Here is a 72,089-nt window from a genome sequence, read left to right as displayed (position 1 = left end):
ACTGAAATTTACAATTGATTTGTCAGAGGACAAACCATTCACAGAGACAAACTGATATCTTTCCGACAGATAAGATCTAAACCAGGCCAGAACTTGTCCATGTAGACCAATTTGGGTTTCCAATCTCTCCAAAAGAATGTGGTGATCGATGGTATCAAAAGCGGCACTAAGATCTAGGAGCACGAGGACAGATGCAGAGCCTCGGTCTGACGTCATTAAAAGGTCATTTACCACCTTCACAAGTGCAGTCTCAGTGCTATGATGGGGTCTAAAACCAGACTGAAGCGTTTCGTATACATTGTTTGTCTTCAGGAAGGCAGTCAGTTGCTGTGCAACAGCTTTTTCTAAAATTTTGGAGAGGAATGGAAGATTCGATATAGGCCGATAGTTTTTTATAATTTCTGGATCAAGATTCGGCTTTTTCAAGAGAGGCTTTATTACTGCCACTTTTAGTGAGCTTGGTACACATCCGGTGGATAGAGAGCCGTTTATTATGTTCAACATAGGAGGGCCAAGCACAGGAAGCAGCTCTTTCAGTAGTTTAGTTGGAATAGGGTCCAGTATGCAGCTTGAGGGTTTGGAGGCCATGATTATTTTCATCATTGCGTCAAGAGATATAGTACTAAAACACTTTAGTATCTCCCTTGATCCTAGGTCCTGGCAGAGTTGTGCAGACTCAGGACAATGGAGCTTTGGAGGAATACCCAGATTTAAAGAGGAGTCTGTAATTTGCTTTCTAATGATCATGATCTTTTCCTCAAAGAAGTTCATAAATTTATTACTGCTGAAGTGAAAGCCATCCTCCATTTGCGAAGGCTGCTTTTTAGTTAGCTTTGCGACAGTATCAAAAAGAAATTTCGGATTGTTCTTATTTTCCTCAATTAAGTTGGAAAAATAGGATGATCGAGCAGCAGTAAGGGCTCTTCGATACTGCACGGTACTGTCTTTCCAAGCTAGTCGGAAGACTTCCAGTTTGGTGTGGCGCCATTTCCGTTCCAATTTTCTGGAAGCTTGCTTCAGAGCTCGTGTATTTTCTGTATACCAGGGAGCTAGTTTCTTATGACAGATGTTTTTAGTTTTTAGGGGTGCAACTGCATCTAGGGTATTGCGCAAGGTTAAATTGAGTTCCTCGGTTAGGTGGTTAACTGATTTTTGTCCTCTGACGTCCTTGGGTAGGCAGAGGCAGTCTGGAAGGGCATCAAGGAATCTTTGGGTTGTCTGAGAATTTATAGCACGACTTTTAATGCTCCTTGGTTGGGGTCTGAGCAGATTATTTGTTGCAATTGCAAACGTAATAAAATGGTGGTCCGATAGTCCAGGATTATGAGGAAAAACATTTAGATCCACAACATTTATTCCATGGGACAAAACTAGGTCCAGAGTATGACTGTGGCAGTGAGTAGGTCCAGAGACATGTTGGACAAAACCCACTGAGTCGATGATGGCTCCGAAAGCCTTTTGGAGTGGGTCTGTGGACTTTTCCATGTGAATGTTAAAGTCACCAAAAATTAGAATATTATCTGCTATGACTACAAGATCCGATAGGAATTCAGGGAACTCAGTGAGAAACACTGCATATGGCCCAGGAGGCCTATAAACAGTAGCTATAAAAAGTGAGTGAGTAGGCTGCATAGATTTCATGACTAGAAGCTCAAAAGACGAAAACGTCATTGTTGTTTTTTTTTGTAAATTGAAATTTGCTATCGTAAATGTTAGCAACACCTCCGCCTTTGCCGGATGCACGGGGGGTATGGTCACTAATGTAACCTGGGGGTGAGGCCTCATTTAACACAGTAAATTCATCAGGCTTAAGCCATGTTTCAGTCAGGCCAATCACATCAAGATTATTATCAGTGATTAGTTCATTGACTATAACTGCCTTGGAAGTGAGGGATCTAACATTAAGTAACCCAATTTTGAGATGTGAGGTATCACAATCTCTTTCAATAATGGCAGGAATGGAGGAGGTCTTTATACTAGTGAGATTGCTAAAGCGAACACCGCCATTTTTAATTTTGCCCAACCTAGATCGAGGCACAGACACGGTCTCAATGGGGGAAGCTGAGCTGACTACACTGACTGTGCTAGTGGCAGACTCCACTAAGCTGGCAGGCTGGCTAACAGCCTGCTGCCTGGCCTGCACCCTATTTCATTGTGGAGCTAGAGGAGTTAGAGCCCTGTCTATGTTCGTAGATAAGATGAGAGCACCCCTCCAGCTAGGATGGAGTCCGTCACTCCTCAACAGGCCAGGCTTGGTCCTGTTTGTGGGTGAGTCCCAGAAAGAGGGCCAATTATCTACAAATTCTATCTTTTGGGAGGGGCAGAAAACAGTTTTCAACCAGCGATTGAGTTGTGAGACTCTGCTGTAGAGCTCATCACTCCCCCTAACTGGGAGGGGGCCAGAGACAATTAATCGATGCCGACACATCTTTCTAGCTGATTTACACGCTGAAGCTATGTTGCGCTTGGTGACCTCTGACTGTTTCATCCTAACATCGTTGGTGCCGACGTGGATAACAATATCTCTATACTCTCTACACTCGCCAGTTTTAGCTTTAGCCAGCACCGTCTTTAGATTAGCCTTAACGTCGGTAGCCCTGCCCCCTGGTAAACAGTGTATGATCGCTGGATGATTAGTTTTAAGTCTAATACTGCGGGTAATGGAGTCGCCAATGACTAGGGTTTTCAATTTGTCAGAGCTAATGGTGGGAGCCGTCGGCGTCTCAGACCCCACAACGGGAGGAGTAGAGACCAGAGAAGTCTCGGCCTCCGACTCCGACTCCGACACTGACCGTGTGCAGAAAGTAGATCATCAAAACTTTTTCCCAATGATCTTTGTCAATACCGCCTGTTACATTCAGGGCAGCAATTTTGTTGAGAGCAGTAGCAACACTTTTGTAGTTCCACATGGCTAATGTTATATCTTTAAAAAAAGCCACCATAGCAAGGATTATCAACACATACTGAGCAGCTCATGTTATAGACAGAAGCACGCTACATGGCAGACCAATTCAAACTCATCTCTCGGCATGTCCAGCCAATCCATTATCTCAGCCAATCATGGATAACGGGAAGGTTCCTGGCTAAACCAACTAGGTTCGTAATTTAACAATTTAATTCGTATTGAGCGATAGCAGGCACATGAAAGTTCACATGTTCTAGAAGGCATTTCTGCCCAAAAACACATTTTGATTATAAAAAAAAGTTCAAATGACTCTCTGTAAAGTAGTGACGTGCGACATATGCCTAGCTTCCTGAAATGAGTCACAAATCAGCCTAAACTTACTGCTGCAGATAACAATTAAGTAATCTAACTACATTGATTGAAATTATACCTTAAAATGTATGTAATAGTGTGACTCATTGCAACAGTATATACTAATGAGCTTGTAAATCCTCTGGTACACTAATCCAGACCAGTCTGTACGTTGAATGTTGAATGCGTTCTAGCTTAAACTGTGTAAGGGAACAGGGTTTGAAGATAATGAACATAAATCAGATAATTGTGCAAAATGTAAAGTGTAACTGCCAGCACAAGTCACATTCACTAATGTGACTGAGATGAAACCATAAACTCTATCACTGATAGTGTGCCTTGCAGCGGTCTCGTGAGCTGCGCGACACACAGTGACAGCTACTATTGATATAGATTGCTGCATAGAGACTGAAATACTATCGATTCACCATGATAAGCACCATCTACCTGCTCATGTCATTAAGAAAACATAGACCTGTATCGCTAGCCTTCTAGGCTACTGTATCGCTAGGCTACTTCCTCCTTGTCAAATCAAATGTATTGCTCACATACACATGGTAAGCAGATGTTATTGCTTATAGCGAAATGCTTGTGCTTCTAGTTCAAATCAAATTTTATTTGTCACATGCGCCGAATACAACCTTACAGTGAATTGGTTACTTACAAGCCCTTAACCAACAATGCAGTTTTAAGAAAATACCTAAAAAAAGTAAGAGATAAAAATAACAAATAATAAAAGAGCTGCAGTAAAATAACAATAGCGGGGTTATCTACAGGAGGTACCGGTACAGAGTCAATGTGTGGGGGCACCGGTGTCGTGATAATTGAGGTTATATGTACATGTAGGTAGAGTTGTTAAAGTGAACATGCATAGATAATAACAGAGAGTAGCAGCAGCGTAGAAGAGGGGGGGTAATGCAAATGGTCTGGGTAGCCAATTGATTAGATGTTCAGGAGTCTTGGTGCAGCTGTAAAACATTTTGAGGATCTGAGGACCCATGCCAAATCTTTTCAGTCTCCTGAGGGGGAATAGGTTTTGTCGTGCCCTCTTCACAACTGTCTTGGTGTGCTTGGACCACAGTACAGCAATATCAACAAGTGATCTAACAGTTCCACAACAACTACCTAATACACACAAATCTAAGTAAATGGATGGAATAAGAATATGTACATATAAATATATGGATGAGCAATGACCGAGCGGCATAGGCAAGATGCAATAGATGGTATAAAATACGGTATATACATATGGGATGAGTAATGCAAGATATGTAAAACATAATTATTAAAGTGCCATTAATGATTTCAAGTCTGTATGTAGGCAGCAGCCTCTTTGTGTTAGTGATGGCTGTTTAACAGTCTGATGGCCTTGAGATAGAAGCTATTTTTCAGTCTCTCGGCCCCAGCTTTGATGCACCTGAACTGACCTCACCTTCTGGATGGTAGGGGGTAGACAGGCAGTGGCTTGGGTGGTTGTTGTCTTTAATGATCTATTTGGCCTTCCTGTGCTGTTGGTGTCCTGGAGAGCAGGTAGTTTGCCCCCGGTGATGCATTGTGCAGGCCGTACCACCCTCTGGAGAGCCCTGTGGTTCTGGGCGGTGCAGTTGCCGTACCAGACGGTGTTACAGCCCGACAGGATGCTCTCAATTGTGCATCTGTAAAGGTTTGTGAGGGTTTTAGGTGACAAAACACATTCCTTCAGCCTCCTGAGGTTGAAGAGCCGTTATTGCGCCTTCCTCACCACACTATCTGTGTGGGTGGACCATTTTAGTTTGTCCGTGATGTGTACGATGAGGAACTTAAAACTTTCCACCTTCTCCACTGCTGTCCCGTTGATGTGGATAGGGGGGTGCTCCGTTTGCTGTTTCCTGAAGTCCACGATAATCTCCTTTGTTTTGTTGACGTTGAGTGAGAGGTTGTTTTCCTGACACCACACTACGTGTGCCCTCACCTCCTCCCTATAGGGTGTCTCGTCGTTGTTGGTGATCAGGCCTACAACTGTTGTGTCATCTGCAAACTTGATGATCGAGTTGGAGGCGTGCATGGCCACACAGTCATGGGTGAACAGGGAGTACAGGAGGGGGCTGAGCATGCATCCTTGTGGGACCCAAGTGTTGAGGATCAGCGAAGTGGAGATGTTGTTTCCTACCTTCACCACCTGGGGGCGGCCCACCAGGAAGTCCTGGACCCAATCGCACAGGGCAGGGTTCAGACCCAGGGCCTCAAGCTTAATGATGAGCTTAGAGGGTACGATGGTGTTGAATGCTGAGCTATAGTCAATGAACAGCATTCTTATATAGGTATTCCTCTTGTCCAGTTGGGATAGGGCAGTGTGCAGTGTGATGGCGATTGCAACATCTGTGGACCTATTGGGGCGTAATGCAAATTGCAGTGGGTCTACGGTGACAGGTAAGGTGGAGGTGATATGACCCTTGACCATTCTCTCAAAGCACTTCATGATGACAGAAGTGAGTGCTACAGGGTGATAGTCATTCAGTTCAGTTATTTTTGCTTTCTTGGGTACAGTAAAAATGGTGGCCATCTTGAAGCATGTGGGGACAGCAGACTGGGATAAGGAGAGATTGAATATGGGCAAGGGATGGTTCTCTGTGATGGGGTGTATGCTAGCGCACAGATTGCCTCAAACCTGGCATTGGGAACAAACAGCCTACTCCCGAGACCAATTCTACTTAGCTAGCTATCTAGTTTGTAGCCAGCTATTGCCTGACAAAAGTAGAGCAGCAACATGGTTAATCCTCACAATCAATGACATTCCCACAGCAGACAAACATTGCAACATGAGCATCTCAAATGACTCGAGCGAGGTTCAAACAACTAGTGAATATTCGCAAAGAAAGTTCTTAGCAGAAACAGCAAGCATAGCAAGTAACAGCTAGTAACAGCAGCAACACAGCAAGAAACACCAGCGCATGCATGTGCTTGAAATCTGGCATTGAGGAATCATGTGTAGAACTGGTAAACGTAAATAGACCGCATGTATATAGAGTGTAAATCCAATACAGGCGGTGCATAAAGATGGCAGCTCCCATGCACTTACCATAAATTCTTTGTTTAGCTAAGTTCGCTCTATTGTACATTGCTCTCCTTTACTCTTTTTTGCATGGCCATTATCACAGTATGCATGATCCCAATTTTAGCTTCAAGATGAAATAAATAAAAAAGTAGATTACGCTGATTTATTGGCACATTGAAGTATATTGGTCGCCATAGTTTACAAACTTAGTGGATGGTGCTAAAACAATTAGGCCGTATCTGAATTCAGCCATATTTATGAACGTTTCCATTCTGAATTGGCTACACTTTATAACATTGATTGATCCATTGTTTTGACAATTGATTCATCATTTAATGTAGAATGAAGTCGTTAACCTCTCTATTGAAGTGGGAATAGCAGAGTAATGCTTAAAGAGTAGGATTGACACCAAACTATCCAAATCCCTGGGAATGGATTATGTAATGAAGGCCTAATATCAGGCCGTTCTGCTGGCTCCTAGCTAGTATGTGAGAGAGTTCAGACAGAATAGTCTGCTCTGAATGACATAAAATGCATGACAAAGGAACAGAAAAAAGGGGATGGATGGAGGGAACATGTGAACGTTGGCTACTGGAGGGTAATTACATTGTTTAATTGGTTCATTGTATTGCATTCTTTGGCTGTAGACACATCATCACCCAGACTAAGGCTGTGTCCCATTGATCCTCTTATCTGCCACCCCCTCATCTACCACCTGCTAACACAATACACCAGGAGGAGCTCCTGGATCCTTTAGACCTGCATTTGTTTGGATCACGTGACTGCAGCTCTTTGTGGCTCCAGACCTTTGGATCCCCCAGCACCCTTTGGGGTGTTCCCTTAAAACTGAAGTATGTGATCAGGCAGGGTAGTGTTGTGGGCAGCACACCAGTGAAACTGGGCTCTCATAGGTAGGACCTTGGATGAGGTCAGGGTTCAGGCCAGGGCTCTTGCTCTGGGGTTTGGGTTAGTGGTGGGATAGTTTAGGAGCTCTCTCTTCTAGAGGGAATAAACCAGGTGGGAGAGGTTGTTGAGTGGAGTGGTCACCTCCAATGCCTTTGACCCACTTAGCACAATGCTAGCTGGCGCTTAAAGCCCCTCCAAACTCATGCATCCTTTACTTCCCTCTTGGTCATTGTGTCCAGTGTCCTCTCCCCACTGGAATCCCATCATAGTGAGACTCTTTGCTGCACAGTCACAAAGGCTAAAGAAAGTAATCTGGCAACCCCCTCTGTTGCCCCTGTGACAACTCCCAACCACCAATTATCAACAGTGCTGCACTGCAAACCTGTCTTTCAAAGAGTTGAGGTTGTGTATGGCGGTGTGTGCGTGGATGTGTGCGTGCACGTACAGTGCCTTAGGAAAGTGTTCAGACCCCTTGACTTCTTCCACATTTTGTTATGTTTTTTTCCATATTTTAGCGTTATTCTAAAATGTATTAAATTGTTTTTTTCCTCATCAATCTACACACAATACCCCATGATGACAAAACCTGTTGGCTGTGTGCTTACGGTCGTTGTCCTGTTGGAAGGTGAACCTTTACCCCAGTCTGAGGTCCTGAGCAAGTTTTCATCAAGGATCTCTCTGTACTTTGCTCCGTTCATCTTTGCCTTGATCCTGACTAGTCTCTCAGTCCCTGCCACTGAAAAACATCCCCACAGCATGATGCTGCCACAACCATACTTCACAGTAGGGATTGTAACAGGTTTCCTCCAGACGTGACACTTGGCATTCAGGCCAAAGAGTTAAATCTTGGTTTCATCAGACCAGAGAATCTTGTTTCTCATGGTCTGAGAGTCTTTCAGTGACTTTTGGTAATCTCCAAGCCGGCTGTCATGTGCCTTTTACAGAGGAGTAGCTTCCGTCTGGCCCCTCTACCATAAAGGCCTGATTGGTGGAGTGCTGCAGAGATGGCTGTTCTTCTGGAAGGTTCTCCCATCTCCACAAAGGAACTCTAGAGCTCTGTCACCTCCCTGACCAAGGTCCCTTCTCCCCTGATTGCTCAGTTTGGCCAGGTATCCAGCTTTAGGAAGAGTCTTGGTGGTTCCAAACATCTTCCATTTAAGAATGATGGAGGCCACTGTGTTCACAATGTTGCAGACATTTTTTGGTACCCTTCCCCAGATATGTGCCTCGACACAATCCTGTCTCGGAGCTCTATGGACAATTCCTTTGACCTCATGGCATGGCTTGGCACTGTCAACTGTGGGACCTTATATAGACAGGTGTGTGCCTTTCCAAATCATGTCCAATTAATTGAATTTACCACAGTTGGACTCCAATCAAGTTGTAGAAACATCTCAAGGATTTTCAGTGGAAACAGGATGCACCTGAGCTCAATTTCGAGTCTCATAGCAAAGGGTCTGAATACTTATGTAACATTTCTACAAACCTGTTTTCGTTTTGTCATTATGGGGTATTGTGTGTAGATTGCTGAGGATTTATTTTTTATATAATCCATTTTAGAATAAGGCTGTAAAGTAACAAAATGTGGAAAAAGTCAAGGGGTCTGAATACTTTCCGAAGGCACAGTATGTGCTGGAGACGCAGCAAGAACTTCGGTCTTATCTTTAAAAGCTTTTCATGGTGTACAAGAAGCCCCCAAGCCTTTGTGTGCTGTGTGGGTATTAATTTGAGGTGATTACCTTACCTTACCTTCGCAGGGCCTCTGTGGTGGAGCAGCAGCTGCTTGGCAGCAATCACTGCCTGAAGCTTAATTGACACTGTCTGTCTGTGGGGGGATGCTGCTGTTTTGTTCCTGGCTGTGTTTTATGACAGCATAGCCTCTCCACCCCAGTGCTTCATGAGATGTTTACATAGAGTAGGGTGTGGGAACGGGGCCCATATGCTCCAGCGTTAGATGACAGGGACTGGCTTTGTGTTAAGGGGTTTGAGGAGTCAAATCAAAGCCTTCCGTCCGTACTGGTGACTCTCTTTAGAACTAGTCAGAAAGCCACCTTTTCTGTACTCATCATAGCCCTGGAGCTTCCATATACTCTTATTCTCCCCTCTCCTAGGATTCACCATGCTAAAGTTGTAACGTCTGCTTCCAACTCACACTCTCAAACAAGTAGATCCCCTGAAAAGCAGCTCACTCTCCAGATCCCAATCTCCTGAATTCTGATCACCTGTTCACACACCTGTATGTCATTTACACACACTATTTAGTTTAGTTCTTTGCACCCCATCAATGTGAGGTATTGTTTGTTTTTATACAGATTCTATTCGGAGCTCTGTTTTTCCCGTATTAGTCCTCATGTGTATCATAGTTTTGGCCATTACTAACGATGCCTTTTTGCCTATTCACTGCCTGTACTTTTGCCTATTGGATTTCCTGTCATCAACCTCTTGCCTGATCTCCTGGACTACATTACTAGCCTTTTCCCTGTCTGTATTATTGCCTTTTTGGACCCCCTATGTATGACCTTCTGCCTTTCATATAAAACAATGGTATTCAACGTTGTTGGTGGTTTCATTTGTTTTGGGTTCAGCCACACCTAATTTCAAGAATTGTTTTATGTAGACTTATTGTGGTCTAAAAATGTTTTTAGTATTCATTGTATATTCTGTGGATTAAATTGGGATTTTGTAGTTCATTTAAAATAAATGTTTTGCTGCATATTTTAGGATACATATAAAATAAAAAAAAGCTAAATAATGTATAAAAAAAATATTTCATACATTTGAAATACATTCCAACATAAATTACGGAAATAATGGCACCTACAGAGAAGGCTGCCGTCCTTCTAGCTCTTAGGAAACTTAGCAGTATGTCGTTTTTTTCTGTATTATTTCTTACATTATTAGCCCAGAATTGTTTTTGTGTTATTACATACAGCCGGGTAAAACCATTGGATATCAGAGTGGTGGTAACTCACCAGCACTACCAGAATTACGACCAGGAATACGACTTACCCGAATCGGTTCCTTTGTTCGCACCCCCCAGGGCAATTGAACTTATTCCAGAGGCCAACCCAAAACACCGCCGGCAGAGGTGAAATACTCGGCGTGGTCTTCTGGTCCGACTTAGGAGGCGCGCACACCACTCGCTAATGTTCAGTCTCTGGATAATAAAGTTAATGAGCTCAGGGCGAGGGTTTCTTTCCATACTCTGTTTCACGGAAACATGTCTCTCTATACTGTTTGAGTCTGTCCAGTGTCATGATGTTGGCCTGTGGGTAAGGTTTGTGACCCCCCCATAAATACCTTTCTCCCTTCCCTCTCTCTCTGACTCTACTGAAGGACTCTTGAATAGCCTTTGTTAAACATAGAGAGTCTGGGAACATCAAACAAGTGGGGGGAAAGGAACCATATTTCGGTAATAGAACCAGTTGAAAATATGCGTTGGTACTTAGTGAATATGATGTCTGTTCGGTTGTCATCTGAGACATTATGACTGATGACAGGACGACATAAACTGTATCTGGGAAAGTCTACACATTATAGATATCAGATTCACATGGAATTGTTGTTCAATTTAAATACAATTTAAATGAAACTATTTGTGAAAAGATGAAATGTAATTTTAGCTTCCAAATGAGAGAATTGGGTTTTCATAAGGTTAGAGCCCTGCTCAATCAGTGGCCCGCCCCTGTGAAGAGACATGGGTTATAAACTATGAAACACACCCTTCTCCCCCTCCACTATATAAGCCCTTGACGAAAATGTAACCTCCTGTTCCGAGGACGATAGGATGACAGTCCATACGTTAAAAAGGACTAACATGTCAACTACAGAACTAAGCCAACCTCAGCATGAGCTTTGGTTGTGAATGGTATGAACTTTGAACTCTTATTCACTAAAGAAGTGAGACCTCCTAGCCGTTGAGTTAGCAACAGCAGTTGTAAACGTGGGCTGGGAAAGGACGGACGACGTATCCAGTCTAACACACAACGAAGATACTACAACGTATTCCAATTTACCACCAGAGACATTCTTCCGAGGACAGGAAGATCTCTGTTGCCCAACACGGCCAGCATCTACGACCAACCTACGGAAACGCAGCTCAGAGTAAATATTTATTGCATTTTCCTTTTCCAAATGGGCGGTAATTTAGAATGCATAAGATACTGTATTTACGATAGCACAGCTTCTCCCTTTGTTCCTCAGTCTTCCCGCTCTTTCATTCATGCCCAACCCCCTCTCTTTGTGTAACAAGCCATCATACAGGTTCCGTCCACCAGGGACGTTTTCTGTATGACATAATTTGCATTCTGTGTATATGTAATTCTGTGTGATTAGTTAGGTATTTAGTAAATAAATAATTTAACCAAGAATTTACAACTTTCAGATGAGACTGAAATAAGGTGACGATTAATATTGATTGCTATTGATGTAAAATATTACTAGGTCTTTCAGAGTTTATTCGGAAGATAACAGCTCTATAAACACTCTTTCGTGGTGCCCCGACTTTCTAGTTAATTACATTTACATGATTATCTCAATCAGGTAATATTAACCTCTAGAGGATAAAATCCCGTTAACGGGATTGGTTGGACAACAACCAGTGAGATAGCACGGCGCGAAGTTCCCCAAAAAAATTCTCAAAATTAAAATTAAAGTATTATACGGCATTTTAAAGATACTCTACTCGTTAATCCAATCACATTGTCCGATTTCAAAAAGGCTTTACGGTGAAAGCAAAACATTAGATTATTTTAGCATAGCACATTAGCAAAAAAAAAGCAATTTTCCAAGCACGGACAGCCGTCACAAAACCAGATATACAGCTAAAATTAAGCACTAACCTTTGACAATCTTCATCAGATGACACTCCTAGGACATCATGTTAGACAATACATGCATTTTTTTGTTCAATCAAGTTCATATTTATATCCAAAAACCCAATTTTTACATTGGCGCGTGACGTTCAGAAAATGTTTTCTCCCCATAACTCCTGGTGAATAGGCACATACATTTACAGAAGAACTCATAAACGTTGACAATTTTTTTAATAATTATTTAAAGAATTAGAGATAATCTACTCCTTTATGCAACCACTTTGTCAGATTTCAAAATAACTTTACGGAAAAAGCACATTGTTCAATATTCTGAGTACAGAACTTAGCCTTCAATGCTAAGCTATATAGTTAGCCTACAACCACGGCGTCGACAAATCTCTAAAAATATGTTAGAAATATTTTCTTACCTTTACTGATCTTCGGAAGGGCACCCACTTCCACAAGAAATGTTCATTTGTTCTGCAAAGTCCATCATTTATGTCCAAATACGTCCGTTTTGTTGACCCATCCAGAACACTTTACAATGCCATGTGGCGTGGACGCAAATCCATAGACGAAATGGTCAAAAGTTTCATTACCGTTTGTAGAAACACGTCAAACGATATTTTTTACATAAAATTGCGATAATTTTACAACCGGGCAAAAGGTATTCATCCCAGAAGAAAAATAAAAAACAACAAAGTCACGTGCATGCACGTCATAAGACACCTGTCCTCAGACTGGCCAGTGATTGACTGAGCCACAATTTTCTGCCCGGTAACAGGTGACGGATGAAACCAGTTCCTAAAGATTGTTGACAGCCAATGGAAGAGTTAGGAGGTGCAACGTAAATCCTATGTCACTGTAGTTTTTCAAGGGATTCAAAAGAAAAACTACATTTCTAATTTCTCCCACTTCCTGATTCAATTTTTCTCAGGTTTTTTGCCTGCCATATGAGTTCTGTTATACTCACAGACACCATTCAAACAGTTTTAGAAACTTCAGAGTGTTTTCCATCCAAATCTACTAATAATATGCATATTCTATTTTCTGGGCCAGAGTAGTAACCTGTTTAAATTGGGTACGTTTTTCATCCGGCGGTGAAAATGCTGCCCCCTAGCCAGTCCCAACAGGTTAATTACAGAGAAAGGATTTTATAGAATAGCATGTCATATCACTTAATCCGGCATAGCCAAAGACACGACACCAGCCAGTCGGGTTCTCAGTTCATCGCGCAGACAGGAATAAATATTTATCTGGGAGAAGAAGGGCGGGGGTGTATGTTTCATGATTAACGACTCATGGTGTGATTGTGATAACATACAGGAACTCAAGTCCTTTTCTTCACCCAACCTAGAATACCTCACAATCAAATGCCGACCGTATTATCTCCCAAGACAATTCTCTTTGGTTTTAGTAACAGCCGTGTATATCCCCCCACAAGCTAACACCACGACGGCCCTCAAAGAACTTCACTGGACTTTATGCAAACTGGAAACCACATATCCTGAGGCTGCATTTATTGTAGCTGGCGATTTTTAACAAAGCAAATTTGAGAAAAAGGCTGCCAAAGTTTTATCAACACATTGACAGTAGTACTTGCGCTGCTAAAACACTCGACCACTGCTACTCCAACTTCCGGGATGCCTACAAGGCCCTCCCATGCCCTCCTTTCTGCAAATCTGATCATGACTCCATTTGGCTCCTCCCTTCCTATAGGCAGAAACTCAAACAGGACGTACCCATGCTAAGGACTATTAAACACTTGTCTGACCAATCAGAATCCATGCTTCAAGATTGTTTTAATCACACGGACTGGGATATGTTCCTGGTAGCCTCTGAGAATAATATCGACAAATACACTGATACAGTGACTGAGTTTATCAGGAAGTGTATACGAGATGTTGTACCCACTGTGACTATTAAAACCTACCTTAGCTAGAAACTGTTGATAGATGGCAGCCTCCGCACAAAACTGAAAGTGCGAACCATCACATTCAATCATGGCAAGGTGACTGGGAATATGGACGAATACAAACAGTGTAGTTATTCCCTCCATAAGGCAATCAAACAGGCAAAACGTCAGTATAGAGACAAAGTGGAGTCGCAATTCAACGGCGCAGACACAAGACGTATGTGGCAGGGTCTACAAAGGGAAAATAGGGGAAATGCTTTGAGGATAACACAGTGCCACCGACGAGGCCCGCTACCAAGGACTGTGGGCTCTCTTTCTCCATGGCCGACATCAGTTGGAAAGCAAAGGTAAGAACGCAAAGGTAAGAAAGCAAAGGTAACTGAACTAAATGACTATCGCCCATAGCACTCACTTCTGTCATCATTTAAGTGCTTTGAGAGACTAGTCAAGGATCATCAATCAATCAAATGTATTTAAAAAGCCCTTTTTACATCAACCAATGTCACAAAGTGCTATACATAAACCCAGACTAAAACCCCAAACCGCAAGCAATGCAGATGTAGAAGCACGGTGACTAGGAAAAACTCCCTAGAAAGACAGGAACCTAGGAAGAAACCTAGAGAGAGAGAGTCAAAAACAGCAGGTCCGGGACAAGGTAGCACGTCCGGTGAACAGGTCAGGGTTTCATAGCCGCAGGCAGAAGAGTTGAAACTGAAGCAGCACGACCAGGTGGACTGGGGACAGCAAGGAGTCATCAGGGCAGGTAGTCCTGAGGCATGGTCCCAGGGCTCAGGTCCTCCGGGAGGGGAGGGAGAGGGAGAGAGAGAGAATTAGAGGTAGCATATTTAAATTCAAACAGGACACCGGATAAGACAGGAGAAAAACTCTAGATATAATAGACTGACCCTAGCCCCCCGACATATAAACTATTGCAGCATAAATACTGGAGGCTGAGACAGAAGGTGTCAGGAGACACTGTGGCCCCATCCGATGAAACCCCCAGACAGGGCCAAACAGGTAGGATATAACCCCACCCACTTTGCCAAAGCACCGCCCCACACCACTGGAGGGATATCTCCAACCACCAACTTACCATCCCGAGACAAGGCCGAGTATAGCCCACAAAGATCTCCGCCACGGCAGAACCCAAGGGGGGGCGCCAACCCAGACAGGGAGACCATGTCAGTGACTCAACCCACTCAAGTGATGCACCCCTCCCAGGGACGGCATGGAAGAACACCAGTAAGCCAGTGACTCAGCCCCTGTAATAGGGGTAGAGGCAGAGAATCCCAGTGGAGGGAGGGGAACCGGCCAGGCAGAGACAGCAAAGGCGGTTCGTTGCTCCAGTACCTTTCCGTTCACCTTCACACCCTTGGGCCAGACTACACTCAATCATAGGACCTACTGAAGAGATGACTCTTCAATAAAGACTTAGAGGTCGAGACCGAGTCTGCATCTCTCACATGGATATTCAGACCATTTCATAAAAACGGAGCTCTATATCACCTCCACCTTACCTGACACCCTAGACACACTTCAATTTGCTTACCACCCTAATAGATCCACAGACGATGCAATCGCCACCGCACTGCACACTGCCCTATCCCATCTGGACAAGAGGAATACCTATGTAAGAATGCTGTTCATTGACTATAGCTCAGCATTCAACACCATCGTACCCTCCAAGCACATCATTAAGCTTGAGGCCCTGGGTCTGAATCCCGCCCTGTGCAACTGACCAGTTCTACACATGCTTCCTCAATGCCGGATTTCAAGCACATGCATGCGCTGGTGTTTCTTGTTGTGTTGCTGCTGTAACTAGCTGTTACTCGCTATGCTTGATGTTTCTGCTAAGAACTTTCTTTGCGAATATTCACTAGTTGTTTGAACCTTGCTCGAGTCATTTCAGATGCTCATGTTGCAATGTTTGTCTGCTGTGGGGATGTCATTGATTGTGAGGATCAACCATGTTGCTGTTCTACTTTTGTCAGGCAATAGCCGGCTACAAACTAGCTAGCTAGCTAAGTAGAATTGTTCTCGGGAGTAGGCTATTGTATTTGTTTGTTCCCAATGCCAGGTTTGAGGCAATCTGTGCGCTAGCATACACCCCATCACAGAGAACCATCCCTTGCCCATATTCAATCTCTCCTTATCCCAGTCTGCTGTCCCCACATGCTTCAAGATGGCCTCCATTGTTACTGTACCCAAGAAAGCAAAGGTAACTGAACTGAATGATTATCGCCCTGTAGCACTCACTTCTGTCATCATGAAGTGCTTTGAGAGACTAGTCAAGGGTCATATCACCTCCAGCTTACCTGTCACCGTAGACACACTACAATTTGCATACTGCCCCAATAGGTCCACAGATGATGCAATCGCCATCACACTGCACACTGCCCTGTCCCATCTGGACAAGAGGAATACCTATGTAAGAATGCTGTTCATTGACTATAGCTCAGCATTCAACACCATCGACCCTCCAAGCTCATCATTAAGCTTGAGGCCCTGGGTCTGAACCCTGCCCTGTGCAACTGTGTCCTGGACTTCCTGACGGGCCGCCCCCAGGTGGTGAATGTAGGAAAAAACACCTCCACTTCGCTGATACTCAACACTGGGGCTCCACAAGGATGCATGCTCAGCCCCCTCCTGTACTCCCTGTTCACCCATGATTGCGTGGCCACGCACTTCTCAACTCACTAATCAAGTTTGCAGATGACACAACAGTAGTAGGCCTGATTACCAACAATGACGAGACAGTCTACAGGGAGGAGGTGAGGGCCCTGGGAGTGTGGTGCCAGGAAAATAACCTCTAACCCAATGTCAACAAAACAACGGAGCTGATCGTGGACTTCAGGAAACAGCAGAGGGAGCACCCCCCTATCCACATCAACTAGACCGCAGTGGAGAAGGTGGAAAGCTTCAAGTTCCTCATCGTACACATCACTGACAAACTGAAATGGTCCACCCACACAGACAGTGTGGTGAAGAAGGTGAAACACCACCTATTCAATCTCAGGAGGCTGAAGAAATGTGGCTTGGCACCTAAAACCCTCACAAATCTTTACAGATGCACAATTGAGATTATCTTGTAGGGCTGTATCACCACCTGATACGGAAACTGCACCGGCCGCAACCGCAGGGCTCTCCAGAGGGTGGTGCAGTCTGCCCAACGCATCACAGGGGGCAAACTACCTCCTCCAGGACACCTACAGCACCTGATGTCATAGGAAGGCCAAATAGATCATCAAGGACAACAACGTCTATCATCCCGAAAGCGAGGTGAGTACAGATGCATCAAAGCTGGGACCGAGAGACTGAAATACAGCTTCTATCTCAGGGCCACCAGACTGTTAAATTCTGTTAAATAGTCATCACTAGCACATTAGAGGCTGCTGCCTTATATACATTGACTTGGAATCACTGGCCACTTTAATAATGGAACACTAGTCACTTTAATAATGTTTACATATTTTGCATTACTCATTTCATATGTATATACTGTATTCTATCCTATTCTACTGTCTCTTAGTCTATGCAGCTCTGACATTGCTCGCCCAAATATTTATATATTCTTAATTCCATTCCTTTACTCAGATTTGTGTGTATTGTTGTGAAATTGTTAGATATTACTGTTAGATATTACTGTACTGTTAGAGTAAGAAACACAAGCATTTTGTTACACCCGCAATAACATCTGCTAAACACTTGTATGTGACTAATAACATTTGATTTGATATTACGTAATGCATGTAAAATGTATATTACAATATATGTTAAATACATGGGGAAATAATGTATTTTAGAATATATTGTCACATTGATTTATCAATGTATTTGGTATTTTTTTAAGTATTTGGAAATGCTTCATAAAATATATTTCAACATGCATTTAAATATATCAATTAAAATGTATGGCAAATCAAAACATATTGGACAAAACAAATTGTAACAAAATGGTAACTGTCTAATCAATAAAACTTTAGTACACTTCAATATCACATGCAGTTTTGTCAGTGTCATTAAGACTGCAGAACTGGCAGTGTAGAAGTTTAATCTTTAAATTATAGAACACAATATAACACAACTGGCATGATAATCAATCTCATGGGAGGCCAAAAAGCACTAACTGAGACAAAGCCACGCCCCCAATAAGCCATGCATCCAAGTCTTCTAATCGGCTGCTGCTGCTACGATATATTTTGTCAGAATGCATTTTTATTGTACTTAACACATACCAAAAGCACTAACATGTATTTAAATGCATTTAAATGACTACTAAAATGACTGCAAACATGATACATTATGGTGATACAGTTTCATGGGAATATGACAAATAAACAAATAAACTTGACAAGAGCATTGCAACCAACGTCCAACGGGTAGAACTTAACATGTACTGGGTATTTTGCGTCCCTTTGATATGTTAAGTAGAAATTATGCTTATTATTTAAAAGCCTGTTATATGGAATCGAGTGCCCTTTAATATAGACCACATGGAGAATTAAATTAATCTGATTTTCAATATGAATAAAGTCTTGCAGAAATTCAGCTTTTTGACATGTCCCTTGGTGCACCCTCTGTGACTTCTAGGAAGATTTTAACCCACTAACCCCCCCAAAAATACTCCAAGTTTTCACCATCATTGAAAAGCCCTAGTTATTTAGTTGCTTTGACAAAGTTATTCCTGAAGATTATTATTTATTTCATGTGATTAGTGATTCATTTATGCTTGTCCCTCATTTTACGGTCAACCCTGTTACGTGAACTGAACTCTTGTTTTAATATGGTAAAACTATTAATTTTAAAACATTTATTTCAAAAGAAACATTGAACATCTAATAGTCAAATCATAGTGTAAAAGCAGGTGAGCTGATTCTACTCTTTTTTGCAATTTTTTGGTGTTTTGTGGTGAAAAACTGTTACCCATAGATAGACAGGCTAGAAATCTTTTAACAATTATATATTTTTTGTAAATCTTGCATTCAATTGCCCCTCCCTGTTAAACACAAAAAGCTTCAATTTCCCCTGGGATTCATGGCTGATTTAAATACTAATTACCAGTTGGAGGGCCGTTCCAAGTGAATTTTTCCCACTTCCCACTTGGTTAATACACAAGACCTAGACCTTCACTTTGACATAGTTGTGGAGCGTTGTACGATGTACAGTTTTTGTTTATGACACTTTTTGTTTCATTATTTAATTTAGCTGAAGAGAGGCACTTATTATGCAAAATAAAAGTATTGAAATGGGAAAACATGTTTTTCATAAAGTTGAACATGTACTCTTTATGACAAAAAACGTGGTAATTTTTTTTACTCACCATCAAAATGTAAATGATGTCACTGCCAAAGATTTGGCTTGGTAGACAAAACATTTTTCTACATTGATCAATGCGTAAAGAGTAATTTATGTCGAATTAGGAACCACTTTGGTCACACTGTAGAGTAGATGACATAGCCATGCATTTCTGGAATATCGTCAGGTATTACATGCATTTGAGCAAAGATGCAAATGTATCTACATTCATGTATTTGAAATACATTTTACGTGGCGTTAAATATATTGAAATGTATGGGGTAACTGATCCCTTTGGGTTGCCTTTGAATTTGTTGTACATATTTATAAAATTATCTGTCTTTTCCATCCTAGATGGTGGAACTCTGTTTCACTCCAGTTCACCCAATGTCACCATTATGAGTATGTATTCTATGGATTACATTATGGAAGTTTCAAAAGAAAAAGTAGGTTTGAATGAGAGCAGTGCATATTGGAGTCCTGGAAGTCTTTGATTGTCACACTACATTTACATACCAGTCCAAACAAACATTAATACAACAATCACCATGATAATAATCATCCTCAATGTCACTGTTAAGGCTTGGTAATTGTGGAGGAGGAATGAGGCGCAGGAACCAGCGAACACAGGGTAGTGGTGTTTTTAATATACACTCACCAAAAAAAAACAAATGTTCCCACACACAGGGGAGAAAATACATGCGGCGTACAACAACGTCGACATGAACACAAGCCGTCACACAAGAAACAATCATTAATCCCGCACGAACAGGAGCGGGCCAGCTAAACTAAATAGCCCCTCTAATGGCTAATTGACCACAGGTGTCACAAAATAAAAAAAAGGGAAAAGCAAAAAGGGAATCGGTGGCAGCTAATAGGCCGGTGACGACGACCGCCGAGCGCCACCCGAGCAGGAGGGGCGCCACCGTCGGTGGGAATCGTGACAGTACCCCCCCTCCTGACGCGCGGCTCCCGCAGCGCGCCGACACCGGCCTCGAGGTCGACCCGGAGGGCGAGGGGCAGGGCGATCCGGACGGAGGTGGTGGAACTCCCTCAACATAGATGGGTCCAGGACGTCCGCCGCCGGCACCCAGCACCTCTCCTCCGGGCCGTACCCCTCCCAGTCCACGAGGTACTGTAGGCCCCTCGCCCGGCGTCGCGAGTCCAGAATGGCCCTTACGCTGTACGCCGGGGACCCCCCGATGTCCAGAGGGGGCGGAGGGACCTCCGGCACCTCATCTTCGTGAAGGGGACCAGCTACCACCGGCCTGAGGAGAGACACATGAAACGAGGGGTTAATACGGTAATAGGAAGGGAGTTGCAACCGATAACACACCTCGTTTATCCTCCTCAGGACTTTGAAGGGCCCCACACACTGCGGCCCCAGCTTCCGGCAGGGCACGCGGAGGGGCAGGTTCCGGGTTGAGAGCCAGACCCTGTCTCCCGGTGCGAACACGGGCGCCTCACTGCGGTGGCGGTCAGCACTCCTCTTCTGCCGCGCACTGGCCTCCTTTAGTGAGTCCTGGACGGCTCTCCAGGTCTCCTTGGAGTGCTGGACCCAGTCCTCCACCGCAGGAGCCTCGGTCTGACTCCGGTGCCATGGTGCCAGGACCGGCTGGTAACCTAACACACACTGAAAGGGTGATATGTTAGTAGAGGAGTGGCGAAGTGAGTTCTGGGCTAACTCAGCCCAGGGAATATACCTCGCCCACTCCCCTGGCCGGTCCTGGCAATACGACCTCAGGAACCTGCCCACCTCCTGGTTCACCCTCTCCGCCTGCCCATTGCTCTCGGGGTGATAACCGGAGGTCAAACTGACCGAGACCCCCAGCCGCTCCATAAACACTCTCCAGACCCTGGATGTGAACTGGGAACCTCGATCAGAGACAATGTCCTCCGGCACCCCGTAGTGCCGGAAGACGTGGGTAAATAGGGCCTCCGCAGTCTGCAGGGCCGTAGGGAGACCGGGCAATGGGAGGAGACGGCAGGACTTAGAGAACCGATCCACAACCACCAGAATCGCCGTGTTCCCCTGAGAGGGGGAAGATCTGTCAGGAAGTCAATGGACAGGTGCGACCATGGTCGTTGTGGAACGGGGAGGGGCTGTAACTTCCCTCTTGGTAGATGCCTAGGAGCCTTACTCTGGGCACACACCGAACAGGAAGAGACATAGGCCCTCACGTCCTTAGCTAAGGTGGGCCACCAGTACTTCCCCCTTAGACTCCCCACTGTCCTCGCCTCACCAGGATGACCCGCAGTAGGTAGCGTGTGCGCCCACCGATTCAAACGATCACGAACACCGAGCGGCACATACATGCGCCCCACGGGCACCTGCGCAGGCGCAGGTTCCAACACCAATGCCCGCTCGATGTCCGCGTCCACCTCCCATACCACAGGTGCCACCAGCCTAGACGCTGGAATGATGGGAGTTGGATCGATGGGCCGGTCCTCCGTGTCATAGAGACGGGACAGCGCGTCGGCCTTAGTATTTAGGGAACCCGGTCTATAGGAGATGGTAAACCTAAACCGGGCGAAGAACATGGCCCACCTCGCCTGACGTGGATTCAGTCTCCTCGCTGCCCGGATGTACTCCAGGTTTCGGTGGTCGGTCCAGATGAGAAAGGGGTGTTTAGCCCCCCTCAAGCCAGTGCCGCCACACCCTCAAAGCTTTAACCACTGCTAGCAACTCCCTGTCCCCCACATCGTAGTTACGCTCCGCCGAACTGAGCTTCTTCGAAAAGAAAGCGCAGGGGCGGAGTTTCAATGGCGCACCCGAGCGCTGTGATAGCACGGCACCCACCCCAGCCTCGGATGCGTCCACCTCCACTACGAACGCTAAAGACGGGTCCGGGTGCGCCAACACGGGTGCGTCGGTGAACAGCGTCTTCAATTTCTTGAAGGCTCCGTCCGCCTCCGTCGACCATCGCAAAACGCACCGGCCCCCCCTTCAGCAGTGAGGTAATGGGAGCCGCTACCTGGCCAAAACCCCGGATAAACCTCCGGTAGTAATTGGCAAAGCCTAAAAACCGCTGCACCTCCTTCACCGTGGTTGGAGTCGGCCAATTACGCACGGCCTTAACGCGGTCACACTCCATCACCACCCCCGTGGTGGAAATGCGATAACCCAGAAAGGAGACGGCTCGTTTGGAAAACTCACACTTCTCAGCCTTAACGTATAGGTCATGCTTCAGCAGTCTACCAAGCACCTTGCGCACCAGGGACACATGCGCGGGGCGGGTGGCGGAATATATCAGAATGTCATCGATATATACAATCACGCCCTGCCCGTGCAGGTCCCTGAGAATCTCGTCAACAAAGGATTGAAAGACGGCTGGAGCATTTTTTCAACCCATACGGCATGACGAGGTACTCATAATGGCCCGATGTGGTACTAAAGGCGGTTTTCCACTCGTCTCCCTTCTTGATACGCACCAGGTTATACGCGCTCCTGAGATCCAGTTTTGTGAAGAACTGCGCTCCGTGAAATGATTCCACCGCCGTAGCGATGAGAGGTAGTGGGTAACTAAACCCCACCGTAATAGCGTTTAGACCTCGGTAATCAATGCACGGACGCAGACCTCCCTCCTTTTTCTTCACAAAAAAGAAACTCGAGGAAGCGGGTGAGATGGAGGGCCGAATGTACCCCTGTCCCAGGGATTCCGTGACATATGTCTCCATAGCCGCCGTCTCCTCCTGTGACAAGGGGTACACGTGACTCCTGGGAAGCGCAGCGTTAACCTGGAGATCTATCGCACAATCCCCCTGTCGATGAGGTGGTAATTTAGTCGCCCTCTTTTTACAAAAAGCGATCGCCAAATCGGCGTATTCGGGGGGAATGCGCACGGTGGACACCTGGTCTGGACTCTCCACCGACGTGGCACCTATGGAAACTCCTAGACACCTACCTGAACACTCCTCTGACCACCCCCGGAGAACCCCCTGTTTCCACGAAATACGGGGATTGTGACCAGCCAGCCAGGGGACCCCCAGCACCACCGGAAACGCAGGCGAGTCAATAAGGAAAAAACGAATGCGTTCCTTATGATTCCCCAGCATTACCATGTCCAGTGGCACCGTAGACTCCCTGACTAGCCCTGACCCTAATGGTCGGCTATCTAGGGAGTGCACGGGGAAAGGAGAATCTATCGGCACCCGCGGAATGCCCAGCTTAATGGCAAGTCCACGGTCCATAAAATTCCCAGCTGCGCCTGAATCGACTAGCGCCCTATGCTGGGAAGAGGGAAAAAATTTAGTAAACAAAACACGTAAAAACACATGACCAACAGGGGGTTCTGGGTGAATCTGGTGCTGACTCACCTGAGGTAACCGAGAAGTGTTCTGCCTACCATCTCGACTCCCAGACTGGCTCCTCCGGCACCGGTCGGCCGTGTGTCCTCTCCGACCACAGCTGGTGCAGGAGGAGCCACCTCCTCCGGTGCCCCTTGGAACGGCCCCCCTACCTCCATAGGGGTAGGGGCGGGGTGCACGGGGTGGAACGGGCAGGACCCTCTCCGAACGCCCGCGGGCAGCCAGCAAGTTGTCCAGTCGTATGGACATATCTATCAGTTCGTCCAGGGACAGAGCTGTGTCCCGACAGGCCAGCTCCCCTGCGGACGTCCGCCCGGAGACTGCAGCGGTAGTGGTCTATGAGGGCCCTGTCGTTCCACCCCGCCCCAGCAGCCAAGGTCCTGAAGTCCAGCGCGAAGTCCTGGGCACTCCTCGTCTCCTGCCTGAGGTGGAACAGCCGTTCACCCGCCGCTCTTCCTTCCGGAGGGTGGTCGAACACGGCCCGAAAGCGGCGGGTGAACTCCGGGTAGTGGTCCCTCGCCGAGTCTGGACCGTTCCAGACCGCATTAGCCCACTCCAGAGCTCTGCCCGTCAGGCAGGAAACGAGGGCACTCACGCTCTCCTCCCCCGTGGGAGCAGGTCTAACGGTGGCCAGGTACAGCTCAAGCTGGAGCAAAAACCCCTGGCACCCAGCCGCCGCCCCATCGTACTCCCTCGGGAGCGCCAGACGAAGCGCGCCAGAGCCAGACGTCATGGGAGGCGAAGATGGCTGTATCGGGGCAGGTGGAGGTGGAGAGAGGATACCACTTCTCTCCCATCTGTCCATCCTCTCCATCATCTGGTCCATTGCCGATCCGATGCAATGGAGGACTGTCGTGTGGTGGAGTACGCGTTCCTCCATCGAGGGCAGAGGAGTGGCCGCTGCTCCCGCTGATTCCATGCCTTCTATCGTGGTGCGGGATTCTGTTAAGGCTTGGTAATTGTGGAGGAGGAATGAGGCGCAGGAACCAGCGAACACAGGGTAATGGTGTTTTTAATATACACTCACCAAAAAAAAACAAATGTTCCCACACACAGGGGAGAAAATACATGCGGCGTACAACAACGTCGACATGAACACAAGCCGTCACACAAGAAACAATCATTAATCCCGCACGAACAGGAGCGGGCCAGCTAAACTAAATAGCCCCTCTAATGGCTAATTGACCACAGGTGTCACAAAATAAAAAAAAAGGGAAAAGCAAAAAGGGAATCGGTGGCAGCTAATAGGCCGGTGACGACGACCGCCGAGCGCCACCCGAGCAGGAGGGGGCGCCACTGTCGGTGGGAATCGTGACAGTCACAGATTAGGTTCAGCCCAGATTCCAGTAGACTAGAGAAAGATGGATTCCAGCATAGCAAGAGAGACAGGTGCAAACGCTGCTCTTATCAGTCCTAAACTATGTTGTGGGGCTATAAAGGATATAAAGCCATAATGGGCTATTTCACACACCTTTGTGCAGGTGCACCTGCTGCTGTTCACACACTGAACCTGTAGGACTGCCGGTGGTCTGCCAGCCACTGATCACCTGCTGTGTGTATGTGTGTGTGTGCGTGGGTGTGTGTTTGTGTGTAAAGTGTTTTGAGTGCTCCTATTAATCAGACGTGTGGGGTGAGGTTGAGGTCAGGTAGTTTAGGTGGCATGGCTCAGCTTGGTCAGCGGGCTGTCAGGTGATCAAACACTCAGGTCCTCCAAAGGCTTCTGCCCTCTTGAGCAGAGGTGAGATAAAGATGCCAGTGAGAAAAATGCTCCCTCTCTCCTCTCTTCTCCTTCTCCTCTCCTCTGACCCATGGGGGAATGGTCTGTTATTGTCAGGCTCCAGTCACTGTTTTTATGGATGGCTATTTTATATGATCTCCACACCACCTGTAGGAAAGACAACAAAGGCAAGCCACAACAAGACTGACTAAAGTTGACTATTTAATAAAGATGAGACCTTGGCTTGTATTCTTCAGGATTTAAGCCAGTTTCCTACAGCAGGAAAATAATTGTGCACCAACAGGAAAGGTGAATTATTATTCATTTACATTTTTGTAGGGGTTGATACATTTTTCACAAGGGAAAATGAAGTCTGAAATTTCAAAGTGGAAACTTCAGAAGCTTTTTTAAACATAAAATACAATACAAGTTTTACATTTCCTGCATTGCAGTAAAGTTCTCCTGATCAAATAAAGATCCTATGTCTGTAGGATTTGTAAACGTTCATATGGCACCACTCTATGTGTGTGTTCATGTGCTGTATGGTGTGCATACGTTAAAGGTGACTGTGTACAGTACTGTATATTTGCAGGCACTCTTTTTTTCTCATTTTCTTCAAGCCACTATACAGATGTAGGATCTTAATTTGAGCTAGTTTGCTAATGCAGGAAAATAATCCTGCAGCAACAGGAAATATAAATGATTATGTTGATAATAATGAACAGACATTTTTGTAGGGGTTTATACATTTTTTGGTATGGCAAATCAAAGTGGAAATTAAACTTTAGAAGCCTGTTTAAACCTCAAAAACACAACAAAAGAGTAAGGAAATTAAGATCCTACATCTGTAAGGCTATGCAAGATATGAACACAGAGGGAGAGGGACACAAAACATCAGTGAAAGGGTAGATCATAAGAAAACAGGTGTGATACAGGCACGTGCAGTCAAAAAATGTGATTTTCCTGTGCTTTATATATCCACAGTATGAGGTTGGAATAATACTGTGAAATTCTGAAAATTATGATAATATCCTTTAAGTGTAAGAGCTCTTTGAAAATAATGCATTTTGATGGGATTGAGTTTTGACCTGCCTGGTGACATCAATAGACCAATAAGAAAGAGATAACAGCTAGTTTTCAGTTTTCCACTCCCCACTCAGACCACCCAGACAGTCCTAACAAAATTCTTGCTTGAGAAATTAAACTTTGCTAAGAAGCTATTTTTGTTTCTTTTTGGCCATTTTAATTTAAAACAATCACAGTAAGATAGTTAATTGTTACCCAGAAATGACTTGATATTGACATCATTTTTTTTACATTGGACCTTTAACGACCGGATGCATGAAGAAATTAACATGGCAATACAAAAAAATAAAAGAGGGAGGGAGAGAGAGAAGGAGAAAGGTGACTCCTCCTGTGCAGGTACATACACGCCATGCGTGTGTAGCAGTGTATACTCAGATATCTGATTTAGAGATTTGCAACACTGACCAAAGTGGTCAGAGACGGCCATTCACCCTTGAGCAATGCAGTAAACACAAAGTGTTTCACATTGATGACAAATTAGTACTATTTCACTGCTTGAACAAATAGATAGTATTGTGTCTGCATTGCACAACATTTCAGATCTTTAACACTGAAAGAGCAGCACATTACTGGGCCTATCTGTGCAGACTTCAGTGGACAGATATATATGTTGTTTTGTCTTTGTTCCGCATTAGAGCAGGCCAGAAATGTAAAGGGGACTTTATATTGTTCTATATTTCTTGATCCCTCAGACATTCAGCTCCACAAAACAAGTTTTCAACAGTTGGTCATGAAGGGTAGGTTTTGAGGACACTCTCCCCAGGTTTCTTTAGCAACTTAGACAGATACTTGTCTGTATAACAAACAGCACTGCACATGGATTGTCAGGATAGCTGTAGTTGTGCATACCATAAGTGTTACTTAAAGTTGTAATTTACCATAACCCACAAATCCTACAAGAGGAGTAAAGTTGTGTAACTTTGTCAAACAAATGGACCTCATTCCTTTATCCCAGTTTATCAGGACCACCAGTGTTTCCCATGGTTCTTTATCATGTGTGATAAGAGCCATTATAAAGGGCTGAACATGGGAGAGCCAAGGAGAGGAGAGGGGTGTAGGGAGAGGAGAGGGGTATGGGGAGAGTATAGGGGTGTGGGAAGAAGAGAGGAGACACAAGGCAGCTGTCTGCACCTGCTTCCCTGGCCGGAAGGGAGGAAACATAAAGCATGGCGCTGGAGGAGATGGTTGCCATTTTACGGGCGCCCAACCAATTGTGCTATTTTGTGTGTTATTTCGCATTGTTTGTAACTTATTTTGGACATAATGTTTCTGCCACCATCTCTTATGACCAAAAGAGCTTCTTGATATCAGAACAGCGATTACTCACTTCGAACTGGACAAAGATTTTTCTTTAACGAGTTGGAGGCGAAGGATTTACTCCAGATACCAGACCAGGCCCAAATCCCCATCATTTGCATGAAGAGAAGACGTTGATACAGGGGACGCTGGTCCAGGTACCTTGTGAGAATTCATCGGCGAGTGGGTAACCCGCTTCTACCATCCGTCCTATTGGCCAACCTGCAATCATTGGAGAATAAACTGGATGAGCTCCGTTCAAGACTATCCTACCAACGGGACATTAAAAACTGTAATATCTTATGTTTCACCGAGTCGTGGCTGAACGACAACATGGATAATATACAGTTGTCTGGTTTTTCCGTGCATCAGCCAGATAGAACAGCTGCCTCCAGTAAGACAAGGAGTGTCGGTTTGTGACTATTTGTCAATAACTGCTGGTGTGCAAAATCAAATATTAATGAAGTCTCAAGGTTTTGCTCGCCTAAGGCAGAGTTTCTCATGATAAGCTGTAGACCACACTATTTACCAAGAGAGTTTTCATCTGTATTTTTCATAGCTGCCTATTTACCACCACAAACCGATGCTCGCTGTCAAACCCTGATCTGTTTCACCTGTCTTTGTGCTTGTCTCCACCTCCCTCCAGGTGTTGCCCATCTGCCCCATTATCCCCAGTGCATTGTGTTCTCTGTTTGTCTGTTGCCAGTTCGTCTTGGCTCGTCAAGCATACCAGCGGTTTTCCCTGTACTCCTGTTTCTTGTTAGTTCCTGTTTTCTAGTTCTCCCGGTTTTTGACCATTCTGCCTGCCCTGACCCTGAGTCTGCCTGTCATTCTGTACCTCTTGACACTGCCCTGGATTACTGACCCTTGCCTGCCCTGACCCTGAGCCTGCCTGCCGTTCTGTACCTTACGGACTCTGACCTGGATTACTGATCTCTGCCTGCCCTTGACCTGTCGTTTGCCTGCCCCCTGTTTCGTGAATAAACATTTGTTATTTCGAACTGTCTTCATCTGGGTCTTATCCTGAGGTCTGATAGCTGGCACTAAAACCGCACACAACGAGCCGTATAGAGGTATAAGCAAACAAGAAAATGCTCATCCAGACGCGGTGCTTCTAGTGGCTGGGGACTTTAATGCAGGGAAACTTAACCCTGTTTGACCTAATTTCAACCAGCATGTGCAACAAAAGGAAAAAAAAAACTCTAAACCACCTTTTCTCCACAAACAGAAATGCGTACAAAGCTCTCCCTCGACCTCCATTTGACAAATCTGACCATAATTATATCTTCCTGATTCCTGCTTACAAGCAAACACTAAAGCAGGAGGTACCAGTGACTCGCTCCATACGGAAGTGGCCAGATGACTAACATGCTAAGCTACAGGACTGTTTTGCTAGCACAGACTGGAATATGTTCCGGGACTCATCCGATGGAAATGAGGAGTATACCATATCAGATACTGGCTTCATCAATAAGTGCATTGAAGATGTTGTCCCTACAGTGACCGTATGTACATACCCCAACCAGAAGCAATGGATTACAGGCAACATCCGCACTGAGCTAAAGGGTAGAGCTTTCAAGGAGCGGGACTGTAAGCCGGACGCTTATAAGAAGTCCTGCTAGGCCCTCAGACGAAGCATCAAACAGGCAAAGAGCAAATACATGACTAAGATTGAATCCTACTACACTGTCTCCGATGCTTGTCAGATGTGGCAGGGCTTGCAAACTATTATGGACTACAAAGAGAAACCCAGCCGCGAGCTGCCCAGTGACACAAGCCTACAAGATGAGCAAAATTACTTCTATGCACACTTTGAGGCAAGCAACACTGAAGCATGCATGAGAGCACCAGCTGTTCCGGATGACCGTGTGATCATGCTCGCCGTAGCCAATGTTAGTAAGACCTTTTAACAGGCTGCAGGGCCAGACGGATTACCAGGACGTGTATTCCAAGCATGCGCATACCAACTGGGAAGTGTCTTCACTGACATTTTCAAACTGTCCCTGGCAGAGTCTGTAATACTTACATGTTTGAAGCAGACCACCATAGTCCCTGTGCGCAAAAACCCCAAGGCAACCTGTCTAAATGACTACCGACCCGTAGCACGCATGTGTTTATCCATGAAGTGCTTTGAAAGGCTGGTCATGGCTCACATCAACACCATTATCCCAGAAACACTAGACCCACTCCAATTTGCATACCGCCCCAACAGATCCACAGATTATGTAATCTCTATTGCACTCAACACTGATCTCTATTGCACCCACACCGATCTCGACAAACCATTTTTGTGCACGGGGGTATTGTCATGCTGAAACATGAAAAGGCAGGTAGCGTTCACTTGGCATCCGCCAAACCCAGATTAGTCCATTGGGCTGCCAGATGGTGAGGCAAGATTCATCACTCCAGAGAGCGTGTTTCCACTGCTCCAGAGTCCAATGGCGGCGGGATTTACATCACTCCAGCCAACGTTTGGCATTGCGTATGGTGATCTTAGACTTGTGTGCGGCTGCTCGGCCATGGAAACCCCTTTCATGAAGTGGGTTTTTCCACCGAGGACAGACAATTTTTACGCGCTACATGCTTCAGCACATGGTGGTCCCACTCTGTGAGCTTGAGTGGTCTACCACTTCGCCCCTGAGCCGTTGTTGCTCCTATACGTTTCCACTTCGCAATAACAGCATTTACAGTTGACTGGGCAGCTCTAGCAGTGCAGAAATTTGATGCTGACTTGTTGTAATCGTGGCATCCTATGATGGTGCCACACTGAAAGTCACTGAACTCTTCAGTATGGACCATTCTACTGTCAATGTTTGTCTTTGGAGATTGCATGGCTGTGTGCTTGATTTTATACACCTGTCAGCAATGGGTGTGGCTGAAACAGACAAATCCACTAATTTGAAGGGGTGTCCACCTACTTTTGGCCATGTAGTGCACATGTGGAGCTCACTATGCTTTGGTCCTATTATTGCTCACACAATTTCTGTTTGGTGCAACATTTTAAAACATTGTAACTGGGAATCAAAATTGCATGCCACATACTCAAATGTGGAATCTGTGCCCTTAAAGATATCATGGGCAGTAATGGTTTGAGAACATTCCAAGATTTGAAAGACATACTGTACACATCCCCAGGCAACTCCTTTTTAAATATTTACAACAGCTACTGTGTATGCTGGCCTATGGAGTCCCTTGATGGGATTTATAAATACATTATCTGAGCTCCAGAAAGGACTGATCTCTATAATATAAAAACAACTTTTGGAAAGCTCATATTCTGAGCTAGCCATTAAACAAGTATGGTCCACAGATCTAAGTGAATCTGAACAACCCTTTAACTGGAACAGAATATGGAAAAATATTACCTTGGCATCCCATAATCCAAACCATCAATTTATACATTTGAAGTTTGTTCACATGCTGTATTTAACACCAATACATTTTTTAATGATGAAACTGGCCCCAACTCCCAACTGTTCAGTGTCCCCTAAATAAGGTAGGCACATTCCATCATATGATGTGGGAGTGCCCTGCAGTTAAATGCATGAATGAAATATTCTATGCGTTGCATCTGCTATGTTACTTAACGATGATAGCTCCTTGAATCTCTTAATTACTACTGGCAGGCAGCGCTACTGCGAAAAGGATGTTGACTCTTAGATTGCAAATCACCCCACTCTCTCTCAGTCCGTCAATGGACACAGTTACTATATGAAGTTATAACATTAGAATTATCAACAGCGAGAATGAATAGTGCTGGTCAAGGAACAATTGAGGCCTGGACAAATATACTCTCAGCTAAAGCCCAACACATACATACATGCATACATACATACATACATACATACATACATACATACATACATACATACATACATACATACATACATACATACATACATACATACATACATACATACATACATACATACATACATACATACAGACAGGCCACTTCCTGTAAGGAATCTTCTCAGGTTTTTGCCTGCCATATGAGTTCTGTTATACTCACAGACACCATTCAAACAGTTTTAGAAACTTTAGGGTGTTTTCTATCCAAAGCCAATAATTATATGCATATTCTAGTTACTGGGCAGGAGTAGTAACCAGATTAAATCGGTTACGTTTTTTATCCGGCCGTGTAAATACTGCCCCCTATCCCCAACAGGTTAAAATATTTTTTATGTATTTTGTGAACGTTAATCGTGAGTAATTTAGTAAATTCACCGGAAGTTTTCGGTGGGTATGCTAGTTCTGAACAAAACATGCTAATGTAAAAAGCTGGTTTTTGATATAAATATGAACTTGATTGAACAAAACATGCATGTATTGTCTAACATAATGTCCAAGGAGTGTCATCTGATGAAGATCATCAAAGGTTAGAGCTGCATTTAGCTGTGGTTTTGGTTTTTGTGACATATATGCTAGCTTGAAAAATGGCTGTGTGATTATTTCTGGCTTGGTACTCTCCTGACATAATCTAATGTTTTGCTTTCGCTGTAAAGCCTTTTTGAAATCGGACAATGTGGTTAGATAAAGGAGAGTCTTATCTTTCAAATGTTGTAAAATAGTCATATGTTTGAGAAATTGAAATTATAGCATTTTTAAGGTTTTTCGTATTTCGCGCCAGGCGCTACCATTGGATATGAGGCGTTCCGCTAAGAGGTAAAATGCAAATCAATTTATAACATTTTTGACATGCGTTTTTCTGGATTTTTTTGTTGTTATTCTGTCTCTCACTGTTCAAATAAACCTACCATTAAAATTATAGACTGATCCTTTCTTTGTAAGTGGGCAAACGTACAAAATCAGCAGGGGATCAAATACTTTTTTCCCCCACTGTACATACAAGAAATATATATAATACAGTGCATTCAGAAAGTATTCAGAACCCTTGACTTTTTCCACATTGTGTTACGTTTACAACCTTATTCTAAAATTTATTAAATTGTTTTCCCCCTAATCAATCTACATACAATACCCCATAATGACAAAGCAAAAATCAGGTTTTAAGAAATTTTGCAAAAGACTCCAGCCACTCAAGTCATAGACTGTTCTCTCTGCTACCACATGGCAAGCGGTACCAGAGCGCCAAGTCCAGGTCCAAAAGGCTACTTAACAGCTTCTACCCCCAAGCCAAAAGACTGCTGAACAATGAATCAAATGGCTACCCGGACTATTTCCTATGTCCCCCCCCTTTCTTTTTTACACTGCTGCTACTCGCTGTTTATTATCTATGCATAGTCACTACCCCTACCTACTGTACATGTGCATATCACCTTAATTACCTCGACTAACCTTTACCCCCGCACATTGACTCAGTACCGATACTCCCTGCATATAGCCTCGTTATTGTTATTTTATTGTGTTATTTTTTTACTTTAGTTTATTTAGTAAATATTTTCTTAACTCTTAGTTTCTTAAAAATGCATTGTTGGGGCTTGGAAGTAAGCATTTCACAGTAAGGTCTACACCTGTTGTATTTGGTGCATGTGACAAATAAAATGTGATTTGATTTGAAAGGGGAGAAAGCAAAATAATCTTTGTTGCCTTATATTGTGACAAATAAAATGTGATTTGATTTGATTTGAAAGGGGAGAAAGCAAATGAATCTTTGTTGCCTTTTATTCAAGTCATTGCACATCAAGAATGCATGCAGAGTATGTGTGAACGGGGATCAAGAATGCTCTTCCTGGCTATTCTTGAACAATTTCATTAAGAGATAACTGAGAAATGTACCTAAGGCACATAATACAGTTCATGAGTACCTAATGGAAATGTATAATATTTCTGGTGGGTTGTTATTTCCAGTCTCTCTTTTCAAGTGTGTACAGGATTTGTCATTAATTGTACAACAATACTATAAGTGTCTTCGGAGTCCCAAGTGTGTGTATGGTCTTACTCTTGACTTATATTCAGGCTACTTAGTGTGTCCTCCTAATAAGACATAATAAAGAATATTAATTCATTGTGGGTATAGAGCTAAACCCAGTGGTCCTGCAACATAAACAGTAGAGGGGGCTGATAGATATGTGTTTCTCTACTTACATGTAAGAGAAGATGCCTTCTCAGGTGTCCTGTACCTGTATCTTGGACCACTCTCCACATACTTTGGACATCAATGTCTTGTAATTGTAAATACTGACAATTGATTCAAGCCACATATCATGCCAGGCTATTTTTGCAACAATCATCCATTGCACCGTAACTTCAGGCTTTATTCTGTAGTAACATAAGCAAGCATTGTTTGTAAGAAATAGTCAGGTATAAAACTGTGGACTGATCTTGAAAAGGAAAAACATACACATATATGTTTAGACAAACTATATTTTCTGATCATAAACGTACCAAACTCAGCCGTAATTTGCATGGCACTCCGCCCCCCGCCTCTATGGTTCCCTCGTGGCGGTTCCTCAACTGTTTGAGCCAAGAGTTTGCAAATGGTTTGTTTAGCTGTCAATCAAAGAGCCATACCCGGGCTTGGCTTCAACAGTGAAACCATGACTGAAAACGATCGCTTGCCTTGCTGTTGAGTGATTCGACCGTGTTTCTGGTCTGGACCAGCAGTGCGCTGCCTCGGCTGTCCCTAGTAGTACGCATCTTATGTTTCTGCTTCATTTGGAGAGATAGTACGGGGGATAGACGCTTTCTCATTGTGCATGCCAGGAGAAGAGGATACAATCACCGGTCAACGGCAGATTCTTAGAAATAAAGACATTTTCCTAATGGTAGCATACACTAATCAAACGGAGACATGTGGAATTGTATGGGGATTTCGAAGTGTCTCTCAATAGTGTGTCTTCTCCTGATGGTGTGGACTGAGGTGAGAACTTTTTTATTTTTATATTGACAGATGAAACGAATTGATCCGCAGTTGCGCGAGTGTATCATGTACACAACGAGGTCTCATTCAGTTTGTGAATTAAATGTTTAGAATTTCATTCCTAATGAAATTACGTAGTTAACTCATGTGATCTTGGAATTCTACTTTGGAGCTTCCCTATGGATGAATTCGTTTTGCATTCTTCTTGTCCTGGATCAAGGAAATCAGCGCAATGTATAGACAGTGTGTTCTTACATGCCTGTGTTATAGGCTAATCTAGGTATCTATTTCCGTGGGTAAAAATCGGATGTTTAAAAAAAATACATTTGTTGTATAAAGAAGCATTAATCATATCAAATAATTCTCAGTTAAAAACAAACAATTGCCCAAAACCTCTCCAATTACTATAAATATAACACCACTAACATCACTTAAAATGATGTATAGAAAAGCATTCAGACTGAAACATCTAAACGTTTTGAAAAAAATAAAAGTTCAGGTGTGCAACATGCATAACCTTCTGTAGCCTACTTAAAAATGATACGCGCATCATGTATTTATTTTATATTCAAATGTTATTCATAGGTGTCCCAGTCTTCGGGCTATTTTGAGCTGCAGTTGATTGCTGTACAGAACGCTAACGGACAGTTGTCGGACGGGGACTGCTGCGACGGAGAAAGGAACGCGCAGGATCTCCACTGTAGCAGGGATGAGTGTGATACGTACTTCAGAGTGTGTCTAAAGGAATACCAAACGGAGGTCACGACCACAGGCTTGTGCATCTATGGAACTGGATCTACTAACGTTATCGGTGGGAATACTTTTCAATTTAAGAGCACCAAAAACAACCAAAACCGAAACAAAGATGGTGGAAAGATTGTCATCCCATTCCAGTTCGCTTGGCCGGTAAGTTGACGATACGTCATTATTACATTTGTTCATCCACTGCATATGTCCTGCTTTTATTCATTTACTCATTAATAGTCAAATATAGTCACTAGTCAATTCCAAACCGAATGAGGTTGTGAGTGTGCCATCTTCATTTCCAGTGGCCACTTGGCAACTTTGGAGAGCACCTCAGTTTATGAGACTTGTCTGTACATAATAACGTATAAAACGTTCTCTCATGGTATACATGGTATCTGGCTTAGTGCATTCCACAAAAACTAATTTTTTGTGTGCCTATTTTACACAGCACAAATGTCAAGAACACATACACTTTTACTCGTAACTTTTCAAATTACATGTATTACATTTGCTTTTGCTTTGATTCCATACATCACTGGCTACTGTGCCTTTCTCCAAAGGTCTGAAAATCGAAATTGCTGACACAGTACAATTGTGCACATGGTGGTTGCAATCATTCATTTGTGCATCATCATAGTAACATAGTAATAATCTGCAATTCCTATATTTGGCTGCTTCTACCAAACAAAGATAGGCCTACAGTCCAGCACATAGACATGGAAGCTCGCAAGTCATCAAGAGTGATATTGAACAAATATCTCTCCCCATGAACAACATCCCTCTGCACATTTTGGACTAGAAATGTGAGGATTGTTGTGTGGTTGGTTGGCTGTGTGACCTATCCATTCATCAGTCCTTGTGGTCAGCTGTCAGGGGAGGGAAAGATGGAAGTAGTAACTTGGGCCCTGGGCAGATACGGTTACCACTAAGTTGTGTGTGACATAGGGAGTGGATATCGGTGTCACCACTATACTCAAACAAGTGAAGATTCTAGAAGATCCCTATAGATCTGTGCTAGGGGATGCCTCTACCTCTGGCCTCGCAGATTCACTGAGTCGTGTCAGTATTATCCTCAATGTAGACAGGACAAAAGAGAGGATTGTAGTGCCGGGATAACCCTTTCAAGTTTTCCATTGTTGTGATGGGCCGGTCAAAGGCATATTACTGGATGTGCTTTTCAATGTCCAGACATTGATCTCGAAAGTGTTTTTAAAAGTCCAGAAGACGGTAAATAATGTTTTCTCCCATTAATAACTGTAACTGTTGGTTTAGTGTAGCAGCATGTCTAGTGTTGTGTACTTTTAGTGTTGGGCCTGAAAACATCAGGGTGTGCTAAGCTGGCCAGCAACCTCACACTCCTAACACTACATGACAGCTGCAGTTTAAATTTGATTTGATGCTTGCTGTCAGTTGCTAGGAGACCCCTAATAGTCTTAGTATACCCCCTCTTTACCCCCTCTGTATTTTTACATGAAAAAGAAAAGCTTCCCAGTTTGCTTTCAAAGCAAATTACAGACCTCTGTAGTAAACAACATATACAGCATACTGGTATGTTGTTGACTGATAACCTTAATAGAGTTCATATTATCAAGGCATGTCTTGTAGCCTATGACAGTATGGTCAGAATGTCTGGGTCACTAGCTACTGACATGAATTAAAGAGAAAAAGGCCTTTTTTCTGCCACTCGATAATTTCCTCATGGTTAACCTCTCACCCTGTGTGTGTTTTTAGTGAAATCTTTCTCATGAAATGGAGGGGGAGGGATGCCGATAAAGAGAGAAAGGCTGCCTCTTCTCTTTCCTCTGTGAGAATTCAGTCACGACTCATGAGGGAGAGATATTTTTAGGATCCGGCTCAGTCACTTAAGACTCCGTGTTTGACTCCACAAGAAAAACATAAATTTAATTTGCTCCCTGCTCCTCCTTATTCTCTTATTCGTGGTATATTTAGAGGCAGTCTGTCCTTCCATCCCCCCATGGGAGTAAATCATATGTTACTCACCATTTTTGTGGTTGTTTCCGTGCCCCTCTAACCCTGGCCATATTCTTCCTTTCCCTCTGTGACTCTGTCAGCTTTAACCAGGCTGTGCTTGGGCGCTACAGAGGTAGAACTTCGTCTTGGACCAAGGATGTTCTTTTCCTTTCTGTCTGGTTAACTATCATGTTGTAAAGGGGTGCATAACTCATGCGTAATAACATGACACTGATGATGGAAAATATCACTGAACTCAAAGTGAGATACCCTAGTTTGGCAAGGATGATGATACAGAGGTGCATAACGTCTCTGGTCTGTTAGTACTGATCCTGATGCTTAGTTGTATACTATTTGGATAAAATGTCTCGTTTTCTAAGTACAATTCAAATGGAATCAACAAGTAGGGCTGTGACTGTCATGGAATTTTGGAAGAGGGTAATTGGCCAGCCTGCATATGCTGCCATAGAAATAGAATGAATAGAAAGGGCGTCCCCATTCAAGTCAATGATGGCATAATGGGTGTACTGGTGGCCATTGCGAGTGTACCTATAGGAGCAAAGCAGGAAGTAAAAGCAGGAAGTAAAATCAGGAAGTGTAGCCATCAATATATGATTTATTGATTCAACTAACATTACCAAAAATACTGCTGCTGATTTCTGGGGGGTGTTGCCTAGTCAACCGAAGACTAGTATGCTACAACACCTTGCTTGTTTCAGCAAGGAGCCAGAAAGTTTCATCCTGTTGTTAAAAGTCCATGTTACCGCACAAATGATCTCAACCGCACGAATGCCTGGCCGTCCTGTATTCAGTCAGCGGTTCGTTCCACCCCCTAAATTATTATTATTTCATTTTTGAAATGGTATTTTCTCGATGATCTTTATCCACAACCGTCGGTTAAACGGTTATACGATACCAGCCCTGTCAACAAAGTCACTTCTTGTGATAGGGTTCCTATCCTTGTGATAGGGTTTAGTTTGAATGACCATGATGGCTGAAGCGAATCTCATCAGAGGGCTGATGTCAGTCAGAGGCCATACAGTATTGGGGTGTTGTTGTTGGGTTGATGTGCTTCACAACATCTCATCCTTTGTCCCTGCCTCCTACCCCTCCTCTCTGTCTCTTGGTCACTTTAATAAGCCTTAAAGCATTGGTAGCGCTTCTCTAGATGGGAGAAGCAGGGCTACATTACGTGAGTGTGTGTGAGGTAAGGAAAGGTGAGGGATAGTGTTGTTTAAAGCCCTGTGCTCCTTTAATTGTGGTCAGGAAAGGCCTGCTCATCTTTCTGCTGCCGCCATGACCCGACTCGAGTGACTTCCTCTGGTTCCACTTTAGATTACCTGATTTTGCCTGTAGCCCAGCCGTGTAAAATATCTGATTACTGGCTGCATGTTTAATGTTTTGGAGACACTCTTATGAGGTTGGGATAAGGGATAGCAGATTGATTAATTTCTTATTTGTTTGTGTGTTTTATTCTGTGGATGTGTGTGGATGTGTGTGCATGCGTGCCTGTTTTCGTGCGTGTGTGCGTGCGTGTATGTGTGCTTGGGTGTGTGTGCTTGCTTCCCCTTCCGTGTGTTTGTGTGTATGTACTTTTGCACCCATTTGCGTGTGCCTGTGTGTGATAAATGCTAATGAAATGCATGTGTTGCAACCAGGTGCTGCTGAGCTCAGTGCAGCTGTGATTAAAGCATGTCATTACACAGGCAGTAAGTTTCATTTCCACTTGTCCCCAGTACCTGTTCACATGGCTGATGGAGCTCTGCTGGAGCCAGCCAGCCCACCAGGCCAGGAGGACTACAGCAAAGCCTCCCTTCCTCCCTCCCTCCCTCCCTTCCTCCCTCTGCTGCTTTGTGTTCAGGGCTAATTAAATCCTAGACTTTATGTATATCATTAACTGAGACCTCCCTTTACACACCACATCTCTCTATCCCAATACCTCAGCAGATGCCCACTGTAACAGCATTGTATTGGCATTTTGTATGCATGTCTGTCTTATACTTTGGTGGTGAAATATTATGATAATTCGTCATCAGGTTGTATTTTTGATCGTGAAATGGTCAGGTCATAATTCCAAGAAATTAATACCTTTTGCATCCCTTTGATATTTTAAGTACAAATTGTGCACCAATATTGCATTTTAAAAGCCTGTCATATTAAATGAAGTGCCCTTTAATTTAGACCATATGGAGAATTCAATAAATCTGATTTTTCATGGGAATATAGACTTGCTAAAGTGCTGCAATTCAGCATTTTGACTTATCCCTCCGTCAACCCTGGGTCACCTCCAGGAAGATTTTAACCCACTTAACCCCAACATTTCTCCAAGTTTCACCATCATTGTAAAGCCCTGGTTATTTTGTTGCTTTGATAAAGTTATTTCTGAAGATGATTATTTATTTCATTTGATTAGTTATTCATTTATATCTGTCCCTCATTTTAAAGTCAACCCTGTTACGTGAATTGAAATGTCGTTTTAATATGGTGAAACTATTCATTTTTAAGTATTTTTTTTTACAAAAGAAACATTGAACATCTAATAGTCAAATCATAGTGTTAAAGCAAGTGAGCTGCTTCTACTCTTTTTGGCAATTTTCTGGTGTTTTGTGGTGGAAAACTGAGTGGGTCAAGCATAACACGTCAACCCTCTTACCCTATACAGACAGGATAGACATGTTTGAACAATTTCACTCCCTGTTGCACACAGCAAGCTTCCATTCCTCCTGTCAGAAGGGGATTTATGGCTGATTTAAGATGAAATTGTCAACCATGTTACTTTATTTGGCACTTGATAGGCACTTACTACTTTGTATGTACATTTCTTTATGAAATGGGAAAACATGTTTTTTTTATGAAGTTGAACATGTGCTCTTTATGACAGAATGTAAACACTTTACCAAGTTCCACTTCTCAAAAGGCATCGAATTGGTGGAATGACCCAGTTGAGTGGTTCAGTGAGCGTGTCTGTGTGTCACAGGAACTCAGGAATGCTGTTGTAACACTGCTCTCTCCTCTGGGGTGAAGGGGGTGAGGGTTCATCCACATCAGGGTTTCTCAATTGTTGGTAGCCTAGTTACTCAATCCTTGTTGTTGCAGGGAACCTCTGTAAAGTCAGGATTTAACTCCAATTTATCATCCAGCAGTTATCAGGCCGTTTGTGTATGTGTGTGCTTATTTTCTACAGATTTTCTATTGTGTTATTGACTATACGTTTGTTTATTATGTGTAACTCTGTGTTGTTGTTTTTGTCGCACTGCTTTGCCTTATCTTGGCCAGGTCACAGTTGTAAATGAGAACTTGTTCTCAAATGGCCTACTTGTTTAAATAAAGGTGAATTCAAAATAAAAAATAGCTTGAGAGCCTCACAATTTGCCAGTCCAGTGGGTGCACATCAATACATGTAAAAATACATGGTTTGATAGTGATTCCAATGTGATTGGGGTCTTAAACCCAGCTGAGTTTGCTCTGCTGTGCTGAGTGATTGGGGTTTTCCCAACCTGGGTTATCAGTTTTCCAAGCCCTTGGAGAACAGGAGGCTTCCCTTTTGTCACTGAGCCTTTCAGGCCAAACAATGAGTTTATACCTACGCTTTTATCTGCATTTATGGTGTTATAAAAACAAGTGGAGGGATGGAGAAAGAAGATGGTGTTGGGTTTCCTGTCTGAAGTGATGGGCTGTTGGCAGAGGAGGCTGATTTGTGGCTGCATTGATGTCCTGGGAAAACTAAAGACAATGCTGCTCTATAGAGAGGGATGGCAGAGGGTGTGTCAGGCTGTCTTTACCAGGATATCGTCAAGGGCGCTCACTACTTGGTGAATATATGTAGAATTTGAGCATGCTGCCATTCTCCAAAAGTTGTTATTGCTTGCAATCTTGGTGTCAGAATAATCTGAGATGTTAATCATGAAAAGTGTTAACCACTTGAGGATAAAAAAAACATATTTTTTTCCCTGTTACTAAATTGGAAAAGATAACGCAAGACCTACTGTACCATGTGGAAAGCTAATTTATGTGACTGAAGGAAACCCTAAGAAATAGAGTTTCAACAGCTTGGCTAATAAAAATATACTGGGTCATTTAGCATATTTAAATTGTATTTGTTTTGATTTTATTTGTAGAATGAGGATGCTGTGTAGGAGATCCCTTATTTAGAGTGGGGCTTTTCTGTTAATAACGTGCTAAATTATCCAGCCTCACTGTACCCTACTGGGACCTAAATGTTTTATTCCTTTCAATATCCTAACAGGTGTGAGATGACAGGTGTTGCTGTTTTTCCCCCTCTCATCTCAATTTTACTAAAGTTGTTAATTGGGTGTTAGAATGATGTCAGGCGTACTTTCTGTGAGACCCTATTGCTATTAGTGTTAAAGGTCCAATGCAGCGGTTTTTATCTCAATATCAAATCATTTATGAGCAACAATTAAGTACCTTACTGTGATTGTTTTCAATTAAAAGGGTAAAAAATAAACAAAGGGCAGTTTCTCAAGCAATACTTTTGCTAGGACTATTTGAAAGTGGTCTGAGTGTGGAGGGGAAACTGAACATTTGCCGTTTTTTTTCAGAAAGGTTTGGAACCCTTTCTTATTGCTCTATTAACTCATTTAGGCCAAAGCTCCATCCCACCTTAACAGGCTGAAATTTCAGGCAGTCTTTTAAAACAGCTCTTAAACTAAAAGGGCATTATCATCATTTTCCCAACTTCACAGTTTTATTCCAACCTCATAGTGTGAAAATATATACTAAGTTTACAAACCATTAGGAACAACTGCTCTTTCCTGTATCAGGCTGTATCACAACTGGCCGTGATTGGGAGTCCCATAGGTCGGCGCTCAATTGGCCCAGCGTCGTCCGCGTTTGGCCGGTGTAAGCCGTCATTGTAAATAAGAATATGTTCTTAACTGACTTGCCTAGTTAAATTAATAAAAAATAATTCCATGACATAGACTGACCAGGTGAATCCAGTTGAAAGCTATGATCCCTTATTGATGTCATCTGTTAAATCCACTTGAATCAGTGTAGATGAAGGGGGAGGAGACAGGTTAAAGAAGGATTTTTAAGCCTTGAGACAATTGAAACATGGATTATGTATATGTACATTCAGAAGGTGAATGGGCAAGACAAAATATTTAAGTGCCTTTGAACGGGGTATGGTAGTAGGTGCCAGGTGCAGTGGTTTGAGTGTGTCAAGAACTGTAACACTGCTGGGTTTTTCACGCTCAACATTTTCCTCTGTGTATCAAGAATGGTTCACCAACCAAAGGACATCCAACCAACTTCACACAACTGTGGGAAGCATTGGAGTCAACATGGGCCAGCATCCCCGTGGAACGCTTTCGACACCTTGTAGTCCATACCACAACGAATTGAAGCTGTTCCGAGGGCAAAAGGGGGTGCAATTGAATATTAGGAAGGTGTTCCTAATATTTTGTACACTCAGTGTATATAAAACACAGGGAAATCACATTTTTGACTGCACTGGGTCTTTAAAAGATAATGCTGAGTTGAGTCATCTTGATTTTAATGTAGAAAACCCCTAGTTAAAGCAGTACTACTGTATCTGTAGTGGGTTGGGACACAGGCGATGGAAGGGGTACAGTAATTCATTCATTGAACAGCCTCCAGTCTCTCCTCAATGACACATACACACAGGAAGCCCACCAATGAGTCAGAGCCCAGAGAGACTACTGGCTGATTGGAAGTCAGTCATTGAGACATTTAAGATTTAAGGAAGATTGAATAAGATTTCACACTTTTATTATCACTCCATATCATAGATGACGCCTTGGGTTCCCCAGCCTCATAAATCATAGCCAGTCATATTTGACTGACAGGGCAGGAAGGAGAATGGGAGGCAGTAGTCTGATTTGTCACTCAAAGGCCAGTAGTAGTGGGGAGGCACGGGAGGACAGCAGAGGGGCAGGGAGGCAGCCTCTCACTGTGCCATGCCCTCCACTGAGCTTTTCATGAAGAATGCTCATTGTCTGATGTAAAAATATGTATTGTAGATGTGATAAAAGTAGATGGAGTATTACATCACACACTGTGGTGATGAACTGGTTTAGGTGGCTCAGGTCTGGATCTTTGAGTTATCTGTGGCAGTGTAAAAGAGACGTCTGTGGTCAGAATGTGTCTCCTCCTCCTATCTCTCCTGGGGGACTGACTGAGGGCCCATTACTGGGACAGCTGATGATGCAATGGAAGGTTTACATTTGGGGGAAGGTGAAGATAAAGCCGTCTGTATGTCCTTGGACCTTTAAAGAGTTCATTATTTGCATTCGGAAAGGGCCAGAGTTAGTGGCATGTGTTTTCGGATCAATCTGGAGGGAGGCCATACTAGCTAGATTAATGCAGACTTCAGTGACATACAGGGTGTGTTTAAAGAGACTGGAAGTGATAAAGGGGGACTGTGGTATAAGTCACTACTGGGGGACGGGAGATCAAAGAACAAGACTTCTCTGCCTTCCATATACTCAGCAGTTTAGCATTATTAGAAGTCATATTTGTGAAATATACAGTTTCCTCCAACAGCTTTGAGCATCCAAGAATCCAAATTACAGAAATGTTTAGCTCCTTTTTCACCCCTTCTCTCTAACCTGACCAGTACTGTGTAATCTACCTCTCCGACCTTCTTCTGGTGGAATGGGATGTACTGGCCACAATCACCTGACAGAAAGCCAGCTCCTTTCTGGCTTTGGTGTACTGGTACCCAAATAACTCCCCAGGAGTTTCAGTTTAAGAAACCTGCTGCCGTTAGATTTTGTATTGTTTCAGTATGTGTGTGCCACTTCAGGGAAGTGATATCACTGTACAGTAAGTACAGCAGCGAGACTTGAGCTGCTGGTGGTTCAACTTTAATTTGTTATCCCTACAGTAGTAGTTGTTAACTACCCTCAGGCTTATATCCAGCTAATCAGTGACAGCAGTGTGGGAACCAAGAGCTATTTTCTCACCAGCAGCATCCACATTCACTCACAAACGGTGTGTGTGTGTGTGTGTGTGTGTGTGTGTGTGTGTGTGTGTGTGTGTGTGTGTGTGTGTGTGTGTGTGTGTGTGTGTGTCAGAGGAGGCTGGTGGGAAGAGCTATAGGAGGACAAGCTCATTGTAATGGCTGGAATGGAATAAATGAAACGGAGTCAAACACGTTTTTTCCATGGGTTTGATAGGTTTGGTACTATTCCATTGATTCTATTCCAGCTCTTGCAATGAGCCCATCCTCCTATAGCTCCTCCCACCAGACTTTTCTGGTGTGTGTGTGTGTTATCATCATGTGTTCCTTGTGTAATGCATTCCACATTCTGTGTGTGTGTGTGTATGTCTGTCAGTGAGTGGGACTGGGGAGTATGAATTCCTACAACCCCCTAATGATCCCGTCTGTGTCTCTCTTCCAGCGGGCGTACACTTTGATTGTGGAAGCGTGGGACTGGGACAATGGAACACACAGCAGCAGTGGTATGTACAGTACACTTCACTTTTCCAGGTATTCACTACCACATGAAAGGAGAGCCGGCCAGGCCTCAGTGTCTCCCATCAAATAAGTCATTAGGTGAGGGGAGAAGGATGTGTTTAGTGTTTATTTAGAAGTGACAGGGGTATTTACTTTGACATAAAAAGATGAGGAGGTCCATGGCAGCATCTCAGGACCAAGGTTACAGGTGATGTCAAAAAGGAGAACTGCGTGATTTATGTGATGATCTACTCTAATTTAGACTAAGGACCTTTCCTCTCTCATTAGTAGCTGTAGTGATTGAGGAAAGAAAATCTATACAGTTACATATCGCAAAATTATTTTGGACAATATTATATCGATACTTTAACCGCAAGTATCGATTTGAAAAAAATATATTTTAAAAAATGAGTAAGTAGGCTGTACCTGCGCCAAAACGCTGGTATTTTTCATCCTATAGCTTGGCCTCAATCTTCTTTTTAAATAGCTAACCAAAATGGTTTCAACACTTTTATTTCCATGACTGATTAAAACTAATTTTCTCATGCTTTTTCTAGTCTCTCTTTAGCAGTGTCACGACTTCCGCCAAAGTCAGCTCCTCTCTTTGTTCGGGCTGCATTCGGCGGTCGATGTCACCGGCTTTCTAGCCATCACCGCTCCATTTTTCATGTATCCATTTGTTTTGTCTTGTTCCCTGCACACCTGGTTTTCATTCCCCAATTATCATATGTATTTATTCCTCTGTTCCCCATCATGTCTTTGTGTAGGATTGTTTTGTGTTACGCTGGTTTGTTCCGTGTTTATTGTTACTTTGTTAACTTTGTTAACTTTATTATAGTTGTGTCTATTTTGGCGCATTTACACTTTTGCCATTTTTGGTTGGAGGTTTTTGACGCAGTTGCGTCCTACTGTTATTTTCTCCTGCTAAATAAAGTGTGCGCCTGTTCACAACTCTCTGCTCTCCTGCACCTGACTTCACCACCAGCCGCGCCCAGCCATAACAAGCAGACATACCGTATCGTGAGCATGTTTGGAACATCAAATCGCAATAAAATTGCAGTATTGAATAGCGATACAAAAAGAATTGTGAGAATTGTGAGAATCTCAATACATATCGAATCAGCACTGAAGTATCGTGATAATATCGTGAGGTCCCCAGCAATTCTCAGCCTTAGTCACTGCAGGGATGGGGCTTGTGAAGATGTGTGTCTCTGTGTGAAGAGCTTCATTAAAGGTGACTAATTGTCTCAAGGGGGAACAGGGAGCTCCTTCCGCGTCAGGCCCAGTTTGGACGCGGGGTGCCTAGTCATTGCTATTTGGAACACAGCTGTATCCTGTTTTTACTTGCTTCTCTCATTTCAGTCCTGTTTGTCTTTGTTTTGGATGCTCTGCCCAGAGGAAGAAAGGTTCATTGTGGAATGTGGAATGTAATCTATGTCACTCAAGTCAAGTGTGTTAGATTTAGGGCAACATTGAACCTCAGGCGAGATCAATGGCTGACCTAACCTGACAAGGTTGTTGTGTTTTTCTCTCCGGTGAACAGGCGATACACACCAATCCAAGCTTCTATAACAAGCTGTCCTGTTTTCACTGCTGCATATCTCTTAGAGAGTCAGCTCTATATATTCCCAGGAACAATGCAGCTACACACAAAGCAGCTTCTTAGCAGCACAAGAGGAAGAAAAGTCCCTAATACAAAGCCCAGATTCCAGATGATTGAAATGGACTGTCAAGTTGAGCTGCCATATACCAACCACAGCAAATAGACCCATACAACTACAGTGGCAAGAAAAAGTATGTGAACCCTTTGGAATTACCTGGATTTCTGCATAAATTGGTCATAACATTTGATCTGATCTTCATCTAAGTCACAACAATAGACAAACAGTCTGCTTAAACTAATAACACACAAACAATTAGACGTGTTCATGTCTTTATTGAACACACCGTGTAAACATTCACAGTGCAGGGTGGAAAAAGTATGTGAACCCTTGGATTTAGAACTGGTTGACCCTCCTTTGGCAGCACTAACCTCAACCAAACGTTTTCTGTAGTTGCGGATCAGAGCTGCACATTGGTCTTTACAAAACTGTTTCAGTTCAGCAATATTCTTGGGATGTCTGGTGTGAACCGCTCTCAAGGTCATGCCACAGCTTCTCAAATCGGGTTTAGGTCAGGACTCTGACTGGGCCACTCAAGAAGGCGTATTTTCTTCTGTTGAAGCCATTCTTTTGTTGATTTACTTCTGTGTTTCCGGTCGTTGTCCTGTTGCATCACCCAACTTCTGTTGTGCTTCAATTGGCGGACAGAGAGCCTTACATTCTCCTGCAAAATGTCTTGATAAACTTGGGAATTAATTTTTCCGTCGATGATAGCAAGGTGTCCAGGCCGAGGCAGCAAAGCAGCCCCAAACCATGATGCATCCTCCACCATACTTTACAGCTGGGATGATGTTTTGATGTTGGCGTGCTGTGCCTTTTTTTTCTCTGCACATAGTGTTGTGTGTTCCTTCCAAACAACTCAACTGTAGTTTAATCTGTCCACAGAATATTTAGCCAGTAGCGCTGTGGAACATCCATGTGCTCTTTTGCGAACTTCAGACATGCAGCAATGTTTTTTTTGGACAGCAGTGGCTTCTTCCGTGCTGTCCTCCCGTCCAATAAACCATTCTTGTTTATTGTTTTATCTATTGTAGACTCGTCAACAGAGATGTTAGCATGTTCCAGAGATTTCTGTAAGTCTTTAGCTGACACTCAAAGATTCTTCTTAACCTCATTGAGGATTCTGCGCTGTGCTCTTGCAGTCATCTTTGCAGGACGACCACTCCTAGGGAGAGTAACAACAATGCTGAACTTTCTACATTTATAGACAATTGGTCTTACCGTGGACTGATGAACATCAAGGATTTCAGAGATACTTTTGTAACCCTTTCCAGCTTTATGCAAGTCAACAATTCTTCTGAGATCTCTATTGTTCGAGGCATGGTTCACATCAGGCAATGCTTCTTGTGAATAGAAAACTCCAATTCTGTGAGTGTTTTTTATAGGGCAGGGCAGCTCTAACCAACATCTCAAATCTCATCTCATTGATTGGACTCCAGTTAGCTTTTGGAGAATTCATTAGCCTAGGGGTTCCCATACTTTTTCCAGCCTACACTGTGAATGTTTAAATGATGTATTTATTGCCACTGTATAGCTCACCTCTCTGTCTCAGTGTTTGACCCCATCTCAGGTCAGTCTGTCAGCTGTAACCCCTCCACTTTCAACTTGGCTAACTTTTAGTGGTGGTAAGTGATAGTACCAAACCTCTGTCCCTCTAAAAGTCACAAGGATTTATAACACATGTTTAACCTGTTGATCTACACAGTCATTCTCTGGGCTGCTGTACATTCCTATGCACCAAGCTGCCTGGCCGTTCATATTGCCAGTGTGATAGTTAGCATGGTGAGGTTAGTTCCCACCCGGCTGGCCTGAGGGACTGACTCACTGGGAGACTGTTTGTGCTCCATGTCCATGTCTCTATATAAAGCCTGTGAGCACATCACCTAGTTAAGCCATTCATTATGGACTACAGCCCTTTTTTCTTTCCACTGATGTCTGTCTGCTAATTACTGTCCCAGCAGTTGCTGTGCTACTGCATTTCACTTCAATATCCCAGCCTGGACACTCTGACAGGACAGCCTGAACTGCTGCTTCAGCCTGGTCTCATAGACTAGATGTAACATAGTACATGTAAATCCGGGACACTCAAATTGTATGATATGTCACTTTTGCTATGGTTACATAAGACAAAGTTACTTAAGGCAAAAACAAAAGTAGGGTGGTTGGTCAGGATGGATGGGTAGACGTATAACGTGACCGAAGGTTGCGTGTTCGAATCTCCTCACGGACAACTTCAGCATTTAAGCTAATAAGCAACTTTGCAACTACTTAGCATGTTAGCTAGCCCTTCTCTTAACCGTAAACGTAACAATTTTGTCTAACTCCTAACCTTAACCCTAACCCCTAACCCTAACTCCTAGCCTGGCTAACGTTTGTGTTAGCTACCTAGCTAAAGTTAGCCACACCATATTGGAATTCGTAACATATCATAAGTTTTGCAAATGTGTAACATATTGTAAGAATTGCAATTTGTAACATATCGTACCCACTGCTATTCGTAACATATCATACGAATTGTAATTCGTAACATATTGTACGAAATGAATGATGGACATCCACAAATTAATGCATTCCATACGAAATGTAACATATCATACTAATTGAAGTGTACTGGATTTACCTTTGCTATGTTACGTCTACCCCTGAGTCCAGGTTGGCTCCTGATACAGTACAGCCTTGACACAATGACAGGGCGGCTCTGGACTGCTGCTGAGTAATCCTGGACACACTGATAGGACAGGCAGTCTGGCATTTATGCTGCTTAGTAAGCCTGGATACACTGACAGGGCAGGCAGCTTGGACTGTTGCTAATGTAGCCCCCACAGTTGCTGTGAGCTGAGTGAGCACTGTATTGGTTTGGAACAGCTTCTATTAATATGTAGACCTGAGCAATGGGTTGGATGGGGTTGGACATGGCAGTGGAATAGGTTAGATAGGGCAGTGGGTTGGACTGGGCAGTGGGTTAGATATGGCAGTGGGTTGGATAGGGCAGGGGGGACATGGGGTTGGATAGGGCAGTGGGGGCAGGGGGTTGGATAGGGCAGGGAGGACATGGGGTTGGATAGGGCAGTGGGGGATATGGGGTTGGATAGGGCAGTGGGAGCAGGGGGTTGGATAGGGCAGGGAGGACACGGGGTTGGATAGGGCAGTGGGGGATATGGGGTTGGATAGGGCAGGGGGGGCATGGGAGTTAGATAGGGCAGGGAGGACATGGGGTTGGATAGGGCAGTGGGGGCAGGGGGTTGGATAGGGCAGGGAGGACACGGGGTTGGATAGGGCAGTGGGGGATATGGGGTTGGATAGGGCAGTGGGGGCAGGGGGTTGGATAGGGCAGGGGGCATGGGGTTGGATAGGGCAGGGGGGATATGGGGTTGAATAGGGCAGGGAGGACATGGGGTTGGATAGGGCAGTGGGGGATATGGGGTTGGATAGGGCAGTGGGGGCAGGGGGTTGGATAGGGCAGGGAGGACATGGGGTTGGATAGGGCAGTGGGGGATATGGGGTTGGATAGGGCAGTGGGGGCAGGGGGTTGGATAGGGCAGGGGGGACATGGAGTTAGATAGGGCAGTGGGTGCAGTAGGTTGAATAGGGCAGGCAGGACATGGGGTTGGATAGGGCAGTGGGGGATATGGGGTTGGATAGGGCAGTGGGGATATGGGGTTGGATAGGGCAGTGGGGGCAGGGGGTTGGATAGGGCAGGGGGCATGGAGTTAGATAGGGCAGGGGGGCAGTAGGTTGAATAGGGCAGTGGGGGCAGGGGAGTTGGACTGGGCAGGGGGGACATGGGGTTGGATAGGGCAGTGGGGGCAGGGGGTTGGATAGGGCAGGGGGGCATGGAGTTAGATAGGGCAGGGGGGCAGTAGGTTGAATTGGGCAGTGGGGGCAGGGGGTTGGATAGGGCAGGGGGGACATGGTGTTGGATAGGGCTCGGAAAAATAGTCTCTGTTAGGGCTTTTTATCCTCCAGGATGCCCAAGTGACTGGTTCTGTGTTTAAACACTAAACAGACAGGCTGCACCATTGTTTCTCTCTTAGGTGGTAGCATGGTTATTACTGTCAATGTTTCTTAACACACAGTTTAACATTATAATCAGAGAACGATATAGGGGATGGAGAAATCAAAGGAATATGAAGGGATTAGAGGAAATTGGGAGATCACTGAGCTGCTATCAGGAGTACTGGTAAATTAAGTTTAGAAAAGGTTGTCTTGTGGAGTATTTTTTTAAATCAGTTAATGAGTGATCTAATGTTACTTGACTACTAATGTTGTGTCCATATCCCAGCCTAGAATGCTGAAAACAGCCTGACAACAGACATTGGCTTATGACAACAATGCCACTAGACACGCGTGACTAAATTATGTGGCTGTTTGAAAGCACAGAAAATGATGTCGCTCTTGACTTAGTCAACTGCTCGGTGTTGAAGCCACCTCATTGTTTGTGTAAGCCCGTGTCGTAGTCACCACACACACACCCCTCCGCCTGCTCTCCCTAGTAACAGCGGCCTCTCTCTGAGTGTCTCCTTCAGCACTGAGAGAGACAATGATTGGTCTGTATTTTTATATCTAATTGCTGGAAATGAGCAGAGTGAGTGCTTGAGTTTAAATTAACTCGCAGTTAAATTGAGAAAATCAGGACAGCAAGTAAAAACATTTTCTGTGTTTTTTAACTCCTTTATAATGGGTAACAGTTGGAAGTAAACTGGACTGTACAGTAAATAGGATAGACATTTTAAGAAATAATAAAATAGTAATACCTGGACAACTGAAGGTAGGTTATACAGAATCCTTCTAATGAAAAGGCCTAGATTTCCTCCTGGCTACCTGTCCAATAACAGGCCACCATCCAACTAGGGAAGAGGGCCTGTTGTTTGGCCCCTCCTCAGTGCTCAGTCCTGGGCTGTGTATGTGGCTGCAGCAGCTAAGCCAGTTGAGTCATGGTGTTTCTGTTCCTTGAGAAAAAGCTAAAGGCCCTTTCCTATGTCGCCCTTCCTCGTCTGTTCCCGTCTCTTATTATTTCCGCCCTGGCTCCGGAGGAGTCAGAGCTGGATTTCCTGAGAAAGGGGAGAGAGGGAGGGAGTGCCACAAAAAAGCATTTCACAAAGCAGGAAAACTGAAAAAGGATTTGGTTATCAAACTCCTGCAGCCCTGGCCCTACACCCTGTATTTGTGTTTGGTTTATTTTCCTTATTTTTTCTTTCATGCTCTTGGAAACAGAGTGGCGTTTGACTTTGGGTTGCCCTCTCTGATCTCCAGCAGCAGATAAACACCAGTGTTCTCTCAGATGACTTTCTCCTGCTTTTAGACACTGCTAGAACTTGTACTGAGGCATACTGGTTCTAACAATGAATAAGTGGCTAGCTAGCCTGATCTACCTCTTTGACTATTTAGTTGTATGCATGTTGTCAAGTGTCCATTATATAATGATGAAGAAATGTCTTGGTTTTTGTTTGTTGATGCAGGTGAGGATCTGTTAATTGAGCGGAGTGTCCGTAAAGGAATGATCAACCCTGGAGATGACAGGCAGACTATCCAACACAACGGTCCTACAGCCAACTTTGAGTATAACATCCGCGTGCGCTGTGACGAGAACTACTATGGCAACAAGTGCAACAAGCAGTGCCGGCCACGCAATGATGACTATGGCCACTACGTGTGTGACCAGTTTGGGAACAGAGGCTGTTTGGAGGGCTGGATGGGGCCTTACTGTACAGCTGGTGAGTAGGGGAGGAAGCTGACACAATCCATGTACAAGACACTTCTGAGTAAAAATACACACTTTGAAACTAATGTTTAGATATCGCTCTGATGATACTAGAAATTAATGGGTGAGTCCTTTTGTCTTTGTTTCACAGCTATCTGCAAGCAGGGCTGTAACCTGCTGCAAGGATTCTGCAATGCCCCAGGAGAATGCACGTGAGTCTGGGTTAACTTCATTCTTTGTACCATCGTGTCTATGTTAATAAGATACTGAAATATTACTCCCTTTTCAATTGAAATCCCTTTGACTGAGAATTGTGTCTGGGTGTATTGGCTGGTTAATGGGCAGTAGCTCTTTTTGTGTTCAATGAGGATGGTAATGATGACACGGGGGGTTGATCGCATACCAGAGCTCGACCCCCACATTCCCCCCTCCCTGTCCCCCCTCTCTATGGAACGTACAGTGTATTAGCCCCCCCTCCCCCACCAGTCTGATTCAGGAGCCATTGTTCTTTTTCCTGTCCCAGACCTGGCCTGTAGCTGTAGCCTGTTTTTCACACAGCGTTTCCTCCCCTCCTCCAGCGGTGTGTCAGGGCCCCTCTGCCCATTTCTACTCTGCAGCCCCATTCGCCTCTTCCTATCCTGGGCCTGTTTTGGCTGTCATACCCCTCATGGGAGTATGGACTCCATCCAGCAGCCTTAGTCACGTACATGTTATTCTGCACGGCTGAAACAACCAAGTATTCCATGTCAAATCCTCTTGCAAGACCACCTTCTTGTACAGCTCTCTGAGGTGCATTCTGTAACACACCTATGGATCTGTTCAATAGGGATAGCCGTGAGTGAGACGGGATAGATTTAGTTCTCATCTCATAAAATAATGAATTTTCATTGCCGTAAGACAAGAAAAGACTGGAATGTGCCTCGACATGTGATTTGAAGCTCAGGAGGAGGCTGTGTGTATCCCGACCGTGAACAAACAACACACCTTCTCCTGGAGTAACATTCCATGCCTGGTGCCTGCGGAGGAAAACAAAAAATGTGTTGGTGGTACAGTATCTGGTTTCCTTACACACAGAGCATTCACAACCTACCTCCCTCTTACAAAAAAAATGTAATCTAAAAATGGTTTTCGGACACATGTAACATTTCACATTTTAATGTCAACTAGGGCTGTCAAACAATTCAAAATGTAATTGAGTGTATCAAAGGATTTGTTGTGATCATTCACAATTTAATTTATCCATGTCAAAATCCTCCAAATTCATAATTGCTCAAATTGACCTGTAATTTTAGATTTTTTTATACAAAAAGCATTACAAGAATATTGCCGTTTTGATATTATGTGAACTCTAAATATTCACACTCTAAATAATATGGTTTCACAGCTCAACATGTGAAAACAGCAATTTCACATGTGAAAATGTGATTTCATGTGTTAAAATGCGATTTTCACATGTGAAACTGCAAAAACCTTTTTTTTTTTTTTTTTTTTTTAAGGGACCTCAATCTGCATGCAACAGAATGTTAATTTCCCAGAATCTTTCTGTAAATAATTCTTAGAGACAGAGAACGCGAAAGAGAGCGACATAGAAAGCTACTGTGGCTGCAGGTGATGTGCAGGCAGGTTGAGCCCCTGAGCCTGACTGTGATAGGGATCTGGAGCACAGGTTTGTGGCAACTTAATTGGGGAGGACGGTCTCGTGGTAATGGCTGCAGCGTTCCATTAGCTCTGACCCGGCATTTATTATGAGCCGTCCTCCCCTCATCAGCCTCCTGTGATCTGGAGGGTGTGGCTTCAAAGGGCTATTTCCACAGTGTGGGTCTGACAGAGTTGGGCCTGGCTGTGCTGGGCTGGGCCGGGGATATTTACAGTGTTGCTGGCTGGGCTGAAAGAGTCCTCCATTGTGGGGCTGTGGTGAGGTGTTTGTTTGGTAATGGTAATGCCACCTTGGCCTTGTGGCCACCTTGGTCTCTCCCAATTTCTACTGTGGACAGGGTCTCTCAATGCTGCTAATGCTGCTTATAAGGCTTTACACTTAACCTCAGCATGCTAACATAAAGTTTGTTATACAGTAGCACACCACTGTACACTTCAGTACTTTTATACCTGTACATTAGTAGACTACAATACAAAGTTGTACTGCACTGCGTGTTGTGTTTGACTGCAGTGCCGCTTACTAGCAAAAATGTTAGCACGCAGCACACAGCAGTACACTCACTCCAGTACAGTATATCAACTAGTAGTGTAGGGTTTGGTTGGCATCTATTTGCAGGAGAGTGGTCTTTAAATAACCCAGGGCGAGAAGTGACAGCACAGGTGGGGCAAGGTTACCGTTGGCCTTGGAATAACAGAGCGCAGCTATAAACCAACAGATTAGCTAACCGTTCGCCGGCTGCCTCCGCTCGCAACGCTGCCTGCCTAGGGGCTTCAGGAGGCCCCCACTCCTAGACTTCCTCTATCCCCGTCCCTGTCCCACACGCCATGGGAACAGGCTTGACCCCATCACTGCCCTGGAATGTCCCTGGTGCTCTGTTTAAAGATTAGGAGCCCCAGAAGGGAAGGGGTGTCACTGGTCACCATGATGAAGACGTTGTGTCTGTCTGGCTCCTGATCGAGATCACCTTGACCTTTACATGGACACAGGTCTGTCATGTGGTTGACGTATTGTAGAAGGCCTTGTCCTATTACATGAGTCCTGGCTTAATTATGAGCCATCTCTTCATGGGACTGATGTTTTTAAAGTATTTCACATACAGTATGACCACACAATGGGTCCATTCCCTATGTGTCTCTAATGGATGTCTCTGATATGTCTTGCAGGTGTAAATACGGTTGGCAGGGTCCGTTCTGTGACGACTGCCTGCCCTACCCAGGCTGTGTACATGGGACCTGCGTCAAGCCCTGGCTGTGCAGCTGTGAGAAGAACTGGGGAGGCCTGCTGTGTGACAAAGGTGAGACATTAGAGCAGACCAGACCTGGCCCACTGTACTATTAACACATCCTCTACAGCGACCTCTGACCTCCCTGTAGTGTCACACAACACAAGGTCACCTCTGAGTTCCCCTCTGCATCAGGTGGTCAACAGAGGTCACTTCAGAGTAACAAGACGGAGAGGTGGATGGAGAGGCTACATTTAGCAATGTGTAACAGTGTGCTTTCATGTCTGATCCTATGAAGTCGTGTGATGACAATTTATTTAATCTATAACATAGAATTTACCATCCTAATCCTTTGATGTGTTCATATGAGACCATTAAAGCGTGTAAATGTAATCATTCCTGTGTGATTCTCTCCAGATTTGAACTACTGTGGGACGAACAAGCCGTGTAAGAATGGAGGAAGGTGTGTTAACTCAGAGCCTGATGAATACAACTGTGCCTGTTCTGACAGCTACTCAGGCAAGAACTGTGAGATAGGTGAGTCAGTCAACAAATTCAATTCTGTTTGTGCCAATGAGCACGGTTACATGCACACAATAATACAATTATTGTGGATAGTCAGATTAATATAATAGTTCATTTAAAATGTTCACATGCTTTGCAAGAAGAACAATTTCTCTAATAATTCTGTTTTCATGGACACATCTGAAATCAGGCTACTGATGGGACTTTAGATAAATTGCAGAAAATCTCCAATAAAAATAAATATTCTACCACAGCGACCGAAACCTTTTTGATTCTGAGTTCGGACCAATAAAGTTTGTATGTGAATACTCTTTCTAAGATGCATACTTTCAGTTTTTCCGAACTCACTTCACTTGTAATAAGAGGGAGACTCGCTCGGATGGTGCTAGCACATGCAAAATCAAACACACAGCTGGAACGCTGATTAAGGTTTTCTAATCATTTGAAACATTGCTCTGATAACCTTGTGTTTTAATCGGCGTATGCTTACTTCGATTTTGACCTTACGCCGATCAAGATAAGCAGAGTGAGGTGTTTACATTACTATTTCCATACTCGGCCTACTGCCACAAGTGTTAGTGTGCATGTAAACGTACTCAATGTTTAATAGTTGATCGTTTGCTAGTGTATTTTGTGCTATTTATGTAATCCGTCACTCTGACACGTGGCACATTTCTCTCCCCATGTCTATCCTGTTATCTCCAGTGGAACACGCATGTGTGTCCAACCCCTGTGCCAACGGGGGCACCTGCCATGAGATCCCGTCTGGGTTTGAGTGCCACTGTCCTGCAGGCTGGTCAGGGCCCACCTGTGCTAAAGGTGAGTGAGTCACGATCTTGCCCCTCCCAAGGTGTGTGCCCACATGTTTTTACAAAGTTGAACCCTTACATCATTGTGTGTGTTCCAGACATGGACGAGTGTGCGTCTAACCCCTGTGCTCAGGGTGGGACCTGCATCGACATGGAGAACGGATTTGAGTGCCTCTGCCCCTCACAGTGGGCTGGGAAGACCTGCCAGATAGGTAAGCCTGGGAAGGAGAGGTAGCGGTGGTCTGTAGTTTATCATTCACACTAGAGAATTCTGAGGGCACAGTCTCTGCCTGGGAAACTGGAGCAAAGCATGTCCAAATGGCTAAAGATGAATATCTTGTCCTGGGGAGCATAACTTGAGACTATTTGCAAGCTAAATTAAATTGTGTTTGATTTGAAGTGAATGTGATGTGACTTGAAGTGTTATTGAATCTCGCCGTGTTTGATCATATGCCAGGAATCTCCGTGCTCGTCCAGTATCTGGTTGTTTGTGTCTCTCACCCTGTTGAGCCAGTCCTATTACTATGGTGTGGATACTAATTTAAAATGGGTGCATGCATGTCCATGGAGAAAGCTGGATATTATGTGCAACCTGAGCCAGGTTTCTTGAGTAAAACTATAAATAACACCTAGCCTGGCAACTGCTAACCTGGGGCCTGACAGTGGGTTATCTTTGGCTACAGACTGGGATAAAAGGGGTATGTACTCTAGTCTCCACCAAGAGCAGGGCCTCACCCCAACACCACTATTTAGCTCCCTGGAGTAGCAATGGGAAAGGAAACACTTTATAACCTGTAAACATGCTCTGGGAGGAACCCAAGCTCCAGGTCTTGTGTTACGTGGTCCGCTATTCTCAGTGCGCAGGTGGTTCCCCTTTCAGTGAGCGGGCGGTACCTGAGAGAGGGGTGTCGGGTGTCCGCAGCCCAACAGGTGCTCCTCACCTCTGGGGAAAAGCGGTTGTGTTCTGGTCTGTCCAGGGAGAGGTTGTTAGTGACCATTGCCTTGTGAACTGACCACTGGGAAAGCTCTGGACGTCAGAGAATAGATCCGTTCAGAAATAGGGTAGGCAAATGAAATAAAGGTTTAGGGTAGGAGGCAGAGCCAGCTAAATAGATGGCAAAAAAATGCTATTAAATTAAATTTAATTAAATAGAGTTGAGAAAGTTTTCTAAAGACTGGTTTAAGGTTAGAATTCTTATCAGGGGCTTTAGTTTATGTGTAGCCTTGCACTGTAGAGATCTGCTTGGTGGTGGGGCTTGGAGGCTGGTTCTTAGATCTCTCTCATCTCTCTGTTTTCACTCCGCAGACGCTAATGAGTGTATGGGGAACCCATGCCTCAATGCTTACTCTTGCAAAAACTTGATCGGTGGATATCACTGTGCCTGCTATCGAGGATGGGCCGGCCAGAACTGTGACATCAGTCAGTATCCGTTAATCATTTGCCTGCAGCTAGCTCTGACACTTACCTGGGCCACTGGCCTACTGTTCTGTTCCTATCGCAGGGTTTCTGCTTTATTATGGCCTACAAATACTTATCTAGATCCATGGATAGTGTTTTTACATTACTATGAGAAGCACATCCTGTAGGTATCGTTGACGGTTTTGTAGTTGACCTCGCTGGCTTTCACGGCATGCACTAACCAACAGCATCATGTCTTCCTGCACCTTGAGAAAAATCTTATTTTGAGTTTCTTTGAAGCATTAAGCATTAACCAAGTTGCACATTCTATGTTTTGTTTGTGTATCACATGCATGCCACACCTGCATGTTCCCCTGTCCTATCTGTAGACCTGTATTAGTAAGTTCTCCCTTTTACACTCTGCAGATGTCAACAGCTGCCGTGGACTGTGTCAGAATGGAGCGACTTGCAAGGTAGGAAATTGTATTCAATAAGGCAATCTAGCCATCATGTTTGATGCCCTCTTTTCATATTATATCTATGGTTAGCATTATTCTGGGTATAAGAGCCTGTGAGTGATAACTTTTTCCCTTACGCTTCGTACAGGAGGGGCGAAGACGCTACGCGTGTGCCTGCTCACCGGGGTTTGTGGGCCGGCACTGTGAGGTCCAGAGGAACAGCTGTGTCAGCGGCCCGTGTAGAAACGGGGGCATGTGCCACACCCTGCTGGACGGCTTCATGTGTGAGTGCCCACATGGGTACACTGGCACTACCTGTGAGGTGAGCTATGGTCCAGTCCAGACCTCTTGTCTTTTATACATAACAATTATCTATTTATCCATCCATTCATCCACTCATCTTTCCATCTGTCCATTCGTAGGTGCAGAGTAACCCGTGCAGCCCTAACCCGTGCCAGAACAAGGCCCAGTGCCACAGTCTGATGGAAGACTTCTACTGTGCCTGTCCTGATGACTATGAGGGCAAGACCTGCTCCGAGCTCAAGGACCACTGCAAGACCAATCCCTGTGAAGGTACAAACCAATCTATAAACCTATTGATGTCATCTCAACTGAAATAATTCAAACCCCTTTAAAGGTACTAACCAGGCAGTTATCTTTCTAGCCTAAACTGAAACCTGATCTTAAGCTGCTTAGTCCTCAGGTCAACCTCAAGATCAACCCTCATTTCAACCCAATCCTCTCAGGTCTATCTCACCAACAGTCTCTTGTTGTTCCTTCTGTTTTGATCTCAGTGATTGACAGTTGTACTGTCGCTGTGGCCACCAACGACACACAGGAAGGGGTGTGGTACATCTCGTCCAATGTGTGCGGCCCCCACGGACGCTGCATCAGCCAACCTGCTGGGAACTTCACCTGTTCCTGTGAACCGGGCTTCACTGGAACATACTGTCACGAGAGTGCGTAGACACACACACCATCATCATCACCACACATCATTGACTTTATCATCATAATCATCACAATCATCATACCATGAGTCTAAACATCCCATTCCTTACTGTAACACACCACTGATTTCATCAGTTTCATCATTGTCTTCCTCATCATCCCCATCCTCATTCATTCATTCCTCTCTCCCTCCCAGATGTAAACGACTGTGTGTCGTCTCCCTGTAAGAACGGAGGAACTTGCATCGACGGGATCAGCTCTTTCCAGTGCTTTTGCCCTGACGGCTGGGAGGGCACGCTGTGTGTCATGGGTATGTGTGTGTGTGTCCCTGGGTGGTTTTACTCTATCTCTCCATGGTGTGTGTGTTTCTCTAACTGATCCGTGGTGGTGGTGTTCCAGATGTGAATGAGTGCAGTAGGAACCCCTGTAAGAACGGAGGTCGCTGTGTGGACCTGGTCAATGACTTCTACTGTCAATGCCAGGACAACTGGAAGGGCAAGACCTGCCACTCACGTGAGAGCCAGTGTGACTCCAGTACCTGTAGTAATGGGGGGACGTGCTTTGACCACGGGGACACCTTCCGCTGTACCTGTCTGTCAGGGTGGGGCGGCAGCACCTGTAACACAGGTAAGAATCTATTATTGCTTGTTTTTAGCTATGTCATTCAAGGGAAAGTCCAATAGATCTCTGGTCCATATACGCTCCATAGGAGTAATGCTGTTGTTGTTCAAGAAACATGAATATAGGTTCTAAACTCATCCTATTTGATTTCTCTTGTCAGGCAAGAACAGCACGTGTGACTCTAACCCATGTGAGAACAGAGGGACCTGTGTCGGAGGGGGTGATGCCTACACCTGCATCTGCAAGGATGGCTGGGAGGGGCCCACATGTGCTCAGAGTAAAGCACAATTTACTGAATTATCTTCAGGTTATAATCATAAACTAAAACATATGTCTGATTTTTATTCTGTGTCATCCCCTCTCTTCACAGATACTAATGACTGCAACCCTACCCCCTGGTAAGTTGAACATATTGAAGAAACCAAAATACTTTTAATGTCTTATAAGGCTGTCCCATCTCTTCACAGACCCACATGCACCGATATCAGAGCATAATCTCTCAGTGTTCTGGTTTCAAAGCAGGAACAAATGACTCCCACACACCGCTCATCTCGCAAATTTAATTTAATGCTTAGAGATTTCCTGTTAAAGTTTGTTCTGTGGAGGTGTATGTGTGAAAGGGGAAGTGTGTGTATCCCTGACTCCTCTACAGAACAGGGCCTGACAGCTGGGTATTCCAGGGTCCATTGGATCAGAGGGGCTGAGTGGACAAAGACTCCCGCCACCACATTGACTGACAGGGGGATGAGCACAGTGGGTGGGGGGATGCCCCTCGTCCAATTCTTCATTACTTACCCCTGAGCATGGGGTGGTTTAGGCGGGGGGGTGGGGGGGGGGGTATGGGGTCATTTTGGGGTCATTTTGGGATTTGCATCTGAAGTTTGGACATTGATAAGGGATCAGCTTTAGTGACCACAGTCTCTGTCTCTAGTCTCCTACCTAAGGATTCTGCTGCTGGGATCTAGACCTGAGATTGTCAAGGCTTTTTTCTCTTTGTAGTCTGAGTCTTCAGCCTTTTGTATGCTGCTGCACGTGTGCCAATGGTATGGGCTGATGTATTGATGTGTGGTTCTGTTTCCTTCCTCCAGCTATAACAGTGGTGTCTGTGTGGATGGTGTAAACTGGTTCCGCTGTGAATGTGCCCCGGGATTCGCCGGACCAGACTGCCGGATCAGTGAGTCCCTGGGAACCAGAGGGGTGTGGTGGGGTCAGATTGGAGGGTTCAGGGGTGAAAGGTGACGGGGGAATTATGAGCTGATTGTTTGTGAGGGACAGATTAGGAAGCCTATCTTAACCTCCAGCCTCTCTTGTGAGGACAGGTCAGCTGTATTCTGCAAACAGGTCAGTTCAGTCTGACATTCTCAGACACAATCCTCTTTCCTTTTCCCCTTTTCAGAGAGGGTCTATTTTTCACTAGGGGATTCCAGACATGAGAACCAACCAGCCCCTACCTTGTTATGATGATATTATAGCTAGGTGCCTTGCAGTAGACTAGAGATATGTGTGTAGTAATGTTCTCGTTTCCCCATCAGACATAGATGAGTGCCAGACGTCTCCCTGTGCCTATGGTTCTACCTGTGTAGATGAGATCAACAGCTTCCGCTGTGTGTGTCCCCTGGGCTGGGCTGGGCCTCGTTGCCAAGAGTGTGAGTACACTGCAGCTATAGAGGAAATACCTTTATTACTGTATCCATGGAGTAGGGGAACTTTCTTCCATTGAACCCATGTGTGGTAGGAAGAGTTTCTAAGGGCTGAGCCTGATATTGCCTTAGTCCTAAACCTGCTCCTCTCTCTCCCCTCTGCAGTCATAGGGATCGGGAAGGCCTGTCGTTACTCCGGCCTGCAGTTCCCTCATGGCAGTCGATGGGAGGAGGAGTGTAATACCTGCCAGTGTGTCAACGGCAGTGTGCGCTGTTCTAAGGTGAGACTTGCATGGTTTTGTTACTCACAGTGAAGGTGTGTGTGTGAGCTGCCTTTCCGACCTCTGTGTGTGTGTATGTGTGTGTGTATAGGTGCAGTGTGGCCGACGGCCCTGTCTGCTCCATAGAGTTGCTTCCGGTCCAGACAGCATCGCCCCCTGTCCTAGAGGACAGGAGTGTGTAGAGCACAAATTCCTCACCTGCTTCACCCCGCCATGCCACCAGTGGGGTGTGTGTTCTACCCCTGACCCCCCACCGCCCCTCCACACTCAGTGTGAACCCAACTGTGGTTACTTGGACAACAGCTGTGCCCGATTCACACTCATCTTCAATAGAGACCAAGTTCCACAGGTGAGTGCACGACATCATTACCTGACTAACATTAAATAAGATATTTAATCAAAAAAATATACGATTCTATTTGCATATTTGATTATTGACTTAGTTTTACTAGACCTGAATCTCCGACCACATCCTCTGCCAGAGAATTAGAGTGTGTGTGTGTGTGTGTGTGTGTGTGTGTGTGTGTGTGTGTGTGTGTGTGTGTGTGTGTGTGTGTGTGTGTGTGTGTGTGTGTGTGTGTGTGTGTGTGTGTGTGTGTGTGTGTGTGTGCTGATCAAAGGGTACCATTGTGGAGAACATCTGTTCGGAGCTGAGGTACCTTCCCATCACCCAGACCCTGGCTAAGGAACGTACGCTCCTCATTCTCTGTGACCTGTCCTACTCCAACAGTGACGCCGTGGAGGTTGCCATGGTGAGTGCCTCACACCAACCCCCCCCACCACTCCGACCTCACCTCAGCCCCCCACCTCAAGACTATGAGCTGTTGGCATCTGCCAATGATCCCCTCTTACCTCCTCCTCACCTCTAACTGTCACCCGCCAGAACAGGCACTCTCTCCTCTCTTTCAGTTAGCCACGAGGGCCTCGCCCCATTTTGTTCTCTCTTTCACTTTATTAATCACATACTTAATTTGTCATTATAAATGGGTTCCAGAGTATACTTGTAAAATTGGAAGCTTTTCTTTTCCTCTTTGTAAGTGTGGAGAGCCTTTTGAAGTACGACGCCCTTCGCCTGAACATCTGGATGGCATTTAGCTTTACTTTGGAACACCTTACTCTGTTTCTTTCTCTCTCGGACTGGCGTGGCCACCCAGGCTCTCCTCTCCAGTAAGACACAGGAAATCAGGCGCTACAGGGCACTAAGCCCTTAATGGAGGGTGTTGTGTCTGATGTCCTCATAGCTTAGTACTGAGTTTAATAATTAAACTCCATAGACCCTCTAAAGGCTTACAGTGATGTTAGTTGTGCTTTGTTAGACCATTATGGAATAGTCTTAACTCAACATGATCGTGAAGTCGTATTATTTCAACCTAATATGAGTCTTGTGTTCTGGATCTGAGTTTGGCAGAGTAGTCCCATCCAGCTGACTCTATGTATCTGTATCAGTACAGACCCAGAAACGGTGTGTTCTCAGTAAGAGGCCACAAATCAAATCAAAGTTTATTTGTCACGTGCGCCGAATACAACAGGTGTAGACCTTACAGTGAAATGCTTACTTACAGGCTTTAACCAATAGTGCAAAAAAAGTATTAGGTGAACAATAGGTAAGTAAAGAAATAAAACAACAGTAGAAAGACAGTGAAAAATAACAGTAGCGAGGGTATATACAGACACCGGTTAGTCAGGCTGATTGAGGTAGTGTGTACATGTACAGTAGATATGGTTAAAGTGACAATGCATATATGATAAACAGAGAGTAGCAGCAGCGTAAAAGAGGGATTGGGGGGGCGGGGCACACAATGCAAATAGTCCGGGTAGCCATTTGATTACCTGTTCAGGAGTCTTATGGCTTAGGGGTAAAAACTGTTGAGAAGCCTTTTTGTCCTAGACTTGGCACTCCGGTACCGCTTGCCATGTGGTAGTAGAGAGAACAGTCTATGACTGGGGTGGCTGGGGTCTTTGACAATTTTTAGGGCCTTCCTCTGACACCGCCTGGTGTAGAGGTCCTGGATGGCAGGCAGCTTAGCCCCAGTAATGTACTGGACCGTAGGCACTACCCTCTGTAGTGCCTTGCGGTCAGAGGCCGAGCAATTGCCGTACCAGGCAGTGATGCAACCAGTCAGGATGCTATTGATGTTGCAGCTGTAGAACCTTTTGAGGATCTCAGGACCCATGCCAAATCTTTTTAGTTTCCTGAGGGGGAATAGGTTTTGTCGTGTCCTCTTCACGACTGTCTTGGTGTGTTTGGACCATTCTAGTTTGTTGTTGATGTGGACACCAAGGAACTTGAAGCTCTCAACCTGCTCCACTACAGCCCCGTCGATGGGAATGGGGACGTGCTCTGTCCTCGTGGTTATGTTGGGGGCGTGCCCTGTTCTCTTGGTTACGTTGAGGGATAGGTTGTTATCTTCTTATGGATGGTGGCAGTATTGAGTAGCTTGGATGACTGACGTGCCCAGAGTAAACTGCCTGCTACTCACGCCCAGAAACTAAGATATGCATATCATTAGTAGATTTGGATAGAAAACACACTTCCAAATGGAAGTTTTCGGATTTTCGAGGAGTTTGTATTTGTATTACAGCGAAAGCATAACATTAGATTATGTTAGGACAGCGCAGCGCCTAAACAAGAAAAACCACACAGCCATTTTCCAAGCAAGGAGAGGCGTCACAAAAACCAGAAATACAGCAAAAATTAATCACTAACCTTTGATGATCTCCATCAGATGACACTCCCAGGACTCAATGTTACACAATACATGTATGTTTTGTTCGATAAAGTTATTATTTATATCCATAAACCCGATTTGACATTGGCACGTGATGTTCAGAAAATGTATTGCCTCCAAAACAACTGGTGAATGAGCACATCAATTTACAAATACTCATAAACGTTAATAAAATTTACAACAGTTATTGAAAGAGTTATAGATACACTTCTCCTTAATGCAACCGCTGTGTCAGATTTCAAAATAGCTTTACGGCGAAAGCACATTGTTCAATATTCTGAGTACAGAGCTCAGCCATCAAAGCAAGCTATACAGTTACCCACCAAGTTCTGGAGTCAACTAAACTCAGAAATAGTATTATAAATCTTCACTTACCTTTGCTGATCTTGGTCGGAATGCACTCCCAGGACTCCCACTTCCACAAGAAATGTTTGTTTTGTTCGATAAACTCCATATTTATGTCCAAATACCTCCGTTTTGTTTGCACGTTCAGATCAATAATCCAAAGGCATAATGCGTGAGCGCAAAACCCGAGACAAAAAGTCAAATAGTTCCATTACCGTTTGTAGAAACATGTCAAACAATGTTTACAATCAATCCTTAGGGTCTTTTTAACATAAATCTTCGATAATATTCCAACCGGAAAATAGCGTATTCATTACAGAGGAAAAAGAAGGAACGGCGTGCCTGTGTGCCTGCGCAGTAAACAACTCGTTGGTCTCAGGCTTGAGACAGCTCTTATTCTCTTCCCAGTAACAGTAGAAGCATGAAACAAGGTTCTAAAGACTGTTGACATCTAGTGGAAGCCTTAGGAAGTGCAAAATGACCCCACAGACACTGTAGTTTGGAAAGGCTATAAGTTGAAAAACTACAAACCACTTCCTGGTTGGACTATTTCTCAGGTTTTTGCCTGCCATATGAGTTCTGTTATATTCACAGACATCATTCAAACAGTTTTAGAAACTTCAGAGTGTTTCCTATCCAAATATACTAATAATATGCATATCCTACCTTCTGGGCCCGAGTAGCAGGCAGTTTAATGTGGGCATGTTATTCATCTGAATTTCCGAATACTGCCCCCTGTCACCAAGAAGTTAAGGAGAAGTGTGTCTATAATCCTATGCATAACACTTGTATTTTCATCAACATTTATGATGAGTATTTCTGTAAATTGATGTGGCTCTCTGCAAAATCACCGGATGTTTTGGAGGCAAAACATTACTGAACATAACGCGCCAATGTAAACCGAGATTTTTGGATATAAATATGAACTTTATCGAACAAAACATACATGTATTGTGTAACATGAAGTCATATGAGTGTCACCTGATGAAGATCATCAAAGGTTAGTGATTCATTTTATCTCTATTTCTGCTTTTTGTGACTCCTCTCTTTGGCTGGAAAATGGCTGTGTTTTTTTGTGTATAGGCGCTGACCTAACATAATCATATGGTTTGCTTTCGCCGTAAAGCCTTTTTGAAATCAGACACTGTGGCTGGATTAACCTCTATGGGCTAGGTGGGACGCAGGCGTCCCCCCGTGGTGCACTCCATCAACAGCAGGTGCATTTCAAGAGCGGCAAATTTGAATCCAAATAAATGTCAAAATTCAAATTTTTCAAACATACAACTATTTTACACCTTTTGAAAGATAAACATCTCCTTAATCTAACCACGTTTTACGATTTCAAAAAGGTTTTACGGCGAAAGCATAAATTTAGAGTATGTTAGGACAGTACATTTACAAGAGTTGTGTGTAATGTTTTGTCAATTCAAAGACAGGGTCACCAAAACCATAAAACCAGATAAAATGATGCACTAACCTTTTACAAACTCCATCAGATGACACTCCTAGGACATTATGTTAGACAATGCATGCATTTTTAGTTCTATCAAGTTCATATTTATATCCAAAAACAGCGTTTTACTATGGCATTGATGTTGAGGAAATCGTTTCCCTCCAATAACCGGCAGTCAAGTCAGCATCACAAATTAAATAATTAAAATTAGAAAACATTGGTAAAATATTATATTGTCATTTAAAGAATTATAGATTTACATCTCTTGAACGCAATCAACTTGCCAGATTTAAAAATAACCTTACTGGGAAATCACACTTTGCAATAATCTGAGCACTGCGCCCAGAAAAATACGCGTTGCGATACAGACTAGTCGTCATGTTGGGGAGATCTAAAATCGAAAATACTATGTAAATAATCCATTACCTTTGATTCTCTTCATCAGATGTCACTTCCAGGTATCACAGGTCCATAACGAATGTAGTTTTGTTCAAAAAAGCTCATCATTTATGTCCAAAAATCTCCGTCTTGTTAGCACATGATCTAAGCCCGCCGGACTTCACTTCATGAACGAGGGGAAAAAATATATTTACGTTCGTTCAAACATGTCAAACGTTGTATAGCATAAATCATTAGGGCCTTTTTTAACCAGAACATGAATAATATTCAAGGTGGACGAATGCATACTCTTTTATAACGTATTGGAACGAGGGTACCCAACATGAACTCGCGCGCCAGGTGTCTAATGGGCCATCATCGTTCCATGGCTCTTGTTCGGTCAGATCTCCCTCCAGAAGACTCAAAACACTTTGTAAAGGCTGGTGACATCTAGTGGAAGCAATAGGAAGTGCCAAAATATTCCTCAGCCCCTGTGTTTTTCAATGGCATAGGTTTAAAGGTAATACAACACATCAGGTATCCACTTCCTGTCAGAAAATGTCTCAGGGTTTTGCCTGCCAAATGAGTTCTGTTATACTCACAGACACCATTCAAACAGTTTTAGAAACTTTAGAGTGTTTTCTATCCATATATAATAAGTATATGCATATTCTAGTTACTGGGTAGGATTAGTAACCAGATTAAATCGGGTACATTTTTTTTATCCAGCCGTGCATATACTGCCCCCTAGCCCTAACAGGTTAACAAGAAGTAAAGCTTTAAAATAGTGTATAATACTTGTATGTTTGAGGAATTTTAATTATGAGATTTTTGTTGTTTTGAATTTGGCGCCCTGCACTTTCACTGGCTGTTGTCATATCAATCCCGCTAACGGGATTCAAGCCATAAGACGTTATTCTGGCACCACCCGGCCAGGTCTCTGACCTCCTCCCTATAGGCTGTCTCATCGTTGTCGGTGATCAGGCCTACCACTGTTGTGTCGTCTGCAAACTTAATGATGGTGTTGGAGTCGTGCCTGGCCATGCAGTCGTGGGTAAACAGGGAGTACAGGAGGGGTTTGAGCACGCACCCCTGGGCAGCTCCAGTGTTGAGGATCAGCGTGGCAGATGTTTTGCTACCTACCCTCATAACCTGGGGCGGCCCGTCAGGAAGTCCAGGATCCAGTTGCAGAGGGAGGTGTTTAGTCCCAGGATCCTTAGCTTAATGATGAGCTTTGAGGGTACTATGGTGTTGAACGCTGAGCTGTAGTCAATGAATAGCATTCTCACATAAGTGTTCCTTTTGTCCAGGTGGGAAAGGGCAGTGTGGAGTGCAATAGAGATTGCATTATCTGTGGATCTGTTAGGGCGGTATGCAAATTGGAGTGGGTCGAGGGTTTCTGGGATAATGGTGTTGATGTGAGCCATTACCAGCCTTTCAAGCACTTCATGGCTATGGACGTGAGTGCTACGAGTCTGTAGTCATTTAGGCAGGTTGCCTTTGTGTTCTTGGGCACAGGGACTATGGTGGTCTGCTTGAAACATGTTGGTATTACAGACTCAATCAGGGACATGTTGAAAATGTCAGTGAAGACACCTGCCAATTGGTCAGCACATGCTCGGAGCACACGTCCTTGAAATCCATCTGGCCCCGCAGCCTTATGTATGTTGACCTGTTTAAAGGTCTTACTCACGTCGGCTACGGAGAGCGTGATCACACAGTCATCCGGAAAAGCTGATGCTCTCATGCATGCCTCAGTGTTGCTTGCCTCGAAGCGAGCATAGAAGTGATTTAGCTCGTCTGGTAGGCTCGTGTCACTGGGCAGCTCGCGGCTGTGCTTCCCTTTGTAGTCTAATAGTTTGCAAGCCCTGCCACATAAGATGAGCATGGGAGCCGGTGTAGTATGATTCAATCTTAGCGCTGTATTGATGCTTTGCCTGTTTGATGGTTCGTCGCAGGGCATAGCAGGACTTCTTGTAAGCTTCCGGGTTAGAGTCCCGCACCTTGAAAGCGGCAGCTCTACCCTTTAGCTCAGTGCGAATGTTGCCTGTAATCCATGGCTTCTGGTTGGGGTATGTATGTACAGTCACTGTGGGGACGACGTCCTCGATGCACTTATTGATGAAGCCAGTGACTGATGTGTACTCCTCAATGCCATCGGAAGAATCCTTGAACATGTTCCAGTCTGTGATAGCAAAACAGTCTTGTAGTTTAGCATCTGCTTCATCTGACCACTTTTTTATAGCCCGTGTCACTGGTGCTTCCTGCTTTAATCTTTGCTTGTAAGCATGAATCAGGAGGATAGAGTTGTGGTTGGATTTACCAAATGGAGGGCGAGGGAGAGCTTTGTACGCATCTCTGTGTGTTGAGTACAGGTGATCTAGAATTATTTTCCCTCTGGTTGCACATTTAACATGTTGATAGAAATTTGGTAGAACTGATTTAAGTTTCCCAGCATTAAAGTATCCGGCCACTAGGAGCGCCGCCTTTGGGTGAGTGGTTTCCTGTTTGCTTATTTTCTTATACAGCTGACGGAGTGCGGTCTTTACGTCCAGCATCTGTCTGTGGTGGTAAATAAACAGCCACGAAAAACTATAGCTGAAAACTCTAGGCAAGTAGTGTGGACTGCAATTTATCACAATATACTCTACTTCAGGCGAGCAAAATCTCGAGACTTCCTTAGATTTCGTGCACCAGCTGTTGTTACAAATATGCACAGACCGCCCCCCCTCGTCTTACCGGAGTGTGCTGTTCTATCTTGCCTGTGCAGCGTATATCCCGCTAGCTGAATATCCATGTCGTCATTCAGCCACGATTCCGTGAAACATAATATATTACAGTTTTTGATGTCCTGTTGGTAGGATATTCGTGATCGTACCTCGTCTAATTTATTGTCCAATGATTGCACGTTGGCGAGTAGTATTGATGGTAACGGCAGCTTTCCCACCCGCCTTCTGCGGGTCCTCACGAGGCATCCGGCTCTTTGTCCTCTGTACCTGCGTCGCTTCCTCTTGCAAATAACGGGAATGTTGGCCCTGTCGGGTGTACAACAAGTCCTGCTTGTTGTAGAAAAAAATCTTAGTCTAATCCGAGGTGAGTGATCGCTGTCCTGATATCCAGAAGCTCTTTTTTGCTGTAAGATACGGTTGCAGAAACATTATGTACAAAATAAGTTACAAATAACGCGAAAAAAAACAGAATAGCACAATTGGTTGGGGGCCCGTAAAACTGCTGCCATTTCTTCCGGCGCCATTTTGGTTTAGTCCTCTCTGAAGCCTAGAGGCTGTTAGATGTCAGAATGGGGTGAGGGGCTCTGTGTCACAGTGTGTGTGTGTTTGAATGAGCAGCTGCTTTCCCAGAGAGAAGAAAGAGGAGTCTTGCTGACTGACTCACTCTTATCATTCTTCACACTGACTGGCTAGCTGGGAGCCACAGCTGGCCTGTTCTCCATTGTTCATCCTAATTAAAGTGCACAGCATCCAGCTAATCTCCCTCTGCTCCCCCTGGACTCTCTGGTCCACTTATTAGGCAATTAACTAGACCTGCTTTGTGCTCTACAGGGGCGTATGTGAGAAGTTAGGACTAGGAGTGAATCTCTCTCACCTATTGTGTTGACTCACCATTTCTCCTACTCTCTCCCTCTCCTCCAGTCTTATGATCAGGATGGTCAGGAGCGGGATGGAAACCGTGATCAGATTCAGGAGGCTGCCAGTGCCATCATCGGTGCCCTGTCCAAACGACACAACAGCACCGTCATGCTGGCCGTGGTGGAGGTCAAAGTGGAGACGCAGGTCATGCCCCAGTCTGTGGGTGAGTGACTGGACTCGACTTGGTTTAACTTTTGCATGTTTTTATACTGTGCTTCGATTAGGTAGCATTACAGTACATGATAGTAAAGTATAATTTTATGGTCTTTCTGTCTCCAGACCACCTGGTGCCAGTGCTGTGCGTGGTGTTCAGTGTGCTGTGGATCTTCTGCATCGTGGTGTGTGTGTGGTGGACCCGTAAGAGGAAAAAAGAGCGTGAGAGAGAGTCTGCAGTGGAGGACAGCACTGTCAATAACCTTCTGGAGCCGCTGAGGGTCATCTTGCCACAGCACAAAGACAACCTAGACAAAGACATTCAGTACGAATGCAAGAAACTCATGAGCCCTCCAGACCGGACGTGTGATGGGGCTGAGGGAGAGGAGGAAGAGGACGGAGAGGAGGAGCTGAGGAGGGGAGGGATGGAGCTAGACAAGTGCTCCACACAAAAGTGCTCATTGGCAGGAGTGCAGGACAGAGTGATGGGCAAAGGGGGGGTGATCTGTACGATGCGTAGCGCCCCTGTTAAAACCCACCACCGGACAGTGTACAGTCCCAAAGACAACCGGTGTAAAAACCTCAGCGCTGCCAGCTTCAGTGAGGATGTCAAAGATCATTATGTATGAGCACGGCTAGAGGTGGGACTTCTCAAACTAAAGATGATGTCTCTATCTAATAGAAAAAGACTAGCACCAATAGTAAAGATTTAAGACGTTTTACATTTCATTTGACTTTATTCTCTGTCTGCAACATGGAGCCTTCTTATTTACTTAAAACATTGCAAATTAACATTTCAGTTAATTTCAGTTACTTTCTTTTTTTGGTTTACAAATTGTTGCTCCCTTTAAAGGAGAGCCCTTTTTTTCCACATCGTGTCACTGAGAAGATTGTGTATCATGTGACTTTGGCGAGAGCACTGCCATTGGAGGCAGGCGCTGCACTACTACATTACTACTAGTGCATTTAGTCCTTATATGCCTTAACCCACACTGTGGGCATTTATTTACTTTGTTCTCTTGGTATAATAATGTCATTTGTATAAGTAAAATTATGTAAAAGGTTATATATATATATATATATATATATATATATATATATATATATATATATATATATATATATAACATACATACTACCGGTTAAAAGTTTTAGAACACCTACTCATTCAAGGGTTTTTCTTTATTTTTACTATTTTCTACATTGTAGAATAATAGTGATGACATCAAAACTATGAAATAACACATATGGAATCATGTAGTAACCAAAAAAGTGTTAAACAAATCAAAATATATTTTATATTTGAAATTCTTCAAATAGCCACCCTTTGCCTTGATGACAGCTTTGCACACACTTGGCATTCTCTCAACCAGCTTCATGAGGTAGTCACCTGGAATGCATTTCAATTAACAGGTGTGCCTTCTTAAAAGTTAATTTGTGGAATTGAATGCGTTTGAGCCAATCAGTTGTGTTGTGACAAGGTAGGGGTGGTATACATAAGATAGCCCTATTTGGTAAAAGACCAAGTCCATATTATGGCAAGAACAGCTCAAAAAAGCAAAGAGAAACAACAGTCCATCATTACTTTAAGACATGAAGGTCAGTCAATACGGGACATTTCAAGAACTTTGAAAGTTTCTTCAAGTGCATTCGCAAAAACCATCAAGCGCTATGACGAAACTGGCTCTTATGAGGACCGCCACAGGAAAGGAAGACCCAGAGTTACCTCTGCTGCAGAGGATAAGTTCATTAGAGTTACCAGCCTCAGAAATTGCAGCCCAAATACATGCTTCACAGAGTTCAAGTAACAGACACATCTCAACATCAACTGTTCAGATGAGACTGTG

The 72,089-nt window shown here is 44.3% G+C and overlaps 1 protein-coding gene across 2 annotated transcripts; it reads left to right on the top strand.

The window, feature by feature from the left end:
- The first annotated feature begins 34,138 nt into the window (after positions 1-34,138).
- Positions 34,139-71,323, top strand: LOC106610964 (protein jagged-2). 2 transcript variants are annotated; one of them, XM_014210709.2, is made up of 25 exons: positions 34,139-34,450; positions 35,036-35,356; positions 44,557-44,617; positions 51,733-51,987; positions 52,126-52,186; positions 54,795-54,925; positions 55,271-55,390; positions 56,084-56,197; positions 56,286-56,399; positions 57,494-57,607; positions 58,013-58,059; positions 58,193-58,366; positions 58,467-58,617; positions 58,839-59,003; positions 59,192-59,305; positions 59,395-59,622; positions 59,777-59,893; positions 59,987-60,014; positions 60,705-60,790; positions 61,149-61,262; positions 61,422-61,537; positions 61,629-61,886; positions 62,158-62,289; positions 70,093-70,252; positions 70,369-71,323. In XM_014210709.2, the coding sequence occupies exons 1-25, from the start codon at positions 34,382-34,384 to the stop codon at positions 70,869-70,871; spliced, it is 3,753 nt and encodes a 1,250-aa protein (XP_014066184.1). In that variant the 5' UTR covers positions 34,139-34,381; the 3' UTR covers positions 70,872-71,323. The 2 variants fall into 2 exon arrangements, with proteins under 2 accessions (XP_014066184.1, XP_014066185.1); XM_014210710.2 differs by lacking the exon at positions 57,494-57,607.
- Positions 71,324-72,089: the final 766 nt, after the last annotated feature.

Source organism: Salmo salar, chromosome ssa09 (genome assembly GCF_905237065.1).
Source record: "Salmo salar chromosome ssa09, Ssal_v3.1, whole genome shotgun sequence".
Lineage (NCBI taxonomy): Eukaryota > Metazoa > Chordata > Actinopteri > Salmoniformes > Salmonidae > Salmo > Salmo salar.
The sequence above is the reverse complement of the archived record's forward strand: the minus strand, read 5'-3'. Positions and strand labels throughout refer to the sequence as shown.

Coding starts and splice junctions, on each gene's coding strand:
- LOC106610964 (XM_014210709.2), top strand. CDS start 34,382: ATGTGGAATTGTATGGGGATTTCGAAGTGTCTCTCAATAGTGTGTCTT. Junction 60,791..61,148: donor CGGACCAGACTGCCGGATCA/GTGAGTCCCTGG, acceptor TTTCCCCATCAG/ACATAGATGAGTGCCAGACG. Junction 61,263..61,421: donor TGGGCCTCGTTGCCAAGAGT/GTGAGTACACTG, acceptor TCCCCTCTGCAG/TCATAGGGATCGGGAAGGCC.